This window comes from Triticum urartu, chromosome 2 (assembly GCF_003073215.2).
Source record: "Triticum urartu cultivar G1812 chromosome 2, Tu2.1, whole genome shotgun sequence".
Lineage (NCBI taxonomy): Eukaryota > Viridiplantae > Streptophyta > Magnoliopsida > Poales > Poaceae > Triticum > Triticum urartu.
The window spans coordinates 72670809-72742897 of NC_053023.1; the positions used below are offsets into that span (position 1 = coordinate 72670809).

The following is a 72089-nucleotide window of genomic DNA, read 5'->3' on the forward strand; positions in this document are numbered from 1 at the left end:
TTCCTTACCTTCGTCGAGCTCCCAATCTTTAGAGTTGCGTTTAATTCTTTCCAAAAGATCCTATCTGAATTCAATAGTCTTCTTCATAAAAGAACCAGTACAGGAAGTATCAACTATGGGTTGATCATTACGAGAAAGCCGAGCATAAAAATTCTGAATAATAATTTCTCTTGAGAGCTCATGATTGTGGAATGAATATAACATTGACTTAAGCCTCCCCCAAGCTTGAGCGATACTTTCTCCTTCACGAGGCCAAAAATTATATATATAATTCCGATCACGATGAACCAGATGCATAGGATAAAACTTCTGATGAAATTCCAATATCAATCGGTTGTAATCCCAAGCTGCAATATCATCACATAGCCTATACCATGCCAATGCCATTCCCTTCAAAGATAAAGGGAAGACTTTCTTCTTGACTTCATCTCCAGGTAAACCTGCAAGCTTAAATAATCCATAAACTTCATCCACATATATTAGATGTATATCAGTATGTAGTGTTCCATCTCCTGCATAAGGATTAGCTAGCAGTTTCTCTATCATACCCGAAGGAATTTCATAATAAATATTTTCAGTAGGTGCAGTAGGTTGAGGAGCAACTCTTTGTTTGTCCGTTCTAGGTGAAGATACCCCAAACAAACCCATCAAAGGATGGTTTTCCATAATGACAAGTAACAGTAAATTCCAGCACATAATATAAATTTTTCCTTAGCAAATTCCACTCACCTAAGGTGCTTCACTCCCCAGCAACGACGCCAGAAAAGAGTCTTGATGACCCACAAGTATAGAGGATCAATCATAGTCCTTTTGATAAGTAAGAGTGTCAAACCCAAGGAGGAGCAGAAGGAAATAACAAGCGATTTTCAGCAAGGTGTTTTCTGCAGGCACTAAAATTACCGGTAACAGATAGTTTGGTAGTAAGATAATTCGTAACGGGTAACAAGTAACAAGTGTAACAAACATGTATAAAGGTGGCCCAATCCTTTTTATTGCAAATGATAAGCCTGGACGAACTCTTTTATAAAGCAAATCACAAGGACACATGGTAATTATCGTCGACAAGCTAGTTTTCATCATGCTCATATTATTCACGTTCGTTACTTTGATAATTTGATATGTGGGTGGACCGGTGCTTGGTTACTGTCCTTACTTGGACAAGCCTCCCACTTATGATTAACCCCTCTCACAAGCATCCGCAACTATGAAAGAAGAATTAAGATAAATCTAACCACAGCATGAAACATGTGGATCCAAATCAGCCCCTTGCGAAGCAACGCATAAACTAGGGTTTAAGCTTCTGTCACTCTAGCAACCCATCATCTACTTATTACTTCCCAATGCCTTCCCCTAGGCCCAAATCATGTTTAAGTCTCATGTATTCGATGTTCACATAACACCACTAGAGGAAAGACAACATACATCTCTTCAAAATATCGAACGAACACCAAATTCACATGATTACTTATAACAATTTGTTGGGGAACATTGCAGAAAACAAAAAATTTCCTACTCGTTTCACCAAGATCCATCTAGGAGTTCATCTAGCAACGAGTCATCGAATGCATCTACATACCTTTGTAGATCACGCGCGGAAGCGTTCAAAGAACAGGGATGAGGAAGGCGTACTCGACGTGATCCAAATCACCGATGACCAAGCACCGAACGGACGGCACCTCCGCGTTCAACACACGTACGGGACGGGAGACGTCTCCTCCTTCTTGATCCAGCAAGGGGGAGGAGAGGTTGATGAAGATCCAGCAGCACGACGGCGTGGTGGTGGATGCAGGGCGTCACAGTAGCAGGGCTTCGCCTATACTACGAGAGAGAGACGTAACGGGGAGAGAGGGAGGCGCCAGGGGCTGGTGTATGAAGTCCCTCCTCTCCCCCACTATATATAGGGGTGCCAACGGGGGGCGCCGGCCCTAGTAGATGGATCTACTAGGGGGGGGGGCGGCGGCCTAGGGTGGGGGGCTTGCCCCCCAAGCAAGGGGGCGCCCCCTCTAGGGTTTCCCCTCAACCCTAGCCGCATGGGCCCTTGGGGGTGGCGCCCCAGCCCACTATGGGCTGGGTTCCCTCCCACTTCAGCCCATGGGGCCCTCCGGGATAGGTGGCCCCACCCGGTGGACCCCCGGGACCCTTTCGGTGGTCCCGGTACAATACCGGTGACCCCGAAACTTGTCCCGATGGCCAAAATAGCACTTCCTATATATAATTCTTTACCTCCGGACCATTCCGGAACTCCTCGTGACGTCCGGGATCTCATCCGGGACTCCGAACAACATTCGGGTTACTGCATATACTTATCTTCACAACCCTAGCGTCACCGAACCTTAAGTGTGTAGACCCTACGGGTTCGGGAGACAAGCAGACATGACCGAGACGACTCTCCGGTCAATAACCAACAGCGGGATCTGGATACCCATGTTGGCTCCCACATGCTCCACGATGATCTCATCGGATGAACCACGATGTCGAGGATTCAATCAACCCCGTATGCAATTCCCTTTGTCAATCGATATGTTACTTGCCCGAGATTCGATCGTGGGTATCCCAATACCTCGTTGAATCTCGTTACCGGCAAGTCACTTTACTCGTACCGTAATGCATGATCCCATGACCAGACACTTGGTCACTTTGAGCTCATTATGATGATGCATTACCGAGTGGGCCCGGTGATACCTCTCCGTCATACGGAGTGACAAAATCCCAGTCTTGATCCATGTCAACCCAACAGACACTTTCGGAGATACCCGTAGTCTACCTTTATAGTCACCCAGTTACGTTGTGACGTTTGGTATACCCAAAGCACTCCTACGGTATCCGGGAGTTACACGATCTCATGGTCTAAGGAAAAGATACTTTGACATTGGAAAAACTCTAGCAAACGAACTATACGATCTTGTGCTATGTTTAGGATTGGGTCTCGTCCATCACATCATTCTCCTAATGATGTGATCTCGTTATCAATGACATCCAATGTCCATAGTCAGGAAACCATGACTATCTGTTGATCAACGAGCTAGTCAACTAGAGGCTTACTAGGGACATGTTGGTGTCTGTTATTCACACATGTATTACGATTTCCGGATAATACAATTATAGCATGAATAAAGACAATTATCATGAACAAGGAAATATAATAATAATGCTTTTATTATTGCCTCTAGGGCATATTTTCAACAGTCTCCCACTTGCACTAGAGTCAATAATCTAGTTACATTGTGATGAATCGAACACCCATGGAATTCTGGTGTTGATCATGTTTTGCCCTAGGGAGAGGTTTAGTCAACAGATCTGCTACATTCAGGTCCGTATGTACTTTACAAATCTCCATGTCTCCATCTTGAACATTTTCACGAATGGAGTTGAAGCGACGCTTGATGTGCCTTGTCTTCTTGTGAAACCTGGGCTCCTTGGCAAGTGCAATAGCTCCAGTGTTGTCACAGAAGAGCTTGATCGGCCCCGACGCATTGGGTATGACTCCTAGGTCGGTGATGAACTCCTTCACCCATATTGCTTCATGTGCTGCCTCCGAGGCTGCCATGTACTCCGCTTCACATGTAGATCCCGCCACGACGCTCTGCTTGCAACTGCACCAGCTTACTGCCCCACCATTCAAAATATACACGTATCCGCTTTGTGACTTAGAGTCATCCAGATCTGTGTCGAAGCTAGCGTCGATGTAACCCTTTACGACGAGCTCTTCGTCACCTCCATAAACGAGAAACATTTCCTTAGTCCTTTTCAGGTACTTCAGGATATTCTTGACCGCTGTCCAGTGTTCCTTGCCGGGATTACTTTGGTACCTTCCTACCAAACTTACGGCAAGGTTTACATCAGGTCTGGTACACAGCATGGCATACATAATAGAACCTATGGTTGATGCATAGGGGATGACGCTCATCTCTTCTATATCTTCTGCCGTGGTCGGACATTGAGCTGAGCTCAATTTCATACCTTGTAACACAGGCAAGAACCCCTTCTTAGACTGATCCATATTGAACTTCTTCAATATCTTATCAAGGTATGTGCTTTGTGAAAGACCTATGAGGCGTCTCGATCTATCTCTATAGATTTTGATGCCTAATATATAAGCAGCTTCTCCAAGGTCCTTCATTGAAAAACTCTTATTCAAGTAGGCCTTGATGCTGTCCAAGAGTTCTATATCATTTCCCATCAACAGTATGCCATCTACATATAATATGAGAAATGCTACAGAGCTCCCACTCACTTTCTTGTAAACGCAGGCTTCTCCATAAGTCTGCGTAAACCCAAACGCTTTGATCATCTCATCAAAGCGAATGTTCCAACTCCGAGATGCTTGCACCAGCCCATAAATCGAGCGTTGGAGCTTGCACACCTTGTCAGCATTCTTAGGATCGACAAAACCTTCCAGCTGCATCATATACAATTCTTCCTTAAGGAAACCATTAAGGAATGCCGTTTTGACGTCCATTTGCCATATCTCATAATCGTAGAATGCGGAAATTGCTAACATGATTCGGACGGACTTTAGCTTCGCTACCGGTGAGAAAGTCTCATCGTAGTCAACCCCTTGAACTTGTCGATAACCCTTGGCGACAAGTCGAGCTTTATAGATGGTCACATTACCATCCGCGTCTGTCTTCCTCTTAAAGATCCATTTATTTTCTATGGCTCGCCGTTCAACGGGCAAGTCAGTCAAAGTCCATACTTCGTTTTCATACATGGATCCTATCTCGGATTTCATGGCTTCCAGCCATTTTTCGGAATCCGGGCCTGCCATCACTTCTTCATAGTTCGAGGGTTCACCGTTGTCTAACAACATGATTTCCAAGACAGGGTTGCCGTACCACTCTGGTGCGGAACGTGTCCTTGTGGACCTTCGAATTTCAGTAGGAGCTTGATCAGAAGTATCTTGATCATTATCATTAACTTCCTCTCTAGTCGGTGCAGGCACCTCAGGAACATTTTCTTGAGTTGCGCCATTTGCCGGTTCAAGAGGTAATACTTCATCAAGCTCTACTTTCCTCCCACTTACTTCTTTCGAGAGAAACTCTTTCTCCAGAAAGAGTCCGTTCTTGGCAACAAAGATCTTGCCTTCGGATCTGAGGTAGAAGGTATACCCAATAGTTTCTTTAGGGTATCCTATGAAGACGCATTTTTCCGATTTGGGTTCGAGCTTCTCAGGTTGAAGTTTCTTCACATAAGCATCGCATCCCCAAACTTTTAGAAACGACAGCTTAGGTTTCTTCCCAAACCATAATTCATACGGTGTCGTCTCAACGGATTTCGACGGAGCCCTATTTAAAGTGAATGCGGCAGTCTCTAAAGCATAGCCCCAAAAAGATAGCGGTAAATCGGTAAGAGACATCATAGACCGCACCATATCTAATAGAGTGCGATTACGACGTTCGGACACACCGTTATGCTGAGGTGTTCCAGGCGGCGTGAGTTGTGAAACTATTCCACATTTTCTTAAGTGTGTGCCAAACTCGTGACTCAAGTATTCTCCTCCACGATCTGATCGTAGAAACTTGATTTTCCTGTCACGTTGATTCTCAACCTCACTCTGAAATTCCTTGAACTTTTCAAAGGTTTCAGACTTGTGTTTCATTAAGTAGATATACCCATATCTACTTAAATCATCAGTGAGCGTGAGAACATAACGATAGCCACCGCGAGCCTCAACACTCATTGGACCGCACACATCAGTATGTATGATTTCCAATAAGTTGGTTGCTCGCTCCATTGTTCCTGAGAACGGAGTCTTGGTCATCTTACCCATGAGGCATGGTTCGCACGTGTCAAATGATTCATAATCGAGAGACTCTAAAATTCCATCTGCATGGAGCTTCTTCATGCGTTTGACACCTATGTGACCAAGGCGGCAGTGCCACAAGTATGTGGGACTATCATTATCAACCTTACATCTTTTGGTACTCACATTATGAACATGTGTAGCATCACATTCGAGATTCATAAAGAATAAACCGTTCACCATAGGAGCATGACCATAAAACATATCTCTCATATAAATAGAACAACCATTATTCTCGGATTTAAATGAGTAGCCATCTCGAATTAAACGAGATCCTGATACAATGTTCATGCTCAAAGCTGGCACTAAATAACAATTATTAAGGTTTAAAACTAATCCCGAAGGTAGATGTAGAGGTAGCGTGCCGACGGCGATCACATTGACCTTGGAACCATTCCCGACGCGCATCGTCACCTCATCCTTTGCCAGTTTCCGCTTATTCCGCAGCCCCTGCTTTGAGTTACAAATGTGAGCAACTGCACCGGTATCAAATACCCAGGAGCTACTATGGACACTAGTAAGGTACACATCAATTACATGTATATCACATATACCTTTTGTTTTGCCGGCCTTCTTGTCTGCTAAGTATTTAGGGCAGTTCCGCTTCCAGTGACCGCTTCCCTTGCAATAAAAGCACTCAGTCTCGGGCTTGGGTCCATTCTTTGGCTTCTTCCGGCAGCTTGCTTGCCGGGCGCGGCAACCTCCTTGCCGTCCTTCTTGAAGTTCTTTTTACCCTTGCCTTTCTTGAACTTAGTGGTTTTATTGACCATCAACACTTGATGTTCCTTCTTGACTTCTACCTCCGCTGATTTCAGCATTGAGAACAACTCAGGAATGGTCTTTTGCATCCCCTGCATGTTGAAGTTCATCACAAAGCTCTTGTAGCTTGGTGGAAGCGACTGGAGGATTCTGTCAATGACCGCATCATCCGGGAGATTAACTCCCAGCTGAGACAAGCGATTATGTAACCCAGACATAGTGAGTATGTGCTCACTGACAGAACTATTTTCCTCCATCTTACAGCTGAAGAACTTATCGGAGACTTCATATCTCTCGATCCGGGCATGAGCTTGAAAAACCATTTTCAGCTCTTCGAACATCTCATATGCTCCATGTCTCTCAAAACGCTTTTGGAGCCCCGGCTCTAAGCTGTAAAGCATGCCGCACTGAACAAGGGAGTAGTCGTCAACACGTGTCTGCCAAGCGTTCATAACGTCTTGGTTCTGTGGGACGGGAGCTTCACCTAGCGGTGCTTGTAGGACATAATCTTTCTTGGCAGCTATGAGGATGATCCTCAGGTTCCGGACCCAGTCCGTATAGTTGCTGCCATCGTCTTTCAGCTTGGTTTTCTCTAGGAACGCGTTGAAGTTGAGGACTACGTTGGCCATTTGATCTACAAGACATATTGTAAAATATTTTAGACTAAGTTCATAATAATTAAGTTCATCTAATCAAAATATTAATGAACTCCCACTTAGATTAGACATCCCTCTAGTCATGTAAGTATTACATGATCCGAGTTGACTAGGCCGTGTCCGATCATCACGTGAGACGGACTAGTCAACATCGGTGAACATCTTCATGTTGATCGTATCTTCTATACGACTCATGCTCGACCTTTCGGTCTTCTGTGTTCCGAGGCCATGTTTGTACATGCTAGGCTCGTCAAGTCAACCTAAGTGTTTGCATGTGTAAATCTGTCTTACACCCGTTGTATGTGAACGTCTGAATAAAACACCCGATCATCATGTGATGTTTTGAAACAGCGAACTATCGCAACGGTGCACAGTTTGGGGGAACACTTCTTGAAATTAGTATGAGGGATCATCTTATTTACTACCGTCGTTCTAAGTAAAAAAGATGCAAAACATGATAAACATCACATGCAATCAAATAATAAACATGACATGATATGGCCAATATCACATAGCTCCTTTGATCTCCATCTTGGGGCTCCATGATCATCTTGTCACCGGCTTGACACCATGATCTCCATCATCGTGTCTCCATGAAGTTGCTCGCCAACTATTACTTCTACTACTATGGCTAACGCGTTTAGCAATGAAGTAAAGTAATTTACATGGCGTTTCTCAATGACTCGCAGGTCATATAAAAGAATAAAGACAACTCCTATGGCTCCTGCCGGTTGTCATACTCATCGACATGCAAGTCGTGATTCCTATTACAATAGCATGAACATCTCATACATCACATATAGATCATTCATCATTCATCACAACTTTGGCCATATCATATCACAAACCACTTGCTGCAAAAACAAGTTAGACGTCCTCTAATTGTTGTTGCAAGTTTTACGTGGCTGAATTAGGGTTCTAGCAAGAACGTCTTCTTACCTACGTTAAAGCCACAACGTGATTTGTCAACTTCTATTTACCCTTCATAAGGACCCTGTTCATCGAATCCGCTCCAACTAAAGTGGGAGAGACAGACACCCGCCAGCCACCTTATGCAACTAGTGCATGTTAGTCGGTGGAACCGGTCTCACGTAAGCGTACGTGTAAGGTTGGTCCGGGCCGCTTCATCCCACAATACCGCTGAAGCAAGATAAGACTAGTAGCGGCAAGAAAGTTGACAAATCTACGCCCACAACAAATTGTGTTCTACTCGCGCAAGAAGAACTACGCATAGACCTAGCTCATGATGCCACTGTTTGGGAACGTTGCAGAAAACAAAAAGTTTCCTACTCGTTTCACCAAGATCCATCTAGGAGTTCATCTAGCAACGAGTCATCGAATGCATCTACATACCTTTGTAGATCACGCGCGGAAGCGTTCAAAGAACGGGGATGAGGAAGGCGTACTCGACGTGATCCAAATCACCGATGACCAAGCACCGAACGGACGGCACCTCCGCGTTCAACACACGTATGGGACGGGAGACGTCTCCTCCTTCTTGATCCAGCAAGGGGGGAGGAGAGGTTGGTGAAGATCCAGCAGCACGACGGCGTGGTGGTGGATGCAGGGCGTCACAGTAGTAGGGCTTCGCCTATACTACGAGAGAGAGACGTAACGGGGAGAGAGGGAGGCGCCAGGGGCTGGTGTATGAAGTCCCTCCTCTCCCCCACTATATATAGGGGTGCCAAGGGGGGGGCGCCGGCCCTAGTAGATGGATCTACTAGGGGGGGGGGCAGCGGCCTAGGGTGGGGGGCTTGCCCCCCAAGCAAGGGGGCGCCCCCTCTAGGGTTTCCCCTCAACCCTAGCCGCATGGGCCCTTGGGGGGTGGCGCCCCAGCCCACTATGGGCTGGGTTCCCTCCCACTTCGCCCATGGGGCCCCCCGGGATAGGTGGCCCCACCCGGTGGACCCCCGGGACCCTTCCGGTGGTCCCGGTACAATACCGGTGACCCCGAAACTTGTCCCGATGGCCAAAATAGCACTTCCTATATATTATTCTTTACCTCCGGACCATTCCGGAACTCCTCGTGACGTCCGGGATCTCATCCGGGACTCCGAACAACATTCGGGTTACTGCATATACTTATCTTCACAACCCTAGCGTCACCGAACCTTAAGTGTGTAGACCCTACGGGTTCGGGAGACAAGCAGACATGACCGAGACGACTCTCCGGTCAATAACCAACAGCGGGATCTGGATACCCATGTTGGCTCCCACATGCTCCACGATGATCTCATCGGATGAACCACGATGTCGAGGATTCAATCAACCCTGTATGTAATTCCCTTTGTCAATCGATATGTTACTTGCCCGAGATTCGATCGTCGGTATCCCAATACCTCGTTCAATCTCATTACCGGCAAGTCACTTTACTCGTACCGTAATGCATGATCCCGTGACCAGACACTTGGTCACTTTGAGCTCATTATGATGATGCATTACCGAGTGGGCCCGGTGATACCTCTCCGTCATACGGAGTGACAAATCCTAGTCTTGACCCATGTCAACCCAACAGGCACTTTCGGAGATACCCGTAGTCTACCTTTATAGTCACCCAGTTACGTTGTGACGTTTGGTATACCCAAAGCACTCCTACGGTATCCGGGAGTTACACGATCTCATGGTCTAAGGAAAAGATACTTTGACATTGGAAAACTCTAGCAAACGAACTATACGATCTTGTGCTATGTTTAGGATTGGGTCTCGTCCATCACATCATTCTCCTAATGATGTGATCTCGTTATCAATGACATCCAATGTCCATAGTCAGGAAACCATGACTATCTGTTGATCAACGAGCTAGTCAACTAGAGGCTTACTAGGGACATGTTGGTGTCTGTTATTCACACATGTATTACGATTTCCGGATAATACAATTATAGCATGAATAAAGACAATTATCATGAACAAGGAAATATAATAATAATGCTTTTATTATTGCCTCTAGGGCATATTTCCAACACAATTGACTTCTCCCATGTCCTTAAGAACAAACGTAACTACTCACAAAGCATGATCATGTTCAAGATTAGAGGGGTATTGAATATCTTTAAGGATCTTAACATATGATCTTCCACCAAATAAACCAACTAGCATCAACTAAGAAGAGCAATCAACACTACTAGCAACCCATAGGTACCAATCTGAGGTTTTGAAGCAAAGATTGAATACAAGAGATGAACTAGGGTTTGAGAGGAGATGGTGCTGGCAAAGATGTTGATGAAGATTGACCCTCCCTCGATGAGAGGATCATTGGTGATGAAGATGGCCTCGATTTCCCCTCCCGGAGGGAAGTTTCCCCGGCAGAATAGCTCCATCAGAGCCCTAGATTGCTTCTGCCCAGGTTCCGCCTTGAGACGGCGATGCTTCATCCCGAAAGCTTCCTTATGATTTTTAGGTCAAAACCTTCCATAGAGTAGAAGATGGGCACCGGGGGCTGGACAGGGAGCCCACAAGCACAGGAGGCATGCCCTGGGGGGGTAGGGCGCGCCCCCAGGCTTGTGGCCACCTGGTGGGTCCCCCTCTGTTGTTTCTTCACCCAATATTTTATATATACATTCCAAAACAATTCTCCGTAAAGTTTTAGGACATTTGGAGTTGTGCAGAATAGGTATCTTAGATTTGCTCCTTTCCGGTCCAGAATTCCAGCTGCCAGCATTCTCCCTCTTCATGTAAACCTTCTAAAATAAGAGATAAAAGGCATAAAAATTGTATCTTGAAGTGTAATAACATCCCATAATGCAATAAATATCAACATAAAAACATGATGCAGAATGGACGTATCAGCTGCTCACAAGGCAACAGGGCGCAGTCACCCTCCAGGTGCGCCCTGATGCCTTGTGGGTCCCACAACTGGCCTCTGGTGCCCAACTTCTGCTATATGAGCAGTTTTAACCTAGAAAAAAATTAAGAGGAAGACTTTCGGGACGAAGCGTCATCGTCTCAAGGTGGAACATGGGCAAGAGCCCTTTTGCTCTCCGATGGAGCGATTCCGTCGAGGATACTTCCCTCTAGGAGGGGCAAATCAAAGTCATTGACATCAGTAACGACCCTCTCATTGTGGGTGGACTAATCCTCATCAACATCTTTACAAACACCATCTCATCTCAAACCCTAGTTCATCTCTTGTTTTTAATCTTTGTCTCAAAACATCAGATTGGTACCTGTGGGTTACTACTAGTGTTGATTACACCTTGTAATTGATGCTAGTTGGTTTATTTGGTGGAAGATTAAATGTTCAGATCCTCAAGGATATTCAATACCCCTCTGATCTTGAACATGAGTATGATTTGTGAGCAGTTACTATTTTTCTTGAGGACATGAGAGAAGTCTTGTTATAAGTAATCATGTGAAGTTGGTATTTGTTTGATATTTTGATGATATATATGTTGTTACTTCCTTTAGTGGTGTCATGTGAACGTCGACTACATGACACTTCACCATATTTGGGCCTAAGGGAAGGCACTGTGGAGTAATAAGTAGATGATGGGTTGCTATAGTAACAAAAGCTTAAACCATAGTTTGTGTGTTATTCCGTAAGAGGCTGATTTGAATCCATATGTTTCATGTTATGGTCAGATTTATCTTAATTCTTCTTTCGTAGTTGCGGGAGGGTGATGTCTACTACACAACTTATTCTTGTAGACTCGTGTTGGGCCTCCAAGCGCAGAGTTGTATGACAGTAGCAATTTTCCCTCAGGAGAATGACCTAAGGTTTATCAATCCGTGGGAGGCGTAAGATGAAGATGGTCTCTCTCAAACAACCATGGAACCAAATACAAGAAAGCTTTTGTGTCCCCAACACACCCAATACAATGAAAAATTGTATAGGTGCACTAGCTTGGCGAAGAGGTAGTGATACAAGTGTAGTATGAATAATAGATATATGTTTCTGTAATATGAAAATATAAAAATAGTAATGTAGCAAGTAACAAAAGTGAGCATAAACGGTATTGCAATGATTAGAAACAAGGCCTAGGGTTCATAATTCTACTAGTGCAATCTCTGAACACTGCTAACATAATTGAATCATATAACAATCCCTCAACGTGCTACAAAGAGTCACTCCAAAGTTCTTATCTAGCGGAGAACATAAGATGAAATTGTTGTAGGGTACGAAACCACCTCAAAGTTATCTTTTCCGATCAATGTATTGAGCCATCCATATAAGTGTTGCAAATAGCCCTAGGGTTCATACTAAAATAACGCCATATGATACACATCAACCAACTCTAATGTCACCTAGACACTCCAATGTCACCACAAGTATCCATGAGTTGATTATTCGCTATGCATCAAACAACTTCAGATTCATAATATTCAATCCAACATAAAGAACTTCAAAAAGTGCCCCAAGGTTTCTACCAGAGAAAGAAGGACGAAAACATGTATCAACCCCTATGCATAGATTACCCCAATGTCACGATAATCCGCAAGTTGAATACCATACATATATCAAGTGAATCAATAGAACACCCCATTGTCACCATGGGTATCCATATGCAAGACATACATTAAATGTTCTCAAATCCAAAAAGTATTCAATCCAATAATAGTGAAACCTCCAAGATAAAAACTCAATTCATCACACCAAGATAGAGAGGGAGAAACACCATATGATATAACTATATTGACAAAGCTCGCGGTACATCAATATCATGCCAAATCAAGAACATGAGAGAGATAAAGATCAAACACATAGCTACTGGTACATACCCTCAGTCCCGAGGGTGAACTACTCCCTCCTCATCATGGTGACCGCCAGGATGATGAAGATGGCCTCCTGTGATAATTTCCCCTCCGACAGGGTGCCGGAGAAGGCTTACAGATAAGATCGCTTCGGTACAGAGGCTTGCGGTGGCGGAGCGGAAGTTATTGGTTTTTTCTGGGTTTTTTTGGTATTTATAGGAATTTTTCGCGTTGAATTCACGTCAAGGTGGTCCACGGGGGAGCGAAAAGCTTGGTAGGAGCACCCCCAAGCTTGTCTCTTCCTCATGAGTCTTGTGATCCTTCCTCGAAGCTTCGAGGGTCTCTTTTTGTTCATAAAAAATCACCGTAAATTTTCGATCCATTCCGAGAACTTCTATTTCTGCACAAAAAAGAACACCATGTTAGTTTTGCTGAAAATAGCGTCAACCCGGGTTAGTTCCATTCAAATCCTACCAAAATCATATAAAATTATTCTAAACATGGCATGAATACTCCATAAATTATAGATAACTTGAGATGTATCAAAGGGGGTAATCATAAGTGAGTTGCTTTTTCAAGTAAGAACAACACCCAAGCACCGGTCCACCAACATATCAAATTATCAAAGTAGCGAATGCAAATCAACTAAACATGATGAAAGTGACTAGATTAAACTCCCATGTGTCCTCGAGAACACTTTGCTTTATATAAGAGAACTTTCAGGCTTGTCCTTTGCTATAAAAAGGATTGAGCCACCTTGCTGCACCCTTGCTACTATTGCTACTTGTTACCAATTATCTTGTTACAAAACTATCTATCACTGTTACTTACAGCACTTGTAGAGAATAACTTACTGAAAACCGCTTATCATTTCATTATGCTCCTCATTGGGTTCGACACTCTTACTTATCAAAAGGAGTACGATTGATCCGCTATACTTGTGGGTCATCAACGACACCGGCCTAGACCCAATGGACGGTGTAATGTCAAGGCAAGATTGGCTCGCCCTCTACAAGGGTGATGATGATGATGAATAGTTAGTTTTAAGATTAAGTTTTTGTTTAAGTTAGTTGTTTAATTTTGGTTGTCAAGACAATGCATCCAATTAGGTTGTTTAAATCAAAACTAGATTGAACTTATGCAAATTTGGTTTCTACTTCATTAATTAAGGAGTTCGGTTAGGTCTGACCAAAAGTTAGTAGAGTAAAAATCCTCAACCAAGCTTTATTCGGCCGGATCCTCCTCTGTTTTATATAGGATCGATTAGAATTGGGGTCGGTGGAAGGAGTACCAACGGCAGGAGAATCTAGCAAGGATTGGTGCATTAGGCATGGGCACCTTGGTCAACAAGCGAAGACGACACGTGATATATGTCTACTAGTCATGTGGGAGGTGCTACGACGTATTGCCGACGAGTGCAAAGTGTGCAAGCAAGCGGGCGTCCCTCAAAGAGAGCTCAAGGCACTTGGGAAGGATAAGGAGTCCAGTCAGCGTGTACTTGGGTGGAGTGGGCGAGGCATACATTGCTAATATCACGTAAACTCAATTGTGGAATACGAGGCGTCTACGGTGATCTCGTAAAATCTCAAGATAATATGCCGGCTCAGTCTTTCGAATATGGTCATAGAGGTAGGGTGTGCGTGTATGCATTCATAGGAGTGAGTGTATGCATGTATATATGAGCGCTTGCATCTATACTATGTTCAAAAAAAATTGTGATGGTGTTCTTTCCCTTTTTTCTACTCCCTCCGTCCCAAAATAAATGTGTCAACTTTTTATTAAACTTAAGACATTTATTTTAAGACAAAGAGAATATATTACACGATAAGCACACTCTGCGTATTCGATAAAAAACGTATTTTACTTCGTCGGCGTCGCATTTGATTCCGTAGTTCCTTGTAGATTGGGAAAAGGGCGGAGTTGTATGCTGAGTCACTTCGTGTTGAGTTGGATGGCCAAAATTGAGCTAACGGTGTGTACGTATCCGATCATGCAACGTCGCTAGATCCGTCTTACGTTAGACACTGCACTCGTTACGTCGCTAAATCTGGCAACTGCTTGCCTTTGGATCGGGATACAGTTAAGGAAGCCGAAAAGGCCACTGCGCGGCTTCAAAGGTCAGCTGGAAGGTTCCTGAGCACGCCTCGGATTTGTTCCGGTCACGCGTGGCGGTCCTTTTATAAGCCACACAAGGGCCCTCGTCAAGAAGCACCCACGCACGACGGCAACCAACCGAACCAACGCGAGATTCACAAGCTCCCGTAATACGCGAACGCGAGACGATCGATCCCCGATCGGTTCCTTTTGGGTCAGATCAGCGGCGATACATGGCGCACGGGCAGGAGTCGTCGACGCAGGCCGCCGCCGGTGGCGCCGTGCCGCTCTGCGCGAACGGCTATGGGTTCTACGGGAGCGAGGCGACCAAGGGCATGTGCTCAAAGTGCTACCGCGACCACCTCAAGGAGCCCTGCTTCAGTGCTCCCCCTAACCTAATTTCGGAGGGGTATTTTTATCCTCGCGAATTTGTTTTTTTCCTGGTCCGCCGCAGTCCAGATCCAAGCTCTGTCTAGCCCTATATAACCCAAACCGTATACATACAGTACCCTGGTCCGGAAAAAAACATCACACGACCCAACGTCCACGTAAGGCCTGCCGAATCCAATCATTCACGCGAGCAGCTCCATCAATCTCGCGGGCATTGACGCAGCTCCATAAGTCACCTAGTAGATCTCCAGCGGCGGCTATCTCGTCGCTGGCGATCTCGTCGGACAGCGGGCGCGACAACATCGTGAATCTCCAACGAGCGCGCACAGGTACCGCATCCCGCGTCCCCCCTCTAGTCTCGCTCGCGGCAACATCGAACGAACTGCCGCCGCCAGTGGTAGTGGTTAACCTAGCGGGGCGGGTAACCATGCTACCCGGCGGCGCATGCGATCGTGGATCTTATTCCGGTAGTGCTGCTCCTCGTGATCTGGGTTCACGTAGCGTCGGTTGCCGTCGGCTATGCGCACCACCGGTATCGTTATTTGATGTGGCGGCTAACCTAGGTATCCGGCGGCAGAGGTAATCACAGATCAAGCTAGCTTTTGAGATCGTGCAGTTCCTCGCGATTGAAAGTGATCACGACGTGTGTCGTGGCCATCTTCCTTACTAAGTTGGGCAGATCAGAACAGCCTCGGTTGCGGTTGTTTACATAACATCCGTGATCGTGTGCTATGTGTTTTACATTTCATCATTGATAATCTTTGCACATGTGATGATACATAATATTGATTGTAGGAAATGGCGGACGAGGAGTTAACTGGTATCATGGTAGACATGGAGTTTGGAGAACTGATGAAAGACTGGATAGAAGATTGGTCAGATGATGAAAATTCAGATCGTGAAGATCGGTCAGAGAATGGGAACGAATGGGACTATCTTAATGTGAGTGGCATTGTCATGTTGTAATTTTTTGGTGGCATCCGACAACATTAAATCTTTGTGTTGAAAATTTATAGATCGATGAGCTTAATGATGATCAGGAAAACAACTCGGAGCTCTCGAATGAAGATTACATTAGTCAGGTACGTAAGTGAAAATTTTTGTTGACATGCAAATTGAATTTCTTCTGAAATATTATATGATAAGTAATTATGTATTTGTGTTGTATTTTTCAGTTCATTTCCGACTGTCATAATGCGTACGACTATTACGGTGAATCCGACGCGGAGACAGGCCTTAACGACGAATCATTAGATGCACCTGGTTCTGGGGAGTCCGAGTCATCGGTCATCATGAGTGAGGTATGTGTGTAATCAATGTTCTATGGAAGTAAGTAATGCTAAACCTTAGAAATCTGTTTTCATGGCTGTGGTTTGATTGTGTAGGTGACACAAGATGATGGGGCAAAGAATGTCCAAGATACTGTCAGTGCAGATGATAAGAGGGATATGTTAATGCAGATAATGGGAATGACCTTTACGTCTCACGATGCTGCATATGATTTCTACAACAGCTATGCTAGAGATAATGGTTTCAGCATTAGAAAGAATAAGACCGGGTATAGCAAAACAGAGTCACGTCATATGCGTTATAGGCGGTTTGTTTGTTCAAGACAAGGGAAACGTGACAGCAAGTTGCTAACCGAGGAACGACACAGCCGTAGGCTCAGAGCCGAGACACGCTGCTTTTGCGAAGCGCACCTGACCGTCAAGCTTGACCAAAAGCGTGGGGTTTGGTATGTTGAAAGTTTTGAGGACAAGTATAGCCATATGTTGGCAGGACCAGACGAGGTACCTTTTCTTTGGTCCCACAGAAAAATCAAAGAGTACCAGAAGCATGAGCTAATGTCCATGGGAGCTGCAGGGATTAGAATTCACGACATGATGGATTGCTTCATCAGCAAACATGTATGGTACGGCGGTGTTGGTTTTACCAGGCGTGAAATATACAACCTTTGCGTCAAGGAGATGCTTTCAAAAGGTGATGCTGCCACAGCCATAGGCATCATGGCCAGTAGGAAACAGATGGATCCTAGCTTCTTTTTCGAGTACAGGCTAGATAAGGAAGGACATTTGAATAGGATGTTCTGGTGCGACTCCCAGTCTCGTCATGACTATGAGGACTTCGGCGACGTGCTTGTATTTGACAGCACGTACAAGATGAACCGCTATGGTATGCCATCCATACCTTTTGTTGGTCTTAACAATCACTGGAAGACCATTGTTTTTGGTTGTGCCATAGTTTAGGACGAGACCGATGAGACATACGTGTGGCTTCTGCAGACTTTTTTGAGGTCCATGTGTCAAAAGATGCCTAAGAGTGTTATCACAGACGCCGACGCTGCGATGATCAAGGCAATTCGCGAAGTCTTGCCAGACGTGTGGCACCGTATATGTACGTGGCACATAGAGAAAAATATGAAGATTCACCTCAGTCACAAGTCCTTGAAGGAGTTCCGAACTCTTCTGTACTACAGCACGTCCACGACAACGTTTGAGGAGAGATGGCACGCATTTTCCAAAAGATGGCAGTCGGAAAAAACTGTAACATGGTTGAGGCGGATGTATAAGAAGAGGAGACTGTGGGCCGCGGCATATCTAACTGAGGGGTTTTGGCTTGGCATGAAAATCAACCAGCGGAGTGAAAGCCTGAACTCATGCCTTCACCTCCACCTAGACGGTGAAATGACCCTGGTGGATATGATTTTGCACTATGAGAACGCCGTTGTGTGTATCCGTGAAAACGAGGCGCGAGATGACTGCACGGCCTCACAGAGTTTACCGGTGCCAGTTACTAGCTCGAGGGAACTTGAGAAAGCTGCTTCTCACGTCTTCACTCCAGCAAACTTCTATATGTTGCAAGATGATCTTAGAAAAATTGACGGCATGGAGATTGTAGAAATTAAGCTGGGAGATGGATCACAGCAGTACATCGTGGCCTGGAAGAATAACCAGAAGCGCCGTTTTTAGGTGGAGTATACACCAGTAAATTCCGCAGAAACTATAAGGTGCAGCTGCAGAAGAATGATTCGAAAGGGTCTACCTTGCAAGCACATATTCCATGTACTGAAGCACTTGAACATATCTGAAATACCAAAGTGTTTAGTTCTTATTCGGTTCATGAAAGAAGCAAGGTTGGGACTGCCCGCGAGGCGCACAAGCGATCTGTTGGGATTTGGTTGGACTGGGGCCGGGGAAAGAATGAAATATAGCCAGGTCAGTGTGTTAGCGTCTGAAGCTATGCATGCGGCATGCAAACACCCTGCTTTGTGGGATCAGTTACAGGAGAGTTTGAAGGCTGTGATAGCTAAGAGTCATGAGTATGATCTGCTATAGGAAAATTTGTTGAAGCAAACAAATGATATCAGTAAGTGTGCAGTTGAATATGTGGACGATGGTGAAGGCAACATGATTGAGGTTAAAGATCCTATGAAAGTGTCAAGCAAAGGTGCAACAAAGGCAGATGAGAGCCGCCCTGTCTCGAAAAATGGTAGACCACTCTCTTTTGATGAGTTGAAAACCGGGTGCGGCGCTTGCAAATTGGTAGGACACACTAGACGTAGCAAGAAATGCAAACAAAATCAGAAGTAAGTGTTTGTATGCATTGTGGATTATTAAAGTTTGTATCATTCATTAACTTAGCTTGTCTTCTATCAGGTGCAGAAAAGTGGAGAAGGAACAATAGTAGAACACTTGCTTCAATTATTTACTATGTTAATCGGCCGGCTCATACTTCGGCTAAGGTAGCTGTAGGCGCTTGTGTTTCTTTGGTTTGGAGGCTTTGGCCCCGTGATTGTATCCTTAGTGTATTAGCAGACGAGATCCCAGTCTTTGTTTAAATAAAGTAAGATGTTTCCCTGTAAACAAAAATCAAAAAAATTCTTTACTGTGTAATGACCGGGGCTGTGTAATGACCGGGGCGGGAGGTAGAAAGAATATTATTGTACATTTCCCCTGCCCACGTCCTAAATGCCATTAAATAAGTAACTGTACCACTCTCCTCCCCACCACACACTCACCCACCTCCCACGGGCGCTGGTTCGAACTCCCCTCTTATCCCCACCTACAGTAGATCGAGAATACCCTCGCCGGCGACCGCTCCAGCCGCCTCCATGGAGAGAAGCCTCGGCTGGCAGAGAGCGGTGATGGACCTCGCCGGCGATGACGAGGGGTGGCGCGCGCAGTTGACGGAGGTGTGCGGCTGGTTCCCCAGCACGGAGATGTTGGTCAACCACGCGCGTGGCCTTGTCAAAGTCCTCACCGACGCCGAGAGGAAGCGCGCCTTCCCCTACGGCCGCGGCGTCCCGCCGGCTGTCCTAATCGTGTGGGCAATGCGAGAGGCCACGCTGAGCAACTCCCCTGTTCAGCGCGCAAGGTGGTGGATGTACTGCTCCACCACCATGACGTTGCGGCCAGATTTAGCACGCATTGCCTCGAGGGCGGACCGCGTCGACGTCGAGCTCGCTGTCCCTGCGCTCGTGAGCCCGGACTACCAGGTCCGCCATGTGTCGAAGCCAGTGCTGCCGTTGGACCATGAGAAGGACGTTGTGCAGATGGTAGCGCCGGTCGCCGTCGAGGGTGGCTAGACAATGCCCATCGACGTCGAGCTCCTTCCCCTCCTCCCTGGCATAGTGAAGGTGGAAGAAGAGGAGGTGGCTCAGGATCAGGTGGCGCAGCTGTCCAACAGAATGGTGGTCAAGAAGAAGGCTTCTCCGTCTGTGGTGCGCCGCTCACGCCGCCTCAAATTTCTGAAGAAGTGAAGATGGGCACATTTGCTGAAGGAGGAGGAAGCTGCTGATTATCTTAAGTTCGGTATGCTGTTATATCTTTCAGCATATAAGTTAACATTATTTTGGGTTTGATGTTGGTTAGGTATGCTTTTATATGTAAGCATATAAGTTATGCAATCGCTACGGTTTGATCGGGTTCTTTGTGGCTGAAGAACTGAATATCTACTGCTCACCCTAAGTGCCAAGTTCAGTTAAATTTCTGAATATTGAATATGTATTGTTGCTTTGCTTCAGTGTTGCATGGAAGCTGCTAGATGTTGCTCCTATGTTGCAACAAGACAATGAACTAGTCTGCTACATAAATCAGTAGTGTTGCTAGGTGATGTGCCCATGTGCATCAGATACCAAATATAGAACATGCCAAAAGTGCATTGTCTGTCAAATATAGGACATGCCAAAAGTGCATTGTCTGCCAAATATAGAACATGCCAAAAGTGCACTGTCTATCAATCATGATGGCCCCATGTTATTTATGATGCAATCTCTGTTACACTTTGCCCATAAACTGAATAGCAAATAATTTAGCATCATTTCATCATGTCAATTACAATGATGTCAATAACTTTATGAACAATCTACTTGCTAATTATGACAGCAATCATAATGGCAAGCAGGCCAAGATACAGAAGACCTCCAAATCCTAAAATCCTATCCCTATAGAGCAATATCTCCTTGTGCATCTTAACCATTGACCTCTTTTCTTTCTCATTCCTTTTAATTTCAGCTTCATATTCTGTAATCTTTGTCTCCAGTTTCTTGTTCTTCATGGCAAGATACTTAATGACTGACTTTGCTTTGCTATCCCACTCCCCATCAGCCCATTCAACATACTCAGAAGTGATATCATCCTAAATAAATCATGAGCAATTCAAGTCATTTTATAACTGAACTTGTCGCTGCAAGCGTTAAACACTGAACTTTTTTGCAGCTTGACCGCAATAGCAGTACTAGTTTGAAGATCATGCTCAGTAGACTAACCTCAAACACACATCCCCTGAGTGCGCTGCCAAAATTGTCTGCATCTATGCAGACACAGCCACTAGGAGTTTCCTGATGACCACATAGATGGAGCTTGTCATGGCCACAGGTGATGAATTATGGGCGATAATGCTGGGATGTAAAGAACAACGGTAAAGAACCTACCTTTTTGCCACCAAAGTGTAGGACTAAAGAAACCCTAGCCGTGGGTTCTCCCGGCCTGCCGCCGCCCACGAAACCCCCGTCCCCTGTTCCACTCGATCCGCCGCCGCTGCCTCCTGTGCCACTGAATCCGGCCCACCTGCTTGCAGGACCCAGGGTTCGACCTAACTTGCGGTCGCCACTGCTCTTCTTGCCGCAGCCGCCGCCACCCGACGCCCAGCTCGCTGTCATGCTTTCGCCGTCGAGATTTGGAGGCGCAAATAGAGAGGGAGGGCTAGGGATTTGGAACTGGAAACGAGAAAAGGGGAAAGATCGATGTGAACCTGGCAAAATGGGCTGGTGTAGCGCTGCCGGGAAGATAGCCCACCTGTGGGGCCCCTCACGTGGTTAGATGGGCCGTGCCTGGCATTATGGTGAGTACAGAAAAAGTTAATTATACATATAATAAAAAAACGACGGGTTTGTAAAACAAACTAGAAAAACATGATGCCTGATAACACGCGATAGAGCCAACGAGCTGACATGACTAATTTTGATGAGTGTAATATTACATTTTGGCTCGATATATTTACTTATCTACCATGACTACTTTTCATAATAATGTGATGAGGGGGAATTACTAGGAGATTATGCAAGATGATGACATGCAGATAGCTAAGGCAGAATGCTAAGCTTGGTAGAGTTTAAAAAAAAGTTAAGATTGTGAAAATTTTAATATGAAACTTACGAGAGCAGTTGAAGAGAAAAATAGACTATTATAAAAAATTGGAGAAGGAGAAAAATATTAAGCAAGAACACTTGATAAGTGAAGCCGTGAAAAATACAATTATAAAAAATTGGAGAATGAGAAAAATATTAAGCAAGAACAATTGATAAATGAAGCCAAAATTTATTGGTATGACCAAATTGTCTTCTTCGAGTGAATTTTATGACCGAATTGTCTTGTACGAGCGAATTGTCTGACAGACACATACACATGCATGTGCCCTGTTTATTACATAAAAATTATAGAACCCCTAAGATAATCATGCCGTCAAAACCTTCGACCGGACTAAATTCAAACCACTAAAACTTCAATCTTGCATGCCCCATGAATTCTTCAGGCGCCTTTTCCTTGCGATTTCGCGAATTTTGTTCTTCACACACTCCATCGAGTTTGAAGGTGACATAATCAACTCTGCGATGAAACGTCTTCTCCTTGCGTCAACGATGGCCTGCAAAAAATGACATAAAGGTTACATGAACCGAAGTTGCTACACCACCATAGTAGCTAGTCTACAAACGAAAATAACAGCATACCTGTGTAAATTTGCGGGTGATTCGGTCCCCGTCCCAATGTTCTAGACATTCTGTGACAAAAAGGCCACAAGAGTTCCTGGTACATATGCAAACATTAGCGGTGGGCAATACAAACATGTGTGTTGTTGTTTGATTGTGCATGATGTCCTATTAACTCACCCATCCTCTTGCTGGGGTATGTCATACTCCTTGATAGGCCACGTACTTACGTCCGGATATTTCCCTGGTGTAATAAGATTTGCGTGACGCATATCGTTTGCTATAGCCATTCGCTATAAAGAGGATAGTGTTAAAGAACAATCATAAACAATATGTAAGAGCAATGGTACAAATGTTGGTTACATTACCAGTGCTTTAACAGTCCTTTCAGTCAGGTCCAGAGGATAGAGCGAATCGAGAACTTGGAATTCTTTCTTGATCATGTGCATGACCACGGTCATCCAGTGGCTATTGTCGATATTCAACGCGATATAAGTCTACAGTGCAAAAAATCATTACAGATCGAAAGAAAAACTTGATGAACTATCATGTAGTGATGAATGACAAACATTACGTACCTTATCACGCATAGTATACTCTTTGGTGACTTTATTAACTGCTCCAGCTTTGGTCAGAGCACTATCCATGTTGCAGCTCGATGGCAATGGATCGTCATGTGCGATAGCACAATCTACAAGGAATTTGGACCTCCACGCTGGACAGAGGTAATGATCATGACCAACACACAGCTCCAAATGTCCCATATAAGCATCAATAACCTGCATAGAATATCAGCGCATTACATGTTGAAAGTTGAGACATAGATTATTGAGCATTTTAAAAACAGGACATGCAAGTAGTACTTACATCGTCCGACAGCCATCTATGAGCTAGTACCGGTAGAATCCTTTTGGAAGTCAAAGTTATGCCACGCCCTTAACTGTAGTAATTTTTTTGTTCTTGTTCTTCTCAGTGCTAGCAGCTAACTCGACAAATGAAATAGCTGCATCAATTATTTCCGGCGTCAACTCATCTGCCACAACCTCCGGCACATTATTGTTCGAAAATAGAGCTGCATGAAATAATATGAACGTCAACAATGGTGATCCTATGCATTGGTAGTAAATAAAAAAATTAAGAATGTTAGTTACGATACCTCTAGTAGCAGTACTAGTACCAGAGGTTCTCTGACCACGGCTGGTACGCCTGCCGGGCTTGTCAAGTGCGTAGGGGGATTCAAATTTCTTGGGAACGGTCTGCTTTCGCTTACCGGACATAACCTCCTCATCCTTATCGATTGTTACACCCTTTTTTCCATTCGCCTTAGCCATGAACTTGCTGACTGGACAAATGTCTATGTCCGATGAAGGTGCTAGAGTATAAGTACCAACCACCCAAGGGTTTTCCGGTGTACCCCCACATACATCATTACGCTTAACAGGTGAAGCTTCCTTGTGTCCATTCATCTTCGGTGGGGGTTTTTGTTTGGCAAACTAAATCGTGTGAACATTTCTGGATGTAAAAAAATTAAATGAGAAAATTATAGACAGAAAGATAAATACATAGTACCTTAGGAACGGTTTTATGGTCGGGAAGCACTATATCAGGCTGCGTCATGTCAATGATCGGCTGTCCATCACTGTCCATGTCTTCCTTGTACACGAATTCCTTCTTTTCATATGGACCATTCTTGAACGAATCCACTTCGTCCGGATCATTCTCCGCAGATGGCACGGCGGCAACCGGCTTGTACATGACACCTGCTTTGTTCAACTTCTCCAACAACCTCTGCAATAGAAATATAAACTTAGTAATGGTAGCATGGTTTAAAACAGCAAACATACTGTAAACTATAAAGTTTGGGTGTGATACCTCAGCAACTTGATCAGAGATTTGCCTCATCTGGGTGTGTATGAAGTCCATGCATCGCTTCATTAGAAGCTCCATCAAATCTTCTGACAATGCGGCTGTCGTCGACTTCTTTGCGTTTCCAGTTGCAGGCTTGGTTTTTGGCTTCATGGTAGGCGCATTATTTGGGATGTTGGGCTCCTGAGCCCTATACTCCTGGGTGATATTATTTTCGATCTGCATGCGATATTGAAGTACATGTGATGAATAAAAAATAAATAGTATTAAGTTACAAAACATTTAAGAAAGACGAAACATAATGACTTACCCTTACGTTATCACGGCCGCGCCCATTATCATAGTCGAACCTATCTCTCCTAGTGGCTGCACCTTCTGTCCAGTTCCTCATAAGAGGTTGTATGGACAAGTTGGGATTATAGGCGCATTCGCCTTCGACCGGTTGCACCTTCTCCCAGTACAAATACTACAAAAAATATAAGGATTTAGAGTTAGTAATACATCACATAAAATTGCAATGATATGATAATTGACGTTATGCAACAGGTCTCATATGTGTACCTGCAACAAAGCCAAATTGCCTTTCGGCCATTGGAGGAGGTGTTTGCCTTTCTTCACTATGCGAAGGCAATCAAGGAGAACACGCATGGTGAAGGCATTCCAGTTAATCTTTAAAATACGTTTCACATCTTCGACCAAAGCGTAGTACTGCTTTGGCACAATCTTGCTCGACATGGGAGCAATAATTGTTCCTAACAGGACAAGCACTACTTTGCGAAGGAAATCGTCATCGGTGGCTTTACTTTTAATTATGTCCTCAATGAGATTATCTATCACTATGTTTTCTGATGTCTTACTGAGAAATTGTGGCGGCACCCGCTCCTTCGTGTCCTCGCCTTCTTCAGTCAGAATTTCTGAAGCGGACAGTCCTTGGTTCTCGAGGTTAAAGATGCACTCGACGTCGACCGCACCGAGAGTCACCTCCCCAACCTGCTCTTGTATAATGAACCTGCCCGTGCTGGCCTGAAAATTCTCAATCATATACCTAATCGGCAGGGTACGCATCTTAATAGATGGTATCTGCAGCATGCTGCGCAATGATGTATCAGCCACTCTAGTGCGTTGACCGCTCAATAGATCTGCAATAAGCTTGCACCATTTCTCAACTGCGCATACTATTTCTCCATTCAGCTCGTCCATCCTGTTGAAAGAAAATATATAACTTCGTGACATTAGCTAACACTAAAGCAAAAATAACAATAGGCATGCAAAAATATAAAACTTACTGGCAGTAGCTAACACTAATGCAAAAATAACACTAATGGAAATACAAAACTATCACCATGTATACTGCAACATGCAACCAAGTGTGTGCTGACATGAGGTAATAAAAAAATAACTACAATTGGTAATTGAATTTACTTGCATCTGATCAAGTTCTTTGAGTATCATATAAATTATATAATCAATAAATTTAATATGGTAAACTGTTACTAATTCGTCTGGTTGTCTTACTAACAGGGTGACAAATTGTTCAGCTGTAAATAAACTAGAGTCTATAGCAATGGTACCTATTTGAGGTTCATCAACATCTAATGTTAATAACTCTTTATTGTTCTATGTGCACAACAATATAATTGGATCGTGTGACAAAAATATAATTGGATCTTGTGACAAAAAATGTATTGCATCATGCTTCTCGAGAAACAACATCTTATTCTACCATGCTATGAACGAACCAAAGAATGTTTTCATCTACGCCATCTGGTCAGAACGCATCTAGTCGAGTTCATACTAGTTGAAAATATGTGGTAAACCTAAGTCCATCAAAGCAACAAGACAGAGGAAGTAGCTTGCTATGAAGGCGCGAGGGAAGGAGGACAATTTACTTGATTGGTCGATGAAGATGAAAGAAGTCGGCGATGCGTTCTCGACGTAGTTCGTCGAGGTCGGCCTGCACGTGCGGACGACCTTGATCTTCTCGGGGTTTTTGTGGCGTGTGGGATGCGGCGGACGGAGCTGTCGACGCCTCGCCGGCAGGAGTCGATCTAGTCGACGACATGTGCGAGGATGAAGAGATTATATACGAGGTCGACGCCTAGGTCGTCGTAACTTCCCTGTGGCCAATCTCGCGATCTATATTTTCCTCCCTTGAAGCGAGGCTGAACGTGCTCCTCAATCGTAGGATTAGGAACATATGGATTAGCACGATCCAAGAATTGTGTAATAGAACGGCAACTACTCCCGTGATCGACGTGCGTGTGATCGACGTGCATGGAAAGCGCAGCGTTGTGGGCTCCACAATATGGATCCGACACTTATTTGCGGTCTGGGCCGGCCCACCTACCTTTATTGTTTCTTCCCTCAAAATAAATATCATTGGTTCATCCCTAAAAAAAACTCTTTGTGACACGTATTAGTTATTGTATACTTGTATATGTTCAACAATATTTATAGTATCTCTATCATTTCTACAATATTATACATGCATCGAGTGTCAGAAATGAACGATAGTTTTCATGCATGCATGCCATGGTCATCGTAGGTTACAGATTAAGTTTGGGATCATTTCGTGAGATCGTAGGTTACGCATAAACCACTTTCAGACCTGCCCTCCGGCAGACCCGAATGGTCCTGCTTGTACATGGTGCATGTGGAAGCATGCATGAGATGACCCCAACTTTTGGGAGCTTGTGGGCTTGGCCAATGTGGTCCCCCAAGCAAGGTGTGCATGAATTCGGACACAAAACGCACGTTGCGTCATGTGGGGGCAGTGTTGTAGGGTTTTGTCGCCAGAAAACCCTAGAAATTGCATCGAGTGTCGCAAATGAACGATACTTGTCACGATGCAAGCCATGGTCATCGTAGGGTATGCATGAAGTTTGGGATCATTTGGTGGGACCGTCAAGGAAAACAAATTTCAGACCTGACCTCCGGCAGACCCGAATGGTCCTGCTTGTACATGGTGCATGTGGAAGCATGCATGAGATGACTCCAACTTTTGGGAGCTTGTGGGCTTGGCCAATGTGGTCCCCCAGGCAAGGTGTGCATGAATTCGGACACAAAATGCACGTTGCGTCACGTGGGGGCAGTGTTGTAGGGTTTTGTCGCCGGAAAACCCTACAAAATGCATCGAGTGTCGCAAATGAACGATACTTGTCACGCATGCATGCCATGGTCATCATAGGGTATGCATGAAGTTTGGGACCATATGGTGGGACCATCAAGGAAAACCAATTTCAGACCTGATCTCCGGCAGACCCGAATGGTCCTGCTTGTACATAGTGCATGTCGGGGCATGCATGAGATGACCCCAACTTTTGGGAGCATGTGAGCATGGCCAATGTGCCCCCCCAGGAAAGGTGTGCACGAGTTCGGACACAAAACACACGTTGCGTCACGTGGGGGCAGTGTTGTAGGGTTTTGTCGCCGGAAAAACCCTAGAAAATGCATCGAGTTTTGGAAATGAACGATACTCGTCATGCATGCTTGCCATGGTCATCCTAGGGTGTGCATACAGTTTGGTCTGAATTGGTGAGACCGAGAAGATAAACCTGCTCCTAGTACATCGTGCATGTGGAGGTATGCATGCGACTGTCCCAACTACATTTGATTTAATAATATTTCAAGTATCAAACAAAAAATAAAATTTATAATTTGGAATGAAGAATTGAAATAATGAAGAAGTGCAATAGAACATAACATATTATCTTACATTTTGGAAATATTTCGAATAAAAAGAAGAGAACAAATATTAGAATGAAGAAGTGAAATAAAATAGAACATTTTATCTTACAAACTAAAAATATTTCAAAAATAATAAAGATAAGAAATATTAGAATTAACAATTAAAATAGAACACACCATTTTAGTTTATATTTCGTAAATATTATCAATATACAAAAGAGAACGAATAAATGAAATAAAACACAACAGAATTTGGCATATTTTTTAAATTTTAGTAAACACTTTTAGAAATAATATAGAAAAAAGAGATTTGATTTTAAATATTAGAAATATAAACAAGAAAATATAAAACATATCAGCGCGCGGGTAAGGCTGCCCTGGCCCAAGGTGCATGTGGGGGCATGCATGAGATGACCCCAACTTTTGGGAGCATGTGAGCATGGCCAATGTGCCCCCTCCCCAGGCAAGGTGTGCACGAGTTCGGACACAAAACACACGTTGCGTCACGCCGCGGCAGTGTTCTAGGGTTTTATCAGCACAAAACGCCTACAAGATGCATAGAGTGTCGGAAATGAACGGTAGTCGCCAGGCATGCTTGCTATGGTCATCGTAGGGTGTGCATAAAAGTTTGGTATCAATTGGTGAGACCAAGAAGAAGAACCTGCTTGTAGTACATGGTGCAAGTGGAGGCATACATGCGATTCTCCCAACTATATTTGATTTAATAATATTTCAAGTATGAAACAGAAAATAAAATTTATAATTAGGAAAGACAACCATGAAAAGTGAAATATGAGAGAACATTATATCATACATTATTTAAATTTATAACTGTCAGAACAAAGAAAAGAGGAGAATATAGAAAATAGAAGAAAAAATTTGAATGAATAAGTGCAATAAAAGACAACATATTATCTTACATTTTGGAAATATTTCAAATATAAAGTAGAGAACAAATATTAGAATGAAGAAGTGAAATAAAACAGAACATTTTATCTTACAAACTAAAAATATTTAAAAAATAATAAATATAAGAAATATTGGAATGAAGAATTGAATTAAGACACAACATTTTAGTTCATATTTCATAAATATTATCAATATACAAAAGAGTACGAACAAATGAAATAAAACACAACAGAAATTGGCATATTTTTTTAAATTTTAGTAAACACTGTTAGAAATAATATAGAAAAAAGAGACTTTATTTTAAATATTACAAATATAAACAAGAAAAGAAACAAAGAAAATATAAAATGTATCAACGAGCGGAGTAAGGCTGCCCTGGGCCAGCCCGCCCGAATTGGGCCCAAGGCGGAGCCGCGCAGGGCACATCGCAGCGCATAGCTGTTTAGTCCCACCTCGCCAAGCGAGGGAGCGCCGCACCGGTTTATATACCCTGCTGCGACTCCCCTCCCAAGCTCCTATCTATTGCAGGCAGTACATTGCCTAACTCTTGTCCCCTTTGCCCCGTGGGGCCTACTAGCAGCAGAGATATTCTGCACCACGGGCCTTGCATCCTGGCCCATGCACCGCAGGGTTCCTAGTCGTATGCAGACCGTGGAGTATGAATTCTCCTGCTCTGGTAGGTGGGCACTTTTTTTGGCATATTGCCATTGTGTATTGATTTGATCTTGAAATCACACACTAAATTATACACATGCTCACTTGCGTTCAATACACATATTTTTTGCATATATGACAAGTTAATGTTTTGACCTTCAAGTCATCCAATAATTTTTTTGTTGTTTGAATTTTTTTATTAATTTATAATGCCCTCTAGACTGACTGGTCAAAACATCGGTCTATACCTCAGGGGGGCATTGTAAAATATTCTTTTTCCAAATTTTCTTTCATAGCCATGATTGGCACATGTGGGTCACCATGTTCAAGAAAGTTTGTGTGATTTGGAGGTGGTGGGAAAAATCACATTTTTTCAAAAACTGGCTTAAGTTAGACCAAATGGCCCCTCCGGAATGCGGTCATTTTTTCGACCACCTCCAAATGACCTCAACTTTGGCACACATGATCTATTGCACAAACAAAGGTGGGTTTCCAAGGTTTTATATTTTTTTGAATTTTTTATTAATTTATAATGCCCTCTAGACTGACTGGTCAAAACATCGGTCTATACCTCAGGGGGGCATTGTAAAATATTCTTTTTCCAAATTTTCTTTCATAGCCATGATTGGCACATGTGGGTCACCATGTTCAAGAAAGTTTGTGTGATTTGGAGGTGGTGGGAAAAATCACATTTTTTCAAAAACTGGCTTAAGTTAGACCAAATGGCCCCTCCGGAATGCGGTCATTTTTTCGACCACCTCCAAATGACCTCAACTTTGGCACACATGATCTATTGCACAAACAAAGGTGGGTTTCCAAGGTTTTATATTTTTTTGAATTTTTTATTAATTTATAATGCCCTCTAGACTGACTGGTCAAAACATCGGTCTATACCTCAGGGGGGCATTGTAAAATATTCTTTTTCCAAATTTTCTTTCATAGCCATGATTGGCACATGTGGGTCACCATGTTCAAGAAAGTTTGTGTGATTTGGAGGTGGTGGGAAAAATCACATTTTTTCAAAAACTGGCTTAAGTTAGACCAAATGGCCCCTCCGGAATGCGGTCATTTTTTCGACCACCTCCAAATGACCTCAACTTTGGCACACATGATCTATTGCACAAACAAAGGTGGGTTTCCAAGGTTTTATATTTTTTTGAATTTTTTATTAATTTATAATGCCCTCTAGACTGACTGGTCAAAACATCGGTCTATACCTCAGGGGGCATTGTAAAATATTCTTTTTCCAAATTTTCTTTCATAGCCATGATTGGCACATGTGGGTCACCATGTTCAAGAAAGTTTGTGTGATTTGGAGTGGTGGGGAAAAATCACATTTTTTCAAAAACTGGCTTAAGTTAGACCAAATGGCCCCTCCGGAATGCGGTCTTTTCGACTACCTCCAAATGACCTCAACTTTGGCACACATGATCTATTGCACAAACAAAGGTGGGTTTCCAAGGTTTTATATTTGTTTGAATTTTTTATTAGTTTATAATGCCCTCTACACTGACTGGTCAAAACATCGGTCTATACCTCAGGGGGCATTGTAAAATATTCTTTTTCAAAATTTTCTTTCATATCCATGATTGGCACATGTGGGTCACCATGTTCAAGAAATTTTGTGTGATTTGGAGGTGGTGGGAAAATCACATTTTTCAAAAATTGGCTTAAGTAGACCAAATGGCCCCTCCGGAATGCGGTCATTTTTTCGACCACCTCCAAATGACCTCAACTTTGGCACACATGATCTATTGCACAAACAAAGGTGGGTTTACAAGGTTTTATATTTTTTGAATTTTTTATTAATTTATAATGCCCTCTAGACTGACTGATCAAAACATCGGTCTATACCTCAGGGGGGCATTGCAAAATATTCTTTCTATATTTTTGAATTTTTTTGAATTTGTAATGCCCTCTTATATTTGTTTACTTTTTTACTGCCCTCTTATTTTTTTGAATTTTTTATTTATAAAGCTAGGATTCCAAGATGGCTAGGATGGCCCATGCTTTTCCTTTGGTTTATTTTTTCCTTTTCCTTCACTTTACATAAAAATTACCTGAGCACTCCAAAAATAACATAAAAATTACATGACCCCTCAAATAATAACATACCAAAAATTCAAAAGGTATTTTTATCAAACACATCTTTTTTAATATTTATAATTTCTTTTCTTATAAATAAGTGACATTTTCAAAATTCTAATAAGTAGGGTAATATAACTTTATTACAAAATAAAGTAGATCTTATTTCAAATTCCTTTTTTTGCACACATTATTTTTAACTAGTATTACATTACTCTTCAAAATTAAATTTAATTCCTTCACACTTTGATGATGGAATATTTGCTCTCTAATTGCAACATAGGTTCAAATGATGGAACATTTGATCTTTTTGCTTATTCAAATTATGCGTTGATGGAATGTGTGAGGATGAACAATTATCAGTAACTTTACTAAACCCCATGTACTATAATTCATGACAGCCATTTTGGAACATTGCCACATTCAATATTTGGTATAATTGGCACATGGGCACAGCATGTTGCACTTGCCCACAACATAGACAAGTGTTGCAGCATGTCTCAAGCAACACTGAAGCGCCATTTGTGATCATTGCACCATCGAAACAACAACTAAACATGAAGGAAGCATTCACCACCAATAAAGTTAAGGCCACACATATATAGATAGCATTCTAGGTTACCACCATAGGTAGCAGGCAGTTCACAACAGATCCAGTTCAAACACACATTACATTACATTACATTAATATAGCAAGTTTTCAAGCAGTTCAGACCCAGATGCAGCTTTCCAAAAGTAAAACATCATCAAATATACTGATGATGAGTATGGCTTCCAGCTTCCGATGATCAGCATGATGTACGACTAGAGGTCAGGGTTTCTCAGGACCTTCAGGAGGGCAGAATGCTGACCAATGATCTTGTAGTCATGACTGGAGATCGATGTAGCCCGGCAATGTTCCATCAGATGCTCCAATAACCCAGACCTGGGCTTGGGCTTGCTGCAGTAGGGGCACCGGTACTTTTCATTCCTCCAGTTGTAGTACTTAGAAGGTCCTTGGACCCTGATCTTCAACACCTCCTTCTCTTTAAAGGACTCGACGTTCCCCTCGACCACATCATCTCCAGATTCATACTGCACACATTAATGACTAACATTAATACATTATGCATTCAAAAACTATAAACACATAATACTAACTCAATGAAGAAATAACATTTCAACTAGGCCTTACCTCGTATGGCTCATCTTCATCAGACTCATATGGGTAGAACCCAGTCTTGTCCCACTTCCTCTTGTTTCCCAGAAGATCCTCCTCCTGCTGCTATATTGTCAAACAAGCACATCAATTACAATGAGTCAAATTGCAGTTCACAGAATGTCATTACAAACAAAATAGTGAATGTGAACCACATTGGTATGTTGCAAGTGACCAAATGCTTTCCTTATAAATATAGAATCTAAGCAATCAATCAACAGATAAATGATGTCCTTCATAAATGCTAATGAAAATGCAAGCTGGATTCTTGACATTCCCTGGATTAACCCAACACTTTTCTTTTGAGGGAATTCCCCCCCACACTACTTAATGGAAACATATAGTATATTTTGTTGCTAGGATCCTGCCTTGGAATGTTTACTTCACACTTTACATATAGTATATACTAATTACAGAAGCAAACTACAAATTTTAATATGCACAAATTACTGTTTTTGGGATAATGCAGCAAAGCTACTACACATATTAACATAATGCAGTAGTTAATTAGGTACAACTTCAACTATAAATGCATACATCTTCAACAAACATCTAAAATTTCATTACTTACCTAAACAACAACAAATTATACTATAGATGAATCTTGTGTCATCTAAATCAATTCATTGGCACATCTTAATTAATGCATTCCAAATCAAATATGTTTCCATCCAGTATCATTGAACCACAGATCAAATCAAATAATCATAAATGTCAGCAGCATTGAACTACAGATCTAATAATCATATGACATCTATCTGATCTTAAATTCCACCTTAAATAAGGTATTCATCCTCATACTAATTAAATTCTAACAAGAAAAAATTCAACTACTAATCTAATAAGCATCTGAAAAAAACCCAAGATGCTTTTATCTCTGAAGCAACGGCATTGCAGAGGATGTTCAATGCTGTCAATATCTCTGAAGCAACGACAAAATTTCACTACTAACCCAAAGTAAATAAGCATAGACTGCCCCTTCCCCTCGACCACGCTTCCCCTCTCCTTCAGAAGCCCCAATCCAGCACAAAAAAATCCAGCCCTTGAGAAGCTCTTTTTGATTAATATGACAACACCCAGTACATGAGCACATCATTCACTATATTTACAACCAAACTAATGCATCAATCAAGCATCAAATAACTGCAACTATGACAACATGCATCAATCAAGTATCTAAGAATTGCAACTATGACAGCCATAATCCCTAGAACTAAGCATCCATTTAATTAATCATCAAGCCAAAGAACTAAAGCAGGCACCAACCCAAACCAATACAGAAGTATATATTTGACTCCAAACACCTAAAGATTTGCAAAAATTCCACTACTAATCTAATAAGCATCTAAAAAAACACCATCCCTCAATCTGGCTACTTCTAACCTAATCTAATAATCATATGTGGTCCACCATTCTTGCACGAATCAAATACAGAAAAACCCTAATGCAGAGAAACCCTACCTCCAACAAATCTAACCAAACAAAGTTCTGGCCACAAACCCTACAATCTAAAAACTACCAACTAAAAGTTAGCCGCAGATACCTTATGCTCCGCTTCCTCCTCGCCGGAGCCGGCCTCCACCTTCTCCACCTCGTGCACCTCGACAGAGCCCGCCCCCACCTTCTGCGCCTCGCCAGAGCCCGCCTCCACCTTCTGCGCCTCGCCGGAGTTCGCCAGAGCGGGCGCATCTGGCTGGACCGCGCCGTTGCGGCCCGCCCCCGCCTTCTCCAGATCTCCAGCGGAGGGAGCACCGCGCTGGACGCCGGCACGCCCCCTCACAAAGGTGCCCGCAGCGACCTGCCGCGTCTGCTCCACCAGATCTGCGCCCCAATCGGGGTGCTCGCCTCCTGCGTCCTCCATGGCGATGGAGAGGATGCGGTGAGGGAGACGAGGAGGTTGGAGAGGAGAGGGAGTTGGGAGTGGAGAGTGGAGAGAGGGAGACGATGCGGCGGGGGGAAATGGTGGGCGATGCGGCCGGAGGTGGTTGTCGTCCACATTTATATGATGGGACAGTTTTGGCAACTACCCGTGACACGTGTTGCCCCACGCGCGGGCGGCTTCACGCATGCACGAAAGGCCGCCGTATACAAACAAATACGTATACGGACAGGCATACGTATACGGCCGGGCATACGATCTAACCGGGCCCGTACGGGCCTCCCAAGGCTCCTCGACGGCTATACGCGGGGGCAACAAAGACGATCGTGCCCCTCGTTATGAACCGTTTTTGGTTCATCCTGGCCGTCGATGTGTTTTTCCACCCCGCGTTCAGCCCAGGGGGAGCACCGGAGCAGAAACGCACCTCAAGTCCACAGATGTGGCTACCCCCGCTGTCGAGGGGAAGATCAATGCCGACGACCTTGTCCTCGCCTTCAAGACGTCGGTGAGCCTGCAGGACTCTGCCGCTGCGGCACCGTCGGCGGAGGCAGCAACGAAGAAGGCGGCGCCAACCAGGTGCATGGCATGCAAGAAGAAGGTGGGGCTGCTGGGGTTCGCTTGCCGTTGCGGTGGCACCTTCTGCTCGCTGCACCGGTATGTGGACGGGCACGCGTGCGGCTTCGACTACAAGAAGGTCGGCCGGGAGCAGATCGCGTAGCAGAACCCTCTCGTCGCGCCGTCTAAGCTCCACAACAAGATTTGAAGGCAGGAGGAGTTGAAAAACATCTTCAAGCACTAGCTCGATATAAGTTGAAGAAGGTCGATCTTATCTTTGTTGTTCATAGCGACGTATTCGTACAAATTGATGTAACTGGGCACCATCATGTTACTCAGATTAATAATATCCATGTTTTCAAAAAAAGATTAATAATATCCATGTAGCATTACGGAAATATTCTTTTATGCCAAAGTGCAAGGTTGTTGAGTGTACTTCATTGGACACTCGCAAACAAGACCTTTGCCAAGTGTACCGATGACAAAACTCAGTGAAAGAAAGACACTCAGCAAACAGGTATGTTGTCGAGTACCAAACGGACAACACCCAACAAAGTAGGGTTTTCCTAAAATACTCGGCAAACAATTATAAATCAATAAAATGCATATGTTTATTTGAATTTAGATTGGAGTTGGATTTTGAAGAACAAACTCTTTAAATATTATTTGATAAATAGCAAGAAATGCAATTCATGTCTTAAAATTAGTAACCGGTTCCAAAAAAATGTCAAAATTTGGCATTAGTAACACAATGTAATGTGTTCCACGTCGGGAAAATTAGGGTTGTTTTAGATATTATCATTTCGCTATGTATAAGCAATTAATAGCTAACAGATATACTCCCTCCGTTTCTAAATATAAGTCTTTCTAGAGATTTCAATATGGACTATATACGGATGTATATAGACGTAGTTTAGAATGTAGATTCACTCATTTTCTTCGTATGCAGTCTATATTGGAATCTCTAAAAAGACTTATATTTAAGAACAGAGGGAGTAATTTAAATTCTAACCGCAAGTGTATGAAAAAGTTAGCACATTCGGTTTCACCTATTTGTGTTCTTGAGTCAACGTTTAGGCCTTATATACAAGAAAAGAAGAAGAATTGTGAACATGAGGCTGCCAAGACTCAACCCGACCACGGAGCTCAGTCACGGAGGACGAAAATAATTTGAGGTGGGGCAGACTCTAAAGCATACAAAAGTTTGATGGAATCTAGACTGAAGATTGGGGGGGATTTGTGATGAGTTGTTTGAGTTGGACAAATTTAGAACACAAAGATGCAGAAAATATAAAAAATCATATATCACATTTTGCCTCTGAAAACATCTCCCCCTTCTTGTCCATGACCAGCAACAACCTGTATTGGAGCTTATAGGTTTTTAAATCTGAAAATTGCAAATGATGTCTCAAAACTCCCTCTGTTCCATAACGTAGTGCGTATAAATTTTCTGAAAAGTCAAACTAAGATGTATCCAGATATGCATTTGGTATTTAAATGCATATATTTTTGTCTATATACATGGTCAAAGTTTGTAGTGTTAGATTTAAAAAAAATTATACGCACTACATTATGGAATGGAGGGAGTATGAAACATGGCAGGGCGCTATGATATGATCCCTAGAGGTTGTGATGAAATCTTAAGAAGAAAGTTCCGCAAAAGTTGTGACATACACTGCATGGAAACTGAAGCATCTCTGAGGAAGAATTGATGTTTCGAGGGGAAACGGGTCGGGTTTGAAGGCAAGGTGTGAGTTTCTTCATGGTTTGACCTTGAATTTTTTTTACACTCAACATACACCATCACATGTTTCGCGTACAAATTTGGCATTTTTCGGGGTTCGCTTGTTATATTTAAGTCATTAAGTGCACTTTAGGCATTAAACGGATATAGTTCACATTTGAACTGCAAGTGTGTTAGAAGGTTGGAAATTTTTGGTTAAAAAATCCTAATTTTGTTCTTGAGTCTACGTTTATCCCTTATTCAAGAAAATTAAAGGAGTTGTAAACATTAGGGTGCTAAGACTCGACCACACACATAGATGTTATTGGTTTTCTAATTCTATAAAAGACAAGGCAAGCGAAGGATGAAAAACATGAAACCTAAAAATGGTGTCATAATATGGTACCCATCTGCCATGGTAAAGATTTGAGCAGTTTTTGCAAAAGTTGTGATGTACACTGCTCCAAACTTGAACATGTCCAAGGAAGAATCATGGTTATGATAAGGAACATGTCAGGTTTGAAGGTGAAGCGATCACTGGTTCATCCATTGGCCTTTAGTTTTTTCCACACTTAAGGTATGCCATCGCATGTTCTATGTCCAAATTTGGCAATTTTTGTTATTCATTCGTTATATTTAAATTGTTTGGTGCATTTCTAGGCATTTAGTGAATACAACTAAAATTTGAACCGCAATTGCATGAATTTTTATGATGAAATTAGGTTGAAAATAATAATTGTATTCTTGAGTATATGTTTTGGACATATCCAAGAAAAATAGGGGAATTCCCAACGTCGGGGTGACAGGACTCGACCCTGAACATGAATCTTATTGGTTTTTCAATTCTAGAAAATACAAATGAAGTCTAAAAAATGTGCACCTGGAATAGTTTCATTATATGATACCTAGATGTTGTGGTCAAATTTTGAGAAGTTTGGGAAAAAATTGTGATGTACATTTCTTAAAAATTGGACCATCTCCGAGGAAAAATCTAAATTTCGAGATGGAAAATGTCAGGTTTCAAAGAGAAAAGACTATTTCTTCATCAGTTGGCCTTGAAAAAAATAAACTCAACATAACCACTATATATGTAAGTCAATTTAATGCATTTCCGACTATTAGTGGATATAATTAAACTTTGAACTGCAAGTGCATGAAAAAATTGGAAATATTGGGTTGAAAAAACCTATTTGTGTTCTTGAGTCCATGTTTAGGCCTTATCAAAAAAAAGAAAAAAGAGGTATTTCAAACATCAAGGTGCCAGGACTCGACCCGAAACATGGATCCTGTTGGTTTTTTAATTTTGAAAAATGCAAACGAAGTCTGAAAAATATGAAACTTGGTATTGTGCCATGATATGACACCTATGAGTTTTGGTAAATTTTGAGAAGGTTTCGCTAAAATTCTGACAGATACTTCTTAATTGCACCATCTTGGAGGAAGAATCATGGTTTTGAGATGGAACGGGCCAGGTCTGAGTTGAAGCGACCGTTGCTACACCGGTTGGCCTTGAAAAGAATTGTATACTCAAGATAGAGCATTGCTTGACATTTGTCTAGATTTGGTATTTTTGGGCCATTTGCTATGTTTTAGTTATTTAGTGCATTTCTAGGTATTTAGTGAATCTAATTAAAAAATAATTGCAAGTGGGTAAAAAGTGATGGGGACGAAGCATGGAAATCAAAAAATTTCTTACGAACACCTAAGATCTAATCTAGGAGATGCATAGCAACGAGAGGAGACAGTGTCTACATACCCTTGTAGACTGAAAGCAGAAGCATATATAACGCAGTTGATGTAGTCATACTCTTTGCGATCCGATCACGATCCAAACTGATCTAGCGCCGAACGGACGGCACCTCCGCGTTCAGCACACATGCGGCTCGGTGATGTCTCCTCCGTCTTGATCCCACAAACAAGAGAGGAGAAGTAGATGGGATATAAACCGGCATGATGGCGTGGTAGCGATGGTGGTGGTGCAGTGCCAGCAGAGCTTCGCCAAACGCTGTCGGAACCAATCTGAAAAGAAAACAGAGTTATGGAAGAGGTAGGGCTGCCGTCGGGCGTGGGAATTGGTGTGTTCAGCCCCTCCCTCTCACCCACTATATATAGGAGGCAAGGGGGGCTGGAGCACGGCCCCAGCCCCTCCCCAAGGGGGAGGGCTTGGCCTAGGGAGGTTTCCTCCCTCCCCAAGGCACCTAGGGGGTGCCTTCCCCCCTTAGGACTCTTCCCCTTTTCCTTGTTACAGGCGCATGGGCCCCTTGGGGCTGGTGCCCCTGGCCCATATATGTCAGCCCCCCTACAGCCCATGTGGGCCCCCGAGGTAGGTGGACCCCCCAGCGGACCCACGGACCCCTTTCGGCACTCTCGGTATAATACCGATAATGCCTGAAACTTTTTCGGTGACCAGAACAGGACATTCTATATATAAAAATCTTTACCTCTGGACCATTCCGAAGCTCCTCGTGACATTTGAGATCTCATCCAGTACTCCAAACAATATTCGATCACCAACATACATAACCCAATACTACTCTAGCGTCACCAAACTTTAAGCGTACAGACCCTACGGGTTTGAGAATCATGTAGACATGACCGAGACACCTCTCCGATCAATAACAAATAGCGAGACCTAGATGGCCATATTGGTTCCTACATATTTCACGAAGATCTTTTATCGGTTGAACCACAATGTCGAGCATTCGGTTAATCCCGTATGCAATTCTCTTTTGTCCAGCGATAGGTTACTTGCCTGAGATTCGATCGTCGGTATCTCCATACCTAGTTCAATCTCATTACCGGCAAGTCTCTTTACTCATTCTGTAGTACAAGATCTTGTGACTAACTAATTATCCACATTGCATGCAAGCTCTTTACGATGTTGTATTACCGAGAGGGCCCAGAGAAATCTCTTCGTCATACGGAGTAACAAATCCCAGTCTCGATCCATGCAACTCAACAGACACCTTTGAAGATACCTGTAGAGCAACTTTATGATCACCCACTTGCAAAGTGGCGTTTGATAACACACAAAGTATTCCTCTGGTATCTGGGAATGACATGATCTAGTGGTCTAAGGAATTAATACTTGACATGAAGAAAGTTGTAGCAAATAACTAAACGATCTGATGCTAAGTTGTAGCAAATAACTAAACGATCTGATGCTAAGCTTACGGTTGGGTCTTGTCCATCACATTATAATGATGTGATCCCGTTATCAAATGACAACCCATGTCTATAGTTAGGAAATCATAACCATCTTTGATCAATGAGCTAGTCTAGTAAAAGCTTACTAGGGACACGGTGTAGTTTATGTATCCACACATGTATTTAAGTTTTCGGTTAATACAATTCTAGCATGAATAATAAACATTTACCATGAATGGGAAATATGGTAATAACCATTTTATTATTGCCTCTAGGGCATATTTCCAACAAAAATTCGTAAAATTTGGCTAGAATTTTTTAGTCTATGTTTATACCTTATCAAAAAGAGAAGAGAAATGAGAAAATGAAAGAAAGGATAAAAGGTTTGCCGAGTACCCTAATAAAGGGATGAAGACTAGGCAAAGACCTTGCGTTCTGATTGGTTAGCATAGCCCTCCCACGGATCACATGTTTTGGTCATTGAATTCGCTTAGATTGAACGGCTGGATGACCTATATATATCATCTCCCCCCCCCCCCCCCCCCCCCCCCCCCCCTCCCGCCCCCCTCCTCTGGCTGGACTCCGCCGCCCCCATATCCTCCTCATCATCCTCCCCAACCGAGCCACCACTTCTCCTCTTCCCCTAACTGGCATGCCCCTTCTCCTTCCCCCAACAAGCAATAGCTAGCAGGCAGTAACAACACACAATGGGCAAGCGATAGCACACAACAACAAGCATCATCGCGTAGTGGCATGTCCCGCCATTTTCCTACTGCCTGCGACTGTCGTTGCACATCCGGTCACTTACCCCGCAACTCCATTAAATTATTTTGCCGAGTGTAGCACTCAACAAAGCCTCTGACTTTGTCAAGTGTTACACTCGGAAAACCGACCAGTCGCCGCAAACATTATTTTGCTCTGAGTTTGAATCTTTCCCGAGTACCTCAAGAAACGTAAACTGTTCGCCAAGTGAGAAAAAACACTCGACAAACCCCACTTTGATGACGGGGTGTATGCCGAGTAGTCTTCGTCGAGTACTTTTCGGTCTTCGCCGAGTATTTTTGGTACTCGGTGTACAACATATTTCATGTACCTTGGTGTTTGATGATATATTTTGGGATTGCAAATGCAAGACATGTTTTTAGATTTGTTATTTTTGACAAGATTTTCAAAATTTCCATTTGTTTCAACATTATAATAAGCATTTTTCAGATTTATACACCATCTTCTATTATCCTCGACAATCTATGCATTTTTTAACACAGCACAAACACATATGCTCACATACATGCTACCCTATGAACGCAAGCACACACACCCTATTCATATGGGCACATCTTCTGCCACAGACGAAGTTGACGAAGTCGCCACAGACGTCTTCATAGTCGACGGGAACATCTTCTGCCACTGAGCGCATATCGTTGAAAGGCCTGAAATGAATCCAAACAAATATGACCATCAGTGCCAAGTTTAGGACTTAAACCTAATGGGTTCGTTCCACCACTAGAACATAACCATCTGAGCTCAGTTTGCATGTCTGGCAATCCACGCTGGATGTAAAGAAACACACTTTTATTTGGTATACTTGATGAAAAATGTACGTCATACTAAGTGGTGCATCGGGATAATATTGGCTCTATCACCGAGACGCCTGCTTATTGTTGAACGTGATTTTCTTCATGGATTCAGCGATGGCGAAGACTCATTGGCAACTAGTGTTCCGAAAGACCGCCATGGCAAGCTCATGAGTGTCCTCATGGGCAAAAAAGCCCTTAAAGGCAAGGGGGGCGGCCGGCCTACCATAAATCTTGCAAAAATGATACTCTCTATAAAACAATTTAACATTCTTTAGACCACTAATTTAATGATCTAAAAGATCTTATATTTCTTTAGAGGGGAGCATTTTATAGTAAGCTTCGTCAGTGGTCCAATTTTGTAGTTCCCTGGTAGATTATGTGTGCATTTGTCGCCGATAAGAAGAAATGGGAAACAGTTTTGCTAAAGTTCAGTCGACTAAGATTTTGTTATGTCTCAATCAATGTTATTATCAAAAACTGTCGCCGATATATCGAAAGAGCGACCTCAATTCTTTATTGTCTCTATCACCTTGATGTCGTCAGAGTTCGCTTCTATGCGGTTACACCCGACTGTAATTGCCAAATTGAGACCAAACCATAAGACCAGTGCCTCGGCGATAAGCGCATCTCCGCACCAATCGATATCTTCGTTTCCTGCCGCAACGAATCTGCCATTCGAGTCCCTGATAACAGCGTCATACGAACCCTTGAGTAAGTCTGGATCAAAAGCCCCATCCACATTTAGCTTCACATAATTGCTCATTGGTCTTTCCCGGTCATGTCGCTTAATCGTCGCCTTTGCATCACTCGCGATAGTATAGTTAGCAACCAAAGTTCTGATTGATATTGCTATGAATTTAGGTTTCTGGACCTTTTCATTATGCACTAACTTTCTCCTCTCCCACTATAAATACGAGGAACCAATAGCAATTTCTTGTGTTGAATTTCCTAGACCGAAGACCACACATTCTTCAGTTGGTTGTAGCAATAAATATTCTAGCACAACTCCTGCATGATCCACAGCGCTTGGTTTATCAATAGTAAAGTCCAAATCCAGTAACCGCAATACCTATTTAGGTTTTCCACAAATGAATAACAGGTGCTTGGTATGTACTCGACTGAGATTTGTGAAATCTCAACGGGAAAAGGTAGTAGGAGTTGTGGGCTGAGCCGTTTCAGTCACTGTCGAGTTGGATGACCAAAATTGAGCTAACGAGATGTACGTATCTTCTTTTTTTATGAAACGGAGATGTACGTATCGTTTGATCATGCAACGTAAAGCATCTTACGTTGGACACTACTCTTGGGTATCTTCATCGGAGGAGGCCTGCCAACTGCTTCCCTTCGGATACGGACACGGTTAAGGAAACCGAAAAGGCCACTGCGTGGCTTCAAAGATCAACTGAAACGTTCTAGAGCACGCCTCGGAGTTCTTCTGGTCACGCGTGGCCGACCTTTATAAGGCACAGAAGGGATCCCTCGGGGCCTCGTCAACAAAGCACCCACGCACAACGGCGACCAACCAACGCCAGACTCACAGATCAGATCAGCGGCGATACATGGCGCACGGGCAGGAGTCTTCGACGGAGGCCGCCGCCGGTGGGGGCTCGCCGCTCTGCGCGAACGGCTGCGGGTTCTACGGGAGCGCGGCGACCAAGAGCATGTGCTCAAAGTGCTACCGCGACCACCTCAAGGCCGGAGATGTGGCTGCCCCCGCCGTCGAGGGGAAGCTCACGTTTGACGACCTCATCCTCGCCTTCAAGAAGTCGGTGAACCTGCAGGACTCTACCGCGGCACCGGCCGCGGAGGCGGCAGCGAAGAAGTCGGTGCCAAACAGGTGCATGGCGTGCAAGAAGAAGGTCGGGCTGCTGGGATTCGCGTGCCGCTGCGGTGGCACCTTCTGCTCGCTGCACCGCTACGTGGACGGGCACGCATGCAGTTTCGACTACAAGAAGGTCGGCCGGGAGCAGATCGCGCAGCAGAACCCTCTCGTCGCGCCGTCCAAGCTCCACAACAAGTTTTGAAGACAGGAGGAGTTGAAAAAAATCTGTACAGTTTTAGTTTACTCATTGGCTTCACTGTCTCTCCTGCTTGATCTTTCAAGCACTAGCTCGATAAGTTGAAGATGGTCGACCTCGATCTTGTTCATAGTGACGTATTACTGTGTACGCCCATGTGATGGGCATGTCTTGTTCCCTTTTTTGCCGACTGAATCAACGTGAATCAGATCCTCTTTTATTTGTTTGTATGTGTTGCCAATTTGGCATACAAGGTGGCCATCATATACACAACTCCACGGTTTTCATAAGAGCATCTGGCAAATCCGCCGACGCGCCGGACGACCCCTTATATGTCATGTCAGGCAGTCTCACTCCTAATATCAAAACTCTCAAATACATGCACATCAATCATACACATGAATACGAAAGATCATTGAGTAGTTCCACAATTCAAACGCGGTACAAATATAAAATACATAGTTCAATCACAATTTTAACATACAATTTATTTGAAGTGCACAATTTCAAACATTAAACTCCTTGGTTTTCATTGTGGACCCATATATGCTCCACAAGATCATTGAGTAGTTGCACGTGCACATGTTCATCTCGAAGATGCATATGCAAAAAATTCATAATATGATTTGCATCTTGCTTCGGGAAGTGGACTTGTTCTTCAGGCTTCTCAAAGCCTAAAAAAACTGATCGTTCAATTTTTTGAACACATGGAGGGCAAAGTGAAGTCCGAGAAGAGCCGAACGTACCGTCGCGGCATTCGGGGTGGCGAGATTTGCGGGGAGGAGTTTTGTGGCGACGGTGGCGACGCTGAGGGGTCGGGGCAGCGGCAAAGCTAGGGGAGGGCCAGCACGGACGACGAAGAAGAGAGGAGAGGAAAAGGGCTGGTTATGTAAGGTCAGGGGGAGGGTTTGTGGAATTTTTAGGCCAGACATGGCGAACGCGCCCAAACGCGTCCATGCCTCCTCATATCCACCCCGGATATGGTCCCGGTATGAGGGGGGGGGGGGGGGGGGTCGGTCAGCCCGAATGTGTAAGACCGATTGAGTGTTTTTTGACAGGACACTCACCAAACCGTCTGCCTCGATGTATAGGAGCGTTTGAAGAGTTCGGATGTAGGTGCTCTAAGTTTTGGCATAGACCTAGCTAGTAACCCATGATTAAAATTTGCATAATGTCTCACCAAGGTCATCAACTTGTATTTCTCAACCACTTCAAGATTAATTATCCAAGGTATATTGGTATCAAGAGGGTTTGCTAGAGCCACCATTGCACATTTGTTTTTCTTTTTGTCTGTCCCTATTTGTACCATTAAAGACAGTGGCGTTGATTGATCATGCGTCCAAGATCCTCATATAATTTTCTTAAGAACTTCAGCTCTATTTGATTAAACAACGACATTACATAAAGTTCCCCGGATACGATCTAGAATAGAATGGAAAATAGTAGGACTAATAGGGTGCATACATGATTTTGCTAACAAATGAGGTACAACATTTAAATGCCGACGAACATGCTTAAATATCATGGAGGCAAACCTGCTAGAAAGACACTTGATGTCAGAACAAGTGAGCCGACATGCGAACGATCAATAACTGATGACTTTAGCCTGTGCGCCCGAGATAAACAATCTCAGACAAAGATAGCATGGGAGACATGTTCATTTCGCGCCAACTAAACAGCAGGCCTCAGGGCTATGGCTTCAGCCGTTTCAGGTTCCAACTCCGTAAGGATCGGCTCGCTGCATGCCACCACACATCCGCCAACATGGTCTCTGCCAATTATCCCAATACCCGATTTATTCATCTGAGTGAAAATGGCAGCATCAGAGTTAAAAGACAATAGAACCTGGCGGCGGCAACCAAATCATCATCGAGTCGTTGGATACACGCCTGTGAGCAGATACCGGTTGATAAAGATGCTGCTAAATCATATGTACATAAGCCTTGATTTTCTCCGCTTTATGGCGTGGATGAGGAGCTTCAGGATTATTTCTAGCAAAATTGCGTGCCTCCCATATGTGCCAAACAGTCACTGTTAGAACAATACAACCATGTCCTAAAGAACGACTAAAATGTCAAAAAAACCACAATTTGGGACAAATAAAAGCATAGCGCATGAGATTAATATCATATGCTTCTTTGGTAAGTTTCCAAATCTCTCTTGCATGTGGAAGAAGAACAAAGCATGCTCCACACATTCAAGCCGCCCACCAAAACAACACAGCTCGGAAGTTGGTACATGATGACATGATAGTTGAGCACCAGTTGGTAAACAATGCTGAGCAAATCTCAACAAGAACACCTTCATCTTATTAGGAGCCTTAACAGTCCAGATTCCACTGCGTTTCTTCAATAGATCGGTTCGAGCTTTGTCCCTGGCCCTTCTTGCATTGGCAGACCAAAAACATATACGAACGAGCCAAATTGTAAGCTGATTAGACCAAGTACTCACCAAACCTTGTGAAGGGCCACCTGACGGAATCCTCCCCCTGGCGCCTGATGGGGATGCATAGTATAGCCGAGGAAACATCATCTCTGAAAAAGGCTCGCATTGTTTCCTCATTCCATGTTCCATTGTCCTCATCCAGCAAGCAATGGACCTTAGCAGTTCAAGGAGTGGGGAAGATAGGCTGAAGAATATACGAAGGTATGAAGGGGGTCCAATGATCGAAAAGAACATGAACTTGTTTTCCATCACCAATCCCACATTATGCTCCACATTTCAGCAGATCATGACTAGCAAGAATGTTGCGCCACTTTGCAGAGGTCGACCTTGGTTGTTGGGCATTACAAAAGTAAGAGTGAGGGTAATATCGTCCCTTAAGCACATGAGCACACAAAGAATTTTTGGTTCGGTGATCAACCGTCAACCCTGTTTGGCAAGCATAGCCAAATTGAAGAGCCTCATATCACAGAAACCCATACGACCCAGTGACTTGGGGGCTAAGAGACAATCCCAAGCTCTCCAATGGAGTTTCTTTTTGCCATTCTCTCTGCCCACCAATCATACAATGAGAGCATAATCTGCCTAAGTTTCTCACAGATCCCTTTTGGTAGTTCAAAGCAACTCATGATAAATGTCGGAATTGCCTGTATGATTGACTTCGGCAAATCTTTCCCGGCACGAGACATAGGACGATCAGACCATCCATAAATGCACCGCCAAGCCCGATTAGGCAGGAATTTGAAGGTACTAGTGGGAGATTTCCCACCTCTATGGGCATGCCTAAGTAAGTGTCACTGAAAGATTCACTAGAAATTCCCAATGTAGACTTCACTCTCTATTTAACATTTTTCAGGCAGAGACGGCCAAAGAATGGAGAGGATTTATCATTGTTAATCAACTGTGCAGACCCAGAACAATAAAGATCTAGGATAGACTCCAAAGCATCCACGCTATGCACGTCGCTTCTTGCAAAGAAGAGGTTGTCATCGGCAAATAAGAGATGTGAGATAGGTGGACCAAAGTGACCGTTCCTAATATGTAGCTCACCACAATTCTCCTTGTGAAGTAACCGGCTTGACAGACCTTCAATGCATAAAATAAATAAGTAGGGACTGATAGGATCACCATGACGGATCCCTCTCGAAGGCATCAAAGGCTCGGTAAGCTCTCCATTAACAGTGAGAGCATAATAAACATTGGTGAGGGACCTCATCATCAAATTAATCCATGCAGGGGAAAAACCAAGCTTGAAGAGATAACCATGAAGATAACTCCATTGAACACGGTTGTATGCTTTCATCATATCCATCTTCATGGCAAATAAGGGATGCTTAGCACACCGTTGTCTAATTGTGTGCAAAGATTCATAAGCAATAAGAATATTGTTGGTGATTAATCTACTAGGGACAAAAGCACTTTGAAACTCAGAAATGAGAACAGGTAACAACATCTTCAAATGGTTAGCCAGGACTTTGGGTCCAATTCTATATAAATGTTGCATGGACTGATAGGATGGAAGTTCTTTAGTTGCTTGGGTCTTGCAACCTTGGGAACCAGAACAACCACCGAGTCACATAAGTCATTCAGAATAGGCTTCCCTTCCAAGAAACTCCTGAGGGCCTGACATATTTCCTCTCCCAAGAAATCCCAATGTGTCTGGTAGAAGAGAGTTGGAAAACCATCCGACCCAGGAGCTTTAGTAGGCCCCTTCTGGAAAAAGTGCAGCCTTAATTTCCTCATTAGTGTATGGCTTACAAATATCATCAGTCATCTCATCAGAAAACTTGTGAGGAATAGCATCAAGGACAACATCAGCAGCATCACAAGGTTTAGAAGTGAATAGATGCTCATAAAAATTATGCACCATACCTTTGATCTCACTTTGAGAATCACAAACAAAGACATCATCACAAGTCAGGCAATGAATCATGTTGGTGTGTTTATGTGATTGATGTAGGGTAGAACCCTAATCACCCGATCTTTCACGAAAGGAGCAGATCCCGCAAAGAACACGAGGAACACGAGGGGGAAAACAAGGGAAAACACAAGGGGAAACACAAGAGGAAACACTAAACCAACACGAATAAGTCACACATGTGCTAGATCCTCGAGTACATAAGGAAAGATACACGATCCATGGACAACTAGGGACGATACAAGGGTAGCCGGTCTTCTCCGTGAGGAGGTCTTGAGTTCTTACCTAAAAGGGGTCTTGAATCCTCTTGGGGGATCTTCTCCGGTGGAGGCTCGAATCTCCGAGGAGAAGGTATCCAAGTGGATGAGCAAAAATCTCTCACACAAAATATGAGCTAATCCTTTGCTAACCCTAGAAAGGAGGAGGGAGAGGTCTATATATAGTCTTAGTGCAAAAGGGGCGAAAAAGGGGTACATGGGCTACGGCCCAACACATGGCAGCGCCCAGGCGCCGGACGTCCGGGAGTCACCGGTCGTCCGGAGGCTCGCGAGGGTCCATACGTCCGGTGCCTGTCGGACGTCCGTAAGTTCGGCTCGGGTGTGCTTCAGTCGGACGTCCGGACGGGGTCAGACGTCCGGGCGTCGGTCGTCCGTTGGGCTCTGGAAATCCATAGATTTGGCTTGGGTGCGGTGGCGTTGGTCGTCCGGAGCCTGTAGCTTCTTCTTCATCACTTCTTCCTCTCCGTCTTCACGTTCATCTTCATCTTCTCCTTCTCCTTGCTCCTTAGCTTCTCCATGATATCTGAGTATGCACAAAGTGTCCATATGAGGTAGTAGCCATGTCTCATGTGCATCGAAGTGGAAACGTGAGAGGAGTGATGTCACCTCGGTTTTGAGAGCTCTTGCGCGTGCTCGTGTCATGGGTCCGCTAGGCACTTGGTGAGGCGATGGTAGGTCCATGGGGATGACCTTGGGATGCTCCACATCATCTCCCCTCCCTTGGGGAAGATCCCTCCTCGGATCAAATTCTTCATCACCATGGTAGGGAGAGATATCTTTGATGTTGAAGATATCGCTCACGGAGTACTTGTCTCGTGGAATGTCGATCTTGTATGCGTTGTTGTTGTAGCGTGCAAGCACCTTGAAGGGTCCATCCGCTCGTGGTCGAAGTTTGGACTTGCGTTCTTGGGGAAAGCGGTCATTGCGAAGGTGTAGCCACACGAGATATTCAGTATTGAATACCATAGGTTGCTTGTTGAAGTTGAGCTTGGTCGCAAGGCGTTGAACTTGGCGCTCGATGGTGTTTCTTGTATCATCATGCACCTTCTTGAGATGTCTCACCCGTGCACTTGTGTCCAAATTGATGCGCTCTTGGAGTGGTAGAGTAAGAATGTCCAATGATGACAATGGGTTGAATCTGTAGACGACCTCGAAGGAGGACTTGTCGGTTGTTGAGTGTTTTGCTCGGGTGTAGGCGAACTCGGCGATAGGTAGGCACTCTTCCCACTCCTTGATGTTCTTCTTGATGAGTACTCGAAGTAGAGCGGAGAGTGTGCGGTTGGTCACCTCCGTTTGGCCGTCGGTTTGAGGATGGTAAGCCGTGGAGAAGAGTAGCTTGATTCCGAGCTTGGCGCATAGGGTCTCCCAAAAGTAGCTTAGGAACTTGACGTCGCGGTCCGATACAATCGTCTTTGGCACTACATGTAGACGCAATATTTCCCTACAAAAGAGATTATCAACATGTGAAACATCGTCTACTTGTTGCAAAGAATGAAATGTGCCATCTTGGAGAAACGGTCCACAACGACAAATACTGAATCTTTCCCATTTTTAGTCCTAGGCAATCCAAGTACAAAGTCCATGCTAATGTCTTCCCATGGTTGATAAGGAATTGGGAGAGGCATGTAAAGGCCATGGAATTGAGCTTTGGACTTAGCTTTGCGACATGTAGAGCATCGGTTGGTGAAGCGGTTGACGTCGCGAAACATCTTGGGCCAAAAGTAGTTCTTCGAGAGCATGGCGAACGTCTTGTCTCGTCTAAAATATCCCATTAAGCCTCCTCCATGAGATTCCTGCAAAAGCAACAAACGAAGAGAAAACTCGGGGATGCAAAGTTTGTTAGCTCTCATAAGATATCCATCTTTGATGTAATAGCGTTCCCAAGAGGTGTGCGTCAAACACTTGGCATAAGGAGTAGCAAAAGTAGGATCATGCTCATACAAGTCTTTTATATGCTCAAAGCCAATGACATCCAATTCAAGTTGAGTAACAAGCATGCATATGCAGGAAAGGGCATCCGCCACAATGTTTTCCTTACCTTTAATGTACTTGATGACATAAGGAAAAGACTCAATAAATTCACTCCATTTAGCATGACCCTTGTTCAACTTGGTTTGGCCCTTAAGATACTTGAGCGTTTCATGATCGGTATGAATGATAAATTCATGAGGGCGAAGATAGTGTTCCCATTCATGCAAAACGCGGACTAAAGCATAGAGCTCTTTGTCATATATGAGGTAATTGAGTTGCGCGCCGGAGAGTTTCTCACTAAAGTAAGCTATGGGGCGCTTCTCTTGCGTTAACACACCTCCTATGCCATTACCACTAGCATCGCAATGAATCTCAAAGGGTTTGTTAAAGTTGGGTAAAGCAAGCATAGGAGCATGAGTAAGCAAATTCTTAAGCTCATTGAAAGCGGTATCTTGGGATGGTCCCCAAACAAAAGGCGCATTCTTCTTGCTCAAAGCATGCAAAGGAGAAGCAATGGTGCTAAAATCTTTCACAAAGCAATGATAGAAACCTGCAAGGCCAAGAAAGCTACGCACTTGTTGCAAATTGGTTGGTTGTGGCCAAGTCTTAATAGCATTGATCTTGGACTCATCAACATGAACACCCTTAGAAGATACAACAAAACCCAAGAAAACAAGCTTATCAACGCCAAAAAGGCATTTCTCCATATTAGCATAGAGATGCTCTTTTCGAAGAGTTTGCAAAATGGTTCGGACATGGGTGACATGCTCTTTGAGAGACTTGCTAAAAACAAGGATATCATCGAAGTAGACCACAACAAACACACCAATGTAAGGGCGAAAAACATGGTTCATAAGATGCATAAAAGTACCTGGTGCTTCCGATAGACCCATAGGCATGACTAACCACTCATACAACCCAAACTTGGTTTTGAAAGCGGTTTTCCATTCATCACCCTCTTGTATTCAAATTTGATAGTAACCACTCTTAAGATCGATTTTTGAAAATATAGTGGCACCACTAAGTTCATCAAGCGTGGGATGGGATACCTATAATGAACGGTGATAGAATTGATAGGTCTACAATCGGAGCACATGCGAAAGCTACCGTCTCGTTTTGGCACAAGAATGACCGGGACGGCACAAGGGCTCAAACTTTCACGTACATGTCCATGGTCTGTGAGATGATTTACTTGCCTTTGTATTTCTTTGGTTTCTTCAGGGTTGACGCGGTTGTAACTCCCCAAGACCGATGCGCCAGGTGTCTCCCAGTTTTCCGCCGTCATTGCCATGTCTTTCGCTTGCGTGTTGCATCTTTCCATGTCATCATGTGCATTGCATCATCATGTTTTCAAACTTGCATCTGTCCGGGTCTCCCTGTTCCTTCCGTTGTCAGTTCTGAGCCCAACCACACTCGCACGCGCCTGCGGCATGTCCGAAATATTATTTTATAAGTGGCCAGAAAACGTTCTCGGAATGGGTTGAAAGTTAGCATGCAGTTTTGTTATGTTGTTAGTAGGTCGCCTGCCGAGTTTCATCGCATTCGGAGTCCGTTGACGTCCCAACGAATAAATACAGCGGCAATAATAGCCGGTCATATGTCGGACGTTTTCGTTCTCCGAAGACTACTGTCGGGCCTCTCTCTCTCTTCTCTCCTTTCAGCCCGAGGGCTTTTACACATCCCACCTACCAACCGCCTAACCCCTCCTAACCCCTCTTTGCACAGTGCAACGACTCCTCCCCCGTGTCTGAAACTTCCCCGAACTCGAACTAGACTTTCGTTACCGTTGAGTCCGGATCGTCACCCAACATCCCTAAAATGTTTTCATTTATTTGTTGGGCTCGCCCACCGTAATTATCTTGAGTGTTCGATCTAAATCGGAGGGTCATTCTAGTCCCTTCCTAAATTCTTTTGCTATATAAGAAACCAACCCTAAATTCTAGGGGAGTTATTGAAGGAAATATGCCCTAGAGGAAATAATAAAGTTATTATTTATTTCCTTATATCATGATAAATGTTTATTATTCATGCTAGAATTGTATTAACCGGAAACATAATACATGTGTGAATACATAGACAAACAGAGTGTCACTAGTATGCATCTACTTGACTAGCTCGTTATCAAAGATGGTTAAGTTTCCTAGCCATTGACATGGGTTGTCATTTGATTAACGGGATCACATCATTAGGAGAATGATGTGATTGACTTGACCCATTCCGTTAGCTTAGCACTTGATCGTTTAGTATGTTGCTATTGCTTTCATCATGACTTATACATGTTCATATGACTATGAGATTATGCAACTCCCGTTTACTGGAGGAACACTTTATGTGCAACCAAACGTCACAACGTAACTGGGTGATTATAAAGGTTGTCTACATGTGTCTCCGAAGGTACCTGTTGGGTTGGCGTATTTCGAGATTAGGATTTGTCACTCCGATTGTCGGAGAGGTATCTCTGGGCCCTCTTGGTAATCCACATCACTTAAGCCTTGCAAGCATTGCAACTAATGAGTTAGTTGCGGGATGATGTATTACAGAACGAGTAAAGAGACTTGCCGGTAACGAGATTGAACTAGGTATTGAGATACCGACGATCGAATCTCGGGCAAGTAACATACCGATGACAAAGGGAACAACGTATGTTGTTATGCGGTTTGACCGATAAAGATCTTCGTAGAATATGTGGGAGCCAATATGAGCATCCAGGTTTCGCTATTGGTTATAGACCGGAGACGTGTCTCGGTCATGTTTACATAGTTCTCGAACCCGTAGGGTCCGCACGCTTAATGTTTCGATGACAGTTATATTATGAGTTTATATGTTTTGATGTACCGAAGGTTGTTCGGAGTCCCGCATGTGATCACGGGCATGACGAGGAGTCTCGAAATGGTCGATACATGAAGATTGATATATTAGAAGCTTATGTTTGGATATCGGAAGTGTTCCGGGTGAAATCGAGATTTTACCGGAGTACCGGGAGGTTACCGGAACCCCCCGGGAGCTTAATGGGCCATAGTGGGCCTTGTGGAGAAGAGGAGAGGCAGCCAGGGCAGGGCCGTGCGCCCCTCCCCCCTAGTCCGAATAGGACAAGGAGAGGGGGGCGGTGCCCCCCCTTTCCTTCCTCTCTCCCTCCTCATTCCCCCTCCACTCCTAGTCCAACAAGGAAAATGGGAGGGAGTCCTACTCCCGGTAGGAGTAGGACTCCTCCTGGCGCGCCCCCTCTAGGCCGGCCGCACCTCCCCCCCTTGCTCCTTTATATAACGGGGCAGAGGGCACCCTAGAGACACAACAATTGATCGTTTGATCTTTTAGCCGTGTGCGGTGCCCCCCTACACCATAGTCCACCTCGATAATACTGTAGCGGTGTTTAGGCGAAGCCCTGCGTCGGTAGAACACCATCATCGTCACCACGCTGTCGTGTTGACGAAACTCTCCCTCAACACTCGGCTGGATCGGAGTTCAAGGGACGTCATCGGGCTGAACGTGTGCAGAACTTGGAGGTGCCGTGCGTTCGGTACTTGATCGGTCGGATCGTGAAGACGTACGACTACATCAACCGCGTTGTGCTAACACTTCCGCTTTCGGTCTACGAGGGTACGTGGACAACACTCTCCCCTCTTGTTGCTATGCATCACCATGATCTTGCGTGTGCGTAGGAAATTTTTTGAAATTACTATGTTCCCCAACAGTGGTATCAGAGCCAGGTTTTATGCGTAGATGTCATATGCACGAGTAGAACACAAGTGAGTTGTGGGCGATATAAGTCATACTACTTACCAGCATGTCATACTTTGGTTCGGCGGTATTGTTGGATGAAGCGGCCCGGACCGGCATTACGCGTACGCTTACGCGAGACTGGTTCTACCGATGTGCTTTGCACACAGGTGGCTGGCGGGTGTCAGTTTCTCTAACTTTAGTTGAACCGAGTGTGGCTACGCCTGGTCCTTGCGAAGGTTAAAACAGCACCAACTTGACAAACTATCATTGTGGTTTTGATGCGTAGGTAAGAACGGTTCTTGCTAAGCCCGTAGCAGCCATGTAAAATTTGCAACAACAAAGTAGAGGACGTCTAACTTGTTTTTGCAGGGCATGTTGTGATGTGATATGGTCAAGACATGATGCTAAATTTTATTGTATGAGATGATCATGTTTTGTAACCGAGTTATCGGCAACTGGCAATAGCCATATGGTTGTCGCTTTATTGTATGCAATGCAATCGCCCTGTAATGCTTTACTTTATCACTAAGCGGTAGCGATAGTCGTAGAAGCATAAGATTGGCGAGACGACAATGATGCTACGATGGAGATCAATGTGTCGCGCCGGTGACGATGGTGATCATGACGGTGCTTCGGAGATGGAGATCACAAGCACAAGATGATGATGGCCATGTCATATCAGTTATATTGATTGCATGTGATGTTTATCTTTTATGCATCTTATCTTGCTTTGATTGATGGTAGCATTATAAGATGATCCCTCACTAAATTATGAAAGTATAAGTGTTCTCCCTGAGTATGCACCATTGCGAAAGTTCTTCGTGCTGAGACACCACGTGATGATCGAGTGTGATAGGCTCTACGTTCAAATACAACAGGTGCAAAACAGTTGCACACGCGGAATACTTAGGTTAAACTTGACGAGCCTAGCATATAACAGATATGGCCTCGAAACACGGAGACCGAAAGGTCGAGCGTGAATCATATAGTAGATATGATCAACATAGTGATGTTCACCGTTGAAACTACTCCATCTCACGTGATGATCGGACATGGTTTAGTTGATATGGATCACGTGATCACTTAGAGGATTAGAGGGATGTCTATCTAAGTGGGAGTTATTAAGTAATATGATTAATTGAACTTAAATTTATCATGAACTTAGTACCTGATAGTATCTTGCTTGTCTATGTTGATTGTAGATAGATGGCCCGTGTTGTTATTCCGTTGAATTTTAATGCGTTCCTTGAGAAAGCAAAGTTGAAAGATGATGGTAGCAATTACACGGACTGGGTCCATAACTTGAGGATTATCCTCATTGCTGCACAGAAGAGTTACGTCCTGGAAGCACCGCTAGGTGTACCACCTGCGCCAGCAACTGCAGACATTGTGAATGCCTGGCAGTCAAGTGTTGATGACTACTCGATAGTTCAGTGTGCCATGCTTTACGACTTAGAACCGGGACTTCAACGATGTTTTGAACGTCATGGAGCATATGAGATGTTCCAGGAGTTGAAGTTAATATTTCAAAAGAATGCCCGGATTGAGAGATATGAAGTCTCCAATAAGTTCTACATCTGCAAGATGGAGGAGAATAGTTCTGTCAGTGAGCATATACTCAAGATGTCTGGGTACTGCAATCACTTGATTCAACTGGGAGTTAATCTTCCGGATGATAGCGTCATTGACAGAATTCTTCAATCACTGCCACCAAGCTACAAGAGCTTCGTGATGAACTATAACATGCAAGGGATGGATAAGACGATTCCCGAGCTCTTCGCAATGCTAAAGGCTGTGGAGGTAGAAACCAAAAAGGAGCATCAAGTGTTGATGGTTAATAAGACCACCAGTTTCAAGAAAAAGGGCAAAGGGAAGAAGAAGGGGAACTTCAAGAAGAACAGCAAGCAAGTTGCTTCTCAGGAGAAGAAACCCAAGTCTGGACCTAAGCCTGAGACTGAGTGCTTCTACTGCAAGCAGACTGGTCACTGGAAGCGGAACTACCCCAAGTATTTGGCGGATAAGAAGGATGGCAAGGTGAACAAAGGTATATATATGTGATATACATGTTATTGATGTGTACCTTACTAATGCTCGCAGTAGCACCTGGGTATTTGATACTGGTTCTGTTGCTATTATTTGCAACTCGAAACAAGGGCTACGGATTAAGCGAAGATTGGCTAAGGACGAGGTGATGATGCGCGTGGGAAATGGTTCCAAAGTCGATGTGATCGCAGTTGGCACGTTACCTCTACATCTACCTTCGGGATTAGTATTAGACCTAAATAATTGTTATTTGGTGCCAGCATTGAGCATGAACATTATATCTAGATCTTGTTTGATGCGAGACGGTTATTCATTTAAATCAGAGAATAATGGTTGTTCTATTTATATGAGTAATAACTTTTATGGTCATGCACCCTTGAAGAGTGGTCTATTTTTGTTGAATCTCGATAGTACTGATACACATATTCATAATATTGAGGCCAAAAGATGCAGAGTTGATAATGATAGTGCAACTTATTTGCGGCACTGCCGTTTAGGTCATATCGGTGTAAAGCGCATGAATAAGCTCCATACTGATGGACTTTTGGAATCACTTGATTATGAATCACTTGGTACTTACGAACCGTGCCTCATGGGCAAGATGACTAAAACGTCGTTCTCCAGAACTATGGAGAGAGCAACATATTTGTTCGAAATCATACATACAGTTGTATGTGGTCCGATGAATGTCGAGGCTCATGGCGGATATCGTTATTTTCTCACCTTCACAGATGATTTAAGCAGATATGGGTATATCTACTTAATGAAACATAAGTCTGAAACGTTTGAAAAGTTCAAAGAATTTCAGAGTGAAGTTGAAAATCATCGTAACAAGAAAATAAAGTTTCTACGATCTGATCGCGGAGGAGAATATTTGAGTTATGTGTTTGGTCTTCATTTGAAACAATGCGGAATAGTTTCGCAACTCACGCCACCCGGAACACCACAGCGTAATGGTGTGTCCGAACGTCGTAATCGTACTTTACTAGATATGGTACGATCTATGATGTCTCTTACTAATTTACCGCTATCGTTTTGGGGTTATGCTTTAGAGACGGCCTCATTCACGTTAAATAGGGCACCATCGAAATCCATCGAGACGACGCCTTATGAACTGTGGTTTGGCAAGAAACCAAAGTTGTCGTTTCTGAAAGTTTGGGGTTGTGATGCTTATGTGAAAAAGCTTCAACCTGATAAACTCGAACCCAAATCGGAGAAATGTGTCTTCATAGGATACCCAAAGGAGACTGTTGGGTACACCTTCTATCACAGATCTGAAGGCAAGACTTTTGTTGCTAAATTCGGAATCTTTCTGAAGAAGGAGTTTCTCTCGAAAGAAGTGAGTGGGAGGAAAGTAGAGCTTGATGAGGTAACTATACCTGCTCCCCTATTGGAAAGTAGTTCATCGCAGAAACCGGTTTCTGCGACACCTGCACCAATTAGTGAAGAAGTTAATGATGATGATCATGAAACTTCAGATCAAGTTGTTGCTGAACCTCGTAGGTCAACCAAAGTAAGATCCGCACCAGAGTGGTACGGTAATCCTGTTCTGGAAGTTATGTTACTAGACCGTGATGAACCTACGAACTATGAAGAAGCGATGGTGAGCCCAGATTCCGCGAAATGGCTTGAGGCCATGAAATCTGAGATGGGATCCATGTATGAGAACAAAGTATGGACTTTGGTTGACTTTCCGATGATCGGCAAGCAATTGAGAATAAATGGATCTTCAAGAAGAAGACTGACGCTGACAGTAATGTTACTGTCTATAAAGCTCGACTTGTTGCGAAAGGTTTTCGACAAGTTCAAGGGATTGACTATGATGAGACCTTCTCACCCGTAGCGATGCTTAAGTCTGTCCGAATCATGTTAGCAATTGCCGCATTTTATGATTATGAAATTTGGCAAATGGATGTCAAAACTACATTCCTGAATGGATTTCTGGAAGAAGAGTTGTATATGATGCAACCGGAAGGTTTTGTTGATCCAAAGGGAGCTAACAAAGTATGCAAGCTCCAGCGATCCATTTATGGACTGGTGCAAGCTTCTCGGAGTTGGAATAAACGCTTTGATAGTGTGATCAAAGCATTTGGTTTTGTACAGACTTTTGGAGAAGCCTGTATTTACAAGAAAGTGAGTAGGAGCTCTGTAGCATTTCTGATATTATATGTGGATGACATATTGTTGATTGGAAATGATATAGAATTTTTGGATAGCATAAAGGGATACTTGAATAAGAGTTTTTCAATGAAAGACCTCGGTGAAGCTACTTATATATTGGGCATCAAGATCTATAGAGATAGATCAAGACGCTTAATTGGACTTTCACAAAGCACATACCTTGACAAAGTTTTGAAGAAGTTTAAAATGGATCAAGCAAAGAAAGGGTTCTTGCCTGTATTACAAGGTGTGAAGTTGAGTAAGACTCAATGCACGACCACTGCAGAAGATAGAGAGAAAATGAAAGATGTTCCCTATGCTTCAGCCATAGGCTCTATCATGTATGCAATGCTGTGTACTAGACCTGATGTGTGCCTTGCTGTAAGTCTAGCGGGGAGGTACCAAAGTAATCCAGGAGTGGATCACTGGACAGCGGTCAAGAACATCCTGAAATACCTGAAAAGGACTAAGGATATGTTTCTCGTTTATGGAGGTGACAAAGAGTTCATCATAAACGGTTACATTGATGCAAGCTTTGACACTGATCCGGACAATTCTAAATCGCAAACCGGATACGTATTTACATTGAACGGCGGAGCTGTCAGTTGGTGCAGTTCTAAACAAAGCGTCATGGCGGGATCTACGTGTGAAACGGAGTACATAGCTACTTCGGAAGCAGCAAATGAAGGAGTATGGATGAAGGAGTTCATATCCGATCTAGGTGTCATACCTGGTGCATCGGGTCCAATGAAAATCTTTTGTGACAATACTGGTGCAATTGCCTTGGCGAAGGAATCCAGATTTCACAAGAGAACCAAGCACATCAAGAGACACTTCAATTCCATCCGGGATTAAGTCCAAGTGGGAGACATAGAAATTTTCAAGATACATACGGATCTGAATGTTGCAGACCCGTTGACTAAGCCTCTTCCACGAGCAAAACATGATCAGCACCAAGGCTCCATGGGTGTTAGAATCATTACTTTGTAATCTAGATTATTGACTCTAGTGCAAGTGGGAGACTGAAGGAAATATGCCCTAGAGGAAATAATAAAGTTATTATTTATTTCCTTATATCATGATAAATGTTTATTATTCATGCTAGAATTGTATTAACCGGAAACATAATACATGTGTGAATACATAGACAAACAGAGTGTCACTAGTATGCCTCTACTTGACTAGCTCGTTGATCAAAGATGGTTAAGTTTCCTAGCCATTGACATGGGTTGTCATTTGATTAACAGGATCACATCATTAGGAGAATGATGTGATTGACTTGACCCATTCCGTTAGCTTAGCACTCGATCGTTTAGTATGTTGCTACTGCTTTCTTCATGACTTATACATGTTCCTATGACTATGAGATTATGCAACTCCCGTTTACCGGAGGAACACTTTGTGTGCAACCAAACGTCACAACGTAACTGGGTGATTATAAAGGTGCTCTACATGTGTCTCCGAAGGTACCTGTTGGGTTGGCGTATTTCGAGATTAGGATTTGTCACTCCGATTGTCGGAGAGGTATCTCTGGGCCCTCTCGGTAATCCACATCACTTAAGCCTTGCAAGCATTGCAACTAATGAGTTAGTTGCGGGATGATGTATTACAGAACGAGTAAAGAGACTTGCCGATAACGAGATTGAACTAGGTATTGAGATACGGACGATCGAATCTCGGGCAAGTAACATACCGATGACAAAGCGAACAACGTATGTTGTTATGCTGTCTGACCGATAAAGATCTGCGTAGAATATGTGGGAGCCAATATGAGCATCTAGTTTCCGCTATTGGTTATTGACCGGAGACGTGTCTCGGTCATGTGTACATAGTTCTCGAACCCGTAGGGTCCGCACGCTTAACGTTTCGATGACAGTTATATTATGAGTTTATATGTTTTGATGTACCGAAGGTTGTTCGGAGTCCCGCATGTGATCACGGGCATGACGAGGAGTCTCGAAATGGTTTAGACATGAAGATTGATATATTGGAAGCCTATGTTTGGATATCGGAAGTGTTCTGGGTGAAATTGGGATTTTACTGGAGTACCGGGAGGTTACCGGAACCCCCCGGGAGCTTAATGGGCCATAGTGGGCCTTGTGGAGAAGAGGAGAGGCAGCCAGCGCAGGGCTGCGCGCCCCTCCCCCCTAGTCCTAATAGGGCAAGGAGAGGGGGGCGGCGCCCCCCCCCTTTCCTTCCTCTCTCCCTCCTCTTTCCCCCTCCACTCCTAGTCCAACAAGGAAAAAGGGAGGGGGGTCCTACTCCCGGTAGGAGTAGGACTCCTCCTAGCGTGCCCCCTCTAGGACGGCCGCACCTCCCCCCTTGCTCCTTTATATACGGGGGCAGGGGGCACCCTAGAGACACAACAATTGATCGTTTGATCTTTTAGCCGTGTGCAGTGCCCCCCTCCACCATAGTCCGCCTCGATAATACTGTAGCGGTGCTTAGGCGAAGCCCTGCGTCGATAGAACATCATCATCGTCACCACGCCTTAGTGCTGACGAAACTCTCCCTCAACACTCAGCTGGATCGGAGTTCAAGGGACGTCATCGGGCTGAACGTGTGCTGAACTGGGAGGTGTCGTGCGTTCCGTACTTGATCGGTCGAATCGTGAAGACGTACGACTTCATCAACCGCGTTGTGCTAACGGTTCCGCTTTGGGTCTACGAGGGTACGTGGACAACACTCTCCCCTCTCATTGCTATGCATCACCATGATCTTGCATGTGCGTAGGAATTTTTTTGAAATTACTACGTTCCCCAACAGTTGTCCCTGCTGCCGCCGCACTCATCTCCCACCTCGGGATCCCTCCCGATTCTTGTCTAGTCGACCAGATAGCTGCAGCCATCCACCTGCCCAAATCCCCTCGCAGCGCCGCCACCCCCCCCTAACTCCACTCGGTTTTCCGTGCCCGGCCAATCAAGAGCGTAGCTCCTCCCTGCCTCGATATGGATCGAGAGGAGCGCCGAGCCGCAAGTCCCAGCACCGATCCATCCAGCCTCTCCTCGCAGAGACCTCCTAGGGAGTCTACCATGGCATCCAGGGAGGTTCAGGCATCAGCAGCCGCCGTTTCGTGCCGGATCCACCTCCGGAACGGACGAATTCGTCGTCCTCGACCCCATGACCTCCTCCTCCACGAACCCCTCGCGCCCTTCTACTTCCCTGCTGTCTCTCTCTCAGCTCTCATTCCCCTATTCTTCTCTCAATTCTCTCTGTCCTCTCTTTCTTCAGGCAACAGTAGCCGCCATGGGAGCTGTTGCGCCGTCCGGCCACCACTCCGGTGACCCCGGCCACCATCAGTCTCTTCCCTGTCGAAGGTCGCCACCGTCGCTCTGGTCCGCCGTGACCAGCGCGACCACTTCCCTCGCCTCGCGCCAAGTTTCTGTCGCCGGTGCTGCTTCGTCATCATCTGCATGCGTTGACCGCGTTTGCGCCCTGACAGCCCGGGGCCCCACCTCGTGCCGCGTCCGCAGCCTGCCTCCTCTCCAGCGTCGCGCCAAGTCCCACGTGGCCGGCAGCCGTTCCCGCCGTCCGTCGCCCTGAACCTATTGTTGTCGTTGTTCTTTAGTAACGAGCACATGCTGCCACCGCGCGTTGACCCGCATGGGCCGGTTCCGGCGCCAAGACCCAGCTGCGAGTTGACCCCACCTCCTCTCTGCTCGCCCGCGTGGGCCTCTCCAGCTGCAGCCCAGCCTCCCCTCCAGCTTGCCTCTTCCACCAACCGACCCAAGGCCCACTATGAGCAGCTCCCCCAGCTCCTCCAGTTTTGGCCCGTTTCATATTTTTTTCCTGCCTGTCGAATTTATCTATTTGTCCGAAGAATGCGGTTTTACAGAAACACCCTTGCACATCATGCATATCATAACTCACCAACCGTGCATCGGATCTAAATATATTATATATGCAACTTGCTTAGAATTTTGTGTATATTAATAATTTGCAACTTCCATCTATGTTTAAAATGTTTAAACGTGCTATTTAATTAAATTTGCATATTGCCATGTTAAAATGATTTATTTCATAACTAAATAACTGTAGCTCCAAACTTAACAAACTTTATATGTAAATGGGGTAGAATAATGCCTAGTTTAACATGGTGGCTTCACTTTGCATGTTTTATAACTCTAAAATTTCCGTTTAGGGTAGAACAGTACCAAATCTAATATATGCTCATGAGGATTTTTTCCGGACTTGTTGCTTGTTGTTCCGGCCTCATTTAAACTTGCCTAGATGGGTAGTTTTCATTTGCTTAACCCCTTTCCATGTTAAGAACATTTAATATTGTTGGGTACATAAACGAGAGAGAACTAAATAATTGACGTGGTGTTTCGTCAATATGCAACGGAGTTGCATATTGAGCTCCACTTAATTTGTAGGATTGTTTGTGCATTTTGCCATGCCATGCCTCATTAAAGCGGACATGCATCATACTTGGTTGTGCATCATGCCATGTTTATGTGATGGTTGTTTACTATGTTGTTTGCTTCTTTTCGGTGTTGCTTCTTCAGGTTAGTTCCGATAACGTCGCGTTTGTGGGGATTCGTTCGACTACGTCCGTTTGTCTTCTTCATGGACTCGTTCTTCTTCCTTGCGGAATCTCAGGCAAGATGACCATACCCTCGAAATCACTTCTATCTTTGTTTGCTACTTGTTCGCTCTATTGCTATGCCGTGCTACCTACCACTTGCTATATCATGCCTCCCATATTTCCATGTCAAGCCTCTAACCCACCTTTCCTAGCAAACCGTTGTTTGGCTATGTTACCGCTTTTGCTCAGCCCCTCTTATAGTGTTGCTAGTTGCAGGTGAAGATGAAGTTTGTTCCATGTTGGAACATGGATTTGTTGGGATATCATTATTATCTCTTATTTAATTAATGCATCTATATACTTGGTGAAGGGTGGAAGGCTCAGCCTTATGCCTGGTGTTTTCTTCCACTCTTGCCGCCCTAGTTTCCGTCATACCGGTGCTATGTTCCTTGATTTTGTGTTCCTTATGCGGTTGGGTGTTAAGGGCACCCCTTGACAGTTTGCTTTGAATAAACTCCTCCAGCAAGGCCCAACCTTGGTTTTACCATTTGCCTCACCACCACCTACTTTTCCCTTGGGAGTCACGCTCCCGAGGGTCATCTTTATTTTAACCCCCTTGGGCCAGTGCTTGTCTAAGTGTTGGTCTGAACCAGGCAGCCTGCGGGGCCACCTCGGGGCAACTTGAGGGCTGGTTTTACTCGTAGCTTGACCTATCCGGTGTTGCCCTGAGAACGAGATATGTGCAGATCCTATCGGGATTGTCGGCACATCGGGCGGCTTTGCTGGTCTTGTTTTACCATTGTCGAAATGTCTTGTAACCAGGATTCCGAGACTGGTCGGGTCTTCCTGGGAGAAGGAATATCCTTCGTTGACCATGAGAGCTTGTGATGGGCTAAGTTGGGACACCCCTGCAAGGTTTGAACTTTTGAAAGTCGTGCCCGCGGTTATGGGCAGATGGGAATTTGTTAATATCCAGTTGTAGAGAACTTGACACTTTACTTAATTAAAATGAATCAACCGCGTGTGTAGCCGTGATGGTCTCTTCTCAGCAGAGTCCGGGAAGTGAACACGGTTCTTGTGTTATGCTTGAACGTAAGTAGCTTTCAGGATCACTTCTTGATCACTTCTAGCTTCTCGATCGTTGCGTTGCTTCTCTTCTCGCTCTTATTTGCGTATGTTAGCCACCATTTATGCTTAGTGCTGCAGCTCCACCTCACTACCCTTTCCTACCCATAAGCTTAAATAGTCTTGATCTCGCGGGTATGAGATTGCTGAGTCCTAGTGGCTCACAGATACTTCCAAACAGTTGCAGGTGCCAATGATGACAGTGCAGATGACGCAACCCAGCTCAAGTGGGAGCTCGATGAAGATCTTGTTCATTGTGTTGTTTCGTTTCCTGTTGATCAGTAGTGGAGCCCAGTTGGGACGATCGCGGATCTAGCATTTGGGGTTGTCTTCTTTTATTTTGGTTCCTTAGTCGGACCTTGATTGTATTCTGGATGATGTATGTTTAACTTATATTTGTGTGAAGTGGCGATTGTAAGCCAACTCTTTATCCCTTTCTTATTCAGTACATGGGATTGTATGAAGATTACCCCTCTTGCGACAAACCTACCATACGGCTATGCCTCTAAGTCGTGCCCCGACACGTGGGAGATATAGCCGCATCGTGGGTGTTACAAGTTGGTAATCAGAGCCTTCCCCTACTTAGGAGCCCCTGTTGGAAATATGCCCTAGAGGCAATAATAAATTGGTTATTATTATATTTCCTTGTTCATGATAATCGTTTATTATCCATGCTAGAATTGTATTGATAGGAAACTCAGATACATGTGTGGATACATAGACAACACCATGTCCCTAGTAAGCCTCTAGTTGACTAGCTCATTGATCAATAGATGGTTACGGTTTCCTGACCATGGACATTGGATGTCGTTGATAACGGGATCACATCATTAGGAGAATGATGTGATGGACAAGACCCAATCCTAAGCCTTGCACAAGATCGTGTAGTTCGTTTGCTAAAGCTTTTCTAATGTCAAGTATCATTTCCTTAGACCATGAGATTGTGCAACTCCCGGATACCGTAGGAGTGCTTTGGGTGTGCCAAACGTCACAACGTAACTGGGTGGCTATAAAGGTACACTACAGGTATCTCTGAAAGTGTCTGTTGGGTTGGCACGAATCGAGACTGGGATTTGTCACTCCGTGTAAACGGAGAGGTATCTCTGGGCCCACTCGGTAGGACATCATCATAATGTGCACAATGTGACCAAGGAGTTGATCATGGGATGATGTGTTACGGAACAAGTAAAGAGACTTGCCGGTAACGAGATTGAACAAGGTATCGGGATACCGACGATCGAATCTCGGGCAAGTACAATACCGCTGGACAAAGGGAATTGTATACGGGATTGATTGAATCCTCGACGTCGTGGTTCATCCGATGAGATCATCGTGGAACATGTGGGAGCCAACATGGGTATCCAGATCCCGCTGTTGGTTATTGGCTAGAGAGTTGTCTCGGTCATGTCTGCATGGTTCCCGAACCCGTAGGGTCTACACACTTAAGGTTCGGTGACGCTAGAGTTGTTATGGGAAATAGTATGTGGTTACCGAAGGTAGTTCAGAGTCCCGGATGAGGTCCCGAACGTCACGAGGAGTTCCAGAATGGTCCGGCGGTGAAGATCGATATATTGGACGAAGGGTATTGGAGTCCGGAAGTGTTCCGGGGGTATCAGGCTATGGCCAGCATGACCGAAAGGTGTTTCGGGAGCCCCGGCAAGTGTGGGAGGGCCTCATGGGCCAAAGGGGAAGGGGCAAACCAGCCCAATAAGGGGTGGTGCACCGCCCACACCCTTTCCCATGTTACTTGGGGGGTAGGGCGCCTCCACCTGGCTTGGGAGGCAAGCCTCCACCTGCTTGGCTTGGGGGGCAAGTCTCCCTAGGATTTTCCCTAGGGAGATCCAATCTGCCTAGCCGCCGCCCCCTAGGGGAAAGCCTAGGGCGCCTCCCCCTCTCCCCTTTCCCCTATATATAGTGGAGGGGTGGGAGGGCAGGCGTGACCTCTCCCCTGGCGCAGCCCTCCCTCCTCCAACTCTTCCTCCTCCTCCGTAGAGCTTGGCGAAGCCCTGCAGGAATACCACAAGCTCCACCACCACGCCGTCATGATGCTGGAGTTCTCCCTCAACTTCTCCTCTCCCCTTGCTGGATCAAGAAGGAGGAGACGTCCCCGGGCTGTACGTGTGTTGAACGCGGAGGCGCCGTCCGTTCGGCGCTAGATCGGAATCAACCGCGATCTGAATCGCTGCGAGTACGACTCCTTCATCCGCGTTCTTGCAACGCTTCCGCTTAGCGATCTACAAGGGTATGTAGATGCACTCCCCTTCCCCTGTTGCTAGATTACTCCATAGATTGATCTTGGTGATGCGTAGAAAATTTTAAATTTCTGCTACGATCCCCAACAGTGGCATCATGAGCTAGGTCTATGCGTAGTTTCTATGCATGAGTAGAACACAAAGCAGTTGTGGGCATCGATTTTGTCAATTTACTTGCCATTACTAGTCTTATCTTGATTCGGCGGCATCGTGGGATGAAGCGGCCCGGACCGACCTTACACGTACGCTTACGTGAGACTGGTTCCACCGACTGACATGCACTAGTTGCATAAGGTGGCTAGCGGGTGTCTGTCTCCCACTTTAGTCGGATCGGATTCGATGGAAAGGGTCCTTATGAAGGGTAAATAGAAATTGGCATATCACGTTGTGGTTTTCGTGTAGGTAAGAAACGTTCTTGCTAGAAACCTATAGCAGCCACGTAAAAACTTGCAACAACAATTAGAGGACGTCTAACTTATTTTTGCAGCATATGCCTTGTGATGTGATATGGCCAAAAGGATGTGATGAATGAGATTGATCATGTTCTTGTAATAGGAATCACGACTTGCATGTCGATGAGTATGACAACCGGCAGGAGCCATAGGAGTTGTCTTAATTTATTTATGACCTACGTGTCAACATAAACGTCATGTAATTACTTTACTCTATTGCTAAAGCATTAGCCATAGTAGTAGAAGTAATGGATGACGAGACAACTTCAAGAAGACAATATGATGGAGATCATGATGATGGAGATCATGGTGTCATGCCGGTGACAACGATGATCATGGAGCCCCGAAGATGGAGATCAAAAGGAGCAAAATGATATTGGCCATATCATGTCACTATTTGATTGCATGTGATGTTTATCATGTTTTACATCTTATTTGCTTAGAACGACGGTAGCTTAAATAAGATGATCCCTCACTAAAATTTCAAGAAAAGTGTTCCCCCTAACTGTGCACCGTTGCGAAGGTTTGTCGTTTCGAAGCACCACGTGATGATCGGGTGTGATAGATTCTAACGTTCGAATACAACGTGTGTAAGCCAGATTTACACACGCAATACACTTAGGTTGACTTGACGAGCCTAGCATGTACAGACATGGCCTCGGAACGCGGAAGACCGAAAGGTCGAGCATGAGTCGTATAGCAGATACGATCAACATGAAGATGTTCACCGATGTTGACTAGTCCGTCTCACGTGATGATCGGACACGGCCTAGTTGACTCGGATCATGTTTCACTTTGATGACTAGAGGGATGTCTATCTGAGTGGGAGTTCATTAAATGAACTCAATTATCATGAACATAGTCTAAATTGTCTTTGCAAATATGTTGTAGATAAATAGCTCATGTTGTAGCTCCCTGTTTCAATATGTTCCTAGAGAAATATTAACTTGAAAGATATTGTAAGCAATGATGAGGACTAGGTCCGTAGTCCGAGGAGTGTCCTCACTGCTACATAGAAGGCTTACATCTCTGATGCACCGATCGATGTGCAAACCCCTACAACGTCGTCTGTGGATGTTGTGAACACCTGACAAACACATCCTGATGACTACTTGATAGTTTAGTGCACCATACTTTACGGCTTAGAATCGGGATTCGAATGACGTTTTGAACGCCATAGAACATATGAGATGTTCCAAGAGCTGAAATTGGGATTTCAGGCTCATGCCCGTGTTGAGAGGTGTGAGACCTCTGACAAGTTCTTTTGCCAACAAGATGGAGTTGAATAGCTCAGCTAGTGAGCATGTGCTCAGAATGTCTGGGTGCTACAATCACTTAAATCAAGTGGGGGTTAAACTTCCAGATAAGATAGTGATTGATAGAGTTCTCTAGCCACTATCACTAAGCTACTAGATCTTCGTGATGAACTATGACATGCAAGGGATGGAATTGATCCCGGAGCTGTTCGCGGTGCTTAAGACCGCAAAAGGTAGAAATCAAGAAGGAGCATCAACTGTTGATGGTTTAACAAGACCACTGGTTTCAAGAAGGGCAAGGGCTAGAAGGGAAACTTCATGGATGGCAAACCAGTTGCCGCTCCAGTAAAGGAACCCAAGGTTGAACCCAAACCCGAGACTAAGTGCTTCTATTGTAAGGGGAGCGGTCACTGGTAGTGGAATTACCCCAAATGCATGGTAGATAAGAAGGCTGGCAACTTCAACAAAGTATATACGTGTTATTAATGTGTACCTCGCTAGTACTCCTGGTAGCACCTGGGTATTGGATACTGGTTCAGTTGCTATTACTGGTGACTTGAAGCAAAAGCTACGGACTAAACGGAGACTGGCTAAGGGCGAGGTGACGATGTGTGTTGGAAGTGTTTCCAAAGTTGATGAGATCACCATCGCACGCTCCATCTGCCTTCGGGATTAGTATTGAACCTAGATAAATGTTATCAGGTGTCTGCGTTGAGCATGAATATGATTAGATCATGTTCATTGCAATACGGTCATTCATTTAAGTTAGAGAATAATGGTTATTCTGTTTACATGAATGATACCTTTCATGGTCATGCACCCTATGTGAATGGTTCGTTGAATCTCGGTCGTGGTGATACACATGTTCACGCCAAAGGATGTAGAGTTAATAATGATAGTACCACTTTCTTATGGAACTGCCGCTTAGGACATATTGGCGTAAGATGCATGAAGAAACTCCATGTCGATGGATGTTTGGGGTCACTTGATTTTGAATCGCTTGACACATGCGAGCCATGCCTCATGGGCAGGATGACTAAGACCCCGTTTTCAGGTACAGTGAAACAGGCAAGTGACTTGTTGGAAATCATGCATGCTGATGCGTGTGATCCAATGAGAATTGAAGCGTGCGGTGGATATCGCTATTTTCTCATCTTCACTGACGATTTGGGTAGATATAGGTATATCTACTTAATGAAGCACAAGTCTGAAACGTTTGAAAAGTTCAAGCGATTTCAGAGTGAAGTTAAGAATCATCATAACAATAAGATCATGTTCCTACGATCTGATCAAAAGGGGATTTTCTGAGTTATGAGTTTGGCAATCACTTAAGACATTGTGGAATTGTTTTACAGTTGAAGCCACCTGGAACACCACAAGGTAATGGTGTATCCGGACGTCGTAATCGAACCTTATGAGATATGGTGCGATCTATGATGTCTCTTACCGATCTACCGTTTTCATTTTGAGGTTATGCGTTAGAGACAGCTGCATTCACTTTAGATAGGACACCATCTAAGTCCGTTGAGACAATGTGGTATGAACATCGGTTTGGCAAGAAACCAAAGTTGTCGTTTCTTAATGTTTGGGGCTGCGATGCTTAAGGCTGCAGCCGGAGAAGCTCGAACCCAAAGCAGACAAACACATCTTCATAGGATACCCAAAGGTGACAGTTGGGTATACCTTCTATCTCAGATCCGAGGGCAAATTGTTTGTCACTAAGAATGGGTCCTTTCTCGAGAAGGAGTTTCTCTCGAAAGAATTGAGTGGGAGGAAGATAGAACTTGATGAGGTTGTCGAACCTTTACTTCAACCAGAGAGTGACGCAACACAGAAAGATGTTTTCTGTGGCGCCTACGTCTGTTGAATAGGAAGTTAATGATAGTGATCATGAAGCTTCGGATCAAGTTGCTATCGAACCTCGTAGGTCGACAAGGATATGTACTACTCCTAAGTGGTACGGTAATCCTGTCTTAGATATCATGTTGTTAGACAACAATGAACCTACGATCTATGGAGAAGCGATGGTGGGCCCGTATTCCGACAAATGGTTAGAAGCCATGAAATCCGAGATAGGATTCATATATCAGAACAAAGTATGGACTTTGCTGGACTTGCCCGTTGATCGGCAAGCCATTGAGATAAATGGATCTTTAAGAAGAAGACGGACGTGGGCAGTAATGTTACCGTCTATGAAGCTCGACTTGTGGGAAAGAGTCTTTTCACAAGTTCAAGGAGTTGACTACTATGAGAATTTCTCACCCGTAGCGATGCTTAAGTCCGTCGGAATCATGTTAGCATTAGCTGTATTTTTCGATTGTGAAATCTGACAAATGGATGTCAAAACAAATTTTCTTACTAGTTTTTGTAAGAAAAAGTTGTATGTGATACAATAAAAGGTTTTGTCGATCCTAAGGATGCTAAAAGGTATGCTGGCTCCAGTAATCCTTCTATGGACTAGAGAAAGCATCTCGGAATCGGAATATATGTTTTGATGGAGTGATCAAAGCTTTTAGGTTTATACAATGTTTACTAGAAACTTGTATTTACAAGAAAGTGAGTGGGAGCACTACAACATTTCTGATAAGTATATGTGGATGACATATTGTAAGATCTGAAATAATGTAGAATTTCTGGAAAGCATAAACGGTTGTTTGAAGAGTGTTTTTCAAAGGAAGACCTGGATAAAGCTGCTTACAAATTGGGCATCAAGATCTATAGAGATAGATCAAGACGCCTGATGATACTTTCAAAGAACGCACACCTTGACATGTTTTTGAAGGAGTTCAAAATAGATCAGTCAAAGAAGGGGTTCTTACCTGAGTTGTATGGTGTGAAGTTGAGTAAGACTCAAAGATTGACCACAGCAGAAGAAAGAGGAAGGACGAAGGTCGTCCCCTATGCTCTTGTCATAGGCTCTATACGGTATGCCATGCTGAGTACCGCACCTGATGTGTGCCTTGCCACATGTCTGGCAAGAAGGTACAAAGGTGATCTAGGACTGGATCACTAGATAGCAGTCAAAATTATCCTTAGAGGAATAAGGAAATGTTTCTCGGTTATGGAGGTGATAAAGAGTTCGACATAAAGAGTTACGTCGATGCAAGCTTAACACCTATCCGGATAGCTCTGAGTAGAGATACCGGATACGTACAATGGAGCAATAATTTTGAATAGCTCCAAGTGGAACGTGGTAGCAGCATCTATGATATAAAGTTTTGCGAAATACATAGGGATCTGAATATGGCAAGACCCGTTGACTACAACTTCTCTCACAAGCATAACATGATCAAACCCAGAACTGTTTGAGTGTTTATCACATAGTGATGTGAACTAGATCATTGAGTCTAGTAGACTCTTGGATGTTGGTCACATGGCGATGTGACCTGTGAGTGTTAATCACATGGCGGTGTGAACTAGATTATTGACTCTAGTGCAAGTGGGAGACTGTTGGAAATATGCCCTAGAGGCAATAATAAATTGGTTATTATTATATTTCCTTGTTCATGATAATCATTTATTATCCATGCTAGAATTGTATTGATAGGAAACTCAGATACATGTGTGGATACATAGACAACACCATGTCCCTAGTAAGCCTCTAGTTGACTAGCTCGTTGATCAATAGATGGTTACGGTTTCCTGACCATGGACATTGGATGTCGTTGATAACGGGATCACATCATTAGGAGAATGATGTGATGGACAAGACCCAATCCTAAGCCTTGCACAAGATCGTGTAGTTTGTTTGCTAAAGCTTTTCTAATGTCAAGTATCATTTCCTTAGACCATGAGATTGTGCAACTCCCGGATACCGCAGGAGTGCTTTGGGTGTGCCAAACATCACAATGTAACTGGGTGGCTATAAAGGTACACTATAGGTATCTCTGAAAGTATCTGTTGGGTTGGCACGAATCGAGACTGGGATTTGTCACTCCGTGTAAACGGAGAGGTATCTCTGGGCCCACTCGGTAGGACATCATCATAATGTGCACAATGTGACCAAGGAGTTGATCATGGGATGATGTGTTACGGAACAAGTAAAGAGA

General features: G+C 44.1%; 2 protein-coding genes across 2 annotated transcripts; both read left to right on the forward strand.

Annotated features, from left to right (window-relative positions):
- The first annotated feature begins 15233 nt into the window (after positions 1 to 15233).
- Positions 15234 to 35593, forward strand: LOC125541084 (zinc finger A20 and AN1 domain-containing stress-associated protein 7-like). Its single transcript, XM_048704569.1, has 2 exons — positions 15234 to 15354; positions 35292 to 35593. The coding sequence occupies exons 1-2, from the start codon at positions 15234 to 15236 to the stop codon at positions 35591 to 35593; spliced, it is 423 nt and encodes a 140-aa protein (XP_048560526.1).
- A 7843-nt stretch (positions 35594 to 43436) lies between these two features.
- On the forward strand, positions 43437 to 43901 carry LOC125535134 (zinc finger A20 and AN1 domain-containing stress-associated protein 12-like). The gene has a single exon (XM_048698185.1). The coding sequence runs from the start codon at positions 43437 to 43439 to the stop codon at positions 43899 to 43901; it is 465 nt and encodes a 154-aa protein (XP_048554142.1).
- Positions 43902 to 72089: the final 28188 nt, after the last annotated feature.

Coding starts and splice junctions, on each gene's coding strand:
- LOC125541084 (XM_048704569.1), top strand. CDS start 15,234: ATGGCGCACGGGCAGGAGTCGTCGACGCAGGCCGCCGCCGGTGGCGCC. Junction 15,355..35,291: donor CATGTGCTCAAAGTGCTACC/GCGACCACCTCA, acceptor GCACCGGAGCAG/AAACGCACCTCAAGTCCACA.
- LOC125535134 (XM_048698185.1), top strand. CDS start 43,437: ATGGCGCACGGGCAGGAGTCTTCGACGGAGGCCGCCGCCGGTGGGGGC.